The following is a 72,089-nucleotide window of genomic DNA, read 5'->3' as shown; positions in this document are numbered from 1 at the left end:
GGCCCAAGAGGCATTGTAATCCCCCTCTTTCTGTTTTGTACTAACCTCTGTTTCTGGTGCCTCAGGTAAATAGCAGATTCCCCTTTGAAAATACACAACTGCCCAGTGCGGGTGGGTCACACCAGATTGATGCTCACACCTGTTTTAGACTCAGTGGAGCCTGATATGCAGCTTAAACCATCTATGTCATAGCTGCTTTTGGCCCACTGTGTACCTGCCAGCCTGCCTAGAGACTAAATAGGTGGGGCCGGGCTGATCTCTGAGCAGTGCCCATGGCATATTCTGGATAGAGGGAAGACATGGACTTTTCCTGAAGAAAGTCAGCTGAGAAAGAGTTAAAAATGGGAGTGGGGAGGGAGGGGGGAGAGAGAGAGAAAGGATATTCAAGCAATGGACTAGCTTCCACACCCTAACAGTAACATTATGTCAGGCTCTGACTGACTGCAAAATAGCTGGAGTGGAAGTTTCCCAGAACAACAAGTTAATAAGATCCTCACGAGAATGGCCACACTGGGTCAGACCAATGGTCCATCTAGCCCAGTATTCTATCATCCAACAGTAGCCAATGCCAGGTGCTTCAGAGGGAATGAACAAAACAGGTGATCGTTAAGTGATCCATCCCCTATTGTCCATGCCCAGCTTCTGGCAGTCAGAGGCTAGGGACACCCAGAGCATGGGGTTCCATCCCTGCCCATCCTGGCTAATAGCCATTGATGGACCTATCCTCCAGGAACTTACCCAGTGTTTTTTTAATTTATAATTTTGGCCTTCACAACATCCCCTGGCAACAAGTCCCCCAGATTGACTGTACGTTGCATGAAGAAGTTTGTTTTGTTCCTTTTGTGTTTTTTAAACCTCCTGCTATTAATTTAATTGAGCGACCCCTAGTTCTTGTCTTATGTGAAGGGGTAAATAAGACTTCCTTATTCACTGTCTCCACACCAGTTACGATTTCATAGACCTCTATCATATTCCCTGTCAGTCATCTCTTTTCCAAGCTGAAAAATCCCAGTCTTTTTTATCTCTCCTCGTACGGAAGCTGGTCCACACCTCTAATCATTTTTGCTGTCCTTTTCTGTATATTTTCCAAATATATTTTTGAGATGGGGTGATCAGACTGGTTTGCAGTATTCAAGGTGTGGGCAGTACTGCAGGATTTGGCCAGTTGTTAATACAAACGGTCCTACTGGCTCATAAGAGACAGCCTATGTCAAGAAAGCTCTGAGCCAGTATCCTCAGGTTCCTTGGGACAGGCACCTCAACTTCCTCCATCTTCACACAACACCGAGCAGGATAATGGGAGTCTGTTGAGAACCAAGGGCTTTATCCAATGCCTACTGACGTCAGTGTGTGTCTTCCCTTGGGCTTTCCATCGGGCTCCAGTCTGAGGCTGAAAACAGTGCAAGGTGCTTAATCTCAGAGCAGCCGAGGGCATCTCTGGACTCCAACACAGCCCGGGGGGATGGACCTGGGGGTGGAGGAAGGGAGAAAGGAGCCTCCTGTCACACAGAAAATTTACCAGCTTGGGTGCATGACAAGCTCTGAGATCTCCCAGCAGCTCCCTCTGCAACCAGATTTAAGCAACCACACTTACCTCCAGCCACAACAAACCCCAGCGTGTTAAATCCCAGGTAAAACATCATCTCAGTTACTCTAACAACATTCCTCCCTGGGTGGGATTGAGAGTTAAAGAATCTTTCTCACACCTCCACCCTGTCCCAGAGCGTGAGGCTTGGGGAGGCTATGGACAGATGAGACAATGCCTGCTAATCTTTCCTGTCTCAAAGCCTCATGACAAGCTAACGTCTTTCCATACCTGGTGCCTCCCCTTGTCTGGCTAACTGATTCCCTGAGCTTTCGGTGCTCACCTTGTTCTCTGCTGCCAGAGTGGGCAGTGAGCGAACAATCAGTCGGGCTGCAGAATATGTCAGGGTGCTGGAGCTAGGCTGCTGGGGGGGCAACGCACCCCTGGGCTTGAAGTGATAATAGTAATGGAATAGCCAGCTTCCATCACATACAGGGCGTCGGCACCCCACTATAAAAACCGCTCCAGTGCCCCAGTAATATGTATCAGAGGCAGCACAAAGAGGGAGAACAAGCTCCTGCTGGTCTTGGGGAGGAGGGATAGCTCAGTGGTTTGAGCATTGGCCTGCTAAACCCAGGGTTGTGAGTTCAATCCTTGAGGGGGCCATTTAGGGATCTGGGGCAAAACTTGGGGATTGGTCCTGCTTTGAGCAGGGGGTTGGACTAGATGACCTCCTGAGGTCCCTTCCAACCCTGATATTCTATGATTCTATGATCATTCTTAGGGCGCGTCCTCACTGCAGCTTTAACATGAGTTTTCTATGCTCCCGTCACTCCTCTCGAGTTAGCCTAGCTCGAGGGAGAGCAGGTACACAGCACCATAGCCCTAGGGCTGCCGTGTCCACACGGCCACGGCACTCACTCCTGTGTGGTGCTAAGACTTCTGGGGGTGCATCTCCTGGGTCTTAGCACAGCTGCAAGTTGAGCCCTGCTATGAATTCTTTCCCAGTGAGTGGTGAGAGAACTTTTCCATCCTTTCTGGGCCCGGGGGGGAATTGTGGGAAAGCCCTGGAGGACTAGCAGCAGGACTCAGGTGACACTTGCCAGCATGCACCCTCCAGAGTGGTGGTGTTAGCAGCTGACAAGTTGTAGCCCCTGACAAACCAGCCAACGCGTGAAAAGCACCATCCCACTTGAGGCAGGCAAGGGTTTTTGCATATGGACAGGACTCAAATTAGGGGAAACCCTCGAGCTAAAACTTGAGTTAACTTTGGAATGAAGACAAGCCAGTAAACAGGTCCCAGATTGTATTGTACTCTGTCCTGTTACCTCCTTCTCTCCCTGGGAGCAATTCACCCATATGCAGAAGAGCTTAGAAGAAGACCTTTGCATCGCTTACACCCACTGAAGCCCTGTGGGACTTAACTGCCACCCAGTACTGGCTATGTAGGTTGCAATTCCTGCAAGCTGTGATTACAACTCCTAACTGGGTAAACTGTACACGTCCAATTATTTTCATTACCCCATCTCTGATCTGCTTGCTCGTCTCATCCACCTGCTATGTCTTGTCTTTTAGATTGTAAGGTCCTTGGGGGAAGGGACTATTATTTAGAGTATGTTTGTACGGCACCTAGCACACTGGAGCCCATGTTGGTTGGCCTTTAGGGTCTACCACCCTATAGATATTGATAGACCTCATTCTCATTGACATGTACAATCCCATTAAGGTCCTTTTATGCTACCAGAATGGCAAACGAGACTCAAACCCCTAAATAATAATAGATGCTGCCCAGTGCTTGTGTGAACCCCTCGGCACAGGATGAACAGCTTAAGAACATAAGAACAGCACATAAGAACATAAGAACAGCCACGCCAGACCCAAGGTCCATCTAGCCCAGTGTCCTGTCATCCGACAGTGGCCAGTGCCAGGTGCCCCAGAGGGAATGAACAGAGCAGGTAACCATCAAGTGATCCATTCCTTGTCACCCATTCCCAGTTTCTGGCAAACAGAGGCTAGGGACAACATCCCTGCCCATCCTGGCTAATAGCCATTGATGGACCTATTCTCCATGAACTTATCTAGTTGGGACTTAAGTGGTGCACCCCCTCTGGAGGTTTGGGTTTGTACAGTGCATGCCCGATAAGGCCCCAATCTCAGTCAGAGCATCTGAGTGCTATTGTAATTCAAATAAAATACTATGAATATTGCAGCACCCAGAGGCAGCTAGTCATGGACTGTGGACCATCTCTAAACTTTATTCACTAACACATTATCCACTTCATATTGTCGTGTCGCTCATCACAACAGACACATGGAAATATAGCAACCTGGTCAAGAACCATGGTAATAGCTCTAACAAAGTTTCTGAAATGTCTTTGCCACTAAATTCCCAATCCTTTCAGATCAGTTTATATGGTAAATTTGTTGCTTTATTTGCCACAAATGCCTTCTAACTGCCAGCATCGTATGTATCAAGTGAGCATATCCGGCACTTTGGAAAGATCAATATCTTTGCCGTTGTAAATATCTTGGAAAAATCGATGGGGGACGTAAAATGTATTTTGTCTATTTTCACTTTTAACATCTCTTTGTAATAAAAATGCTATTTTAATAAATGAAAATGGTGAGATTCATCGCTGGACTGCGCTTTTTATCACAGCTACTGGTCCCTGAGCTCCCAGAGCAAAACAATCTACCCGAGGCAGAACAGTTGCAACCTGGGCTGGAGATTATCCGCATCCCCTTGCTCACCTCTTGTAATAAGCCAAATGCACCCTCTACTCTTTAGACTTCTATTTCCCCAGGCCACACTGTGGAGCCCTTACTCCTGTTGGTGAGCATTTACTCATGCAATTGCCTTCAGTGGGACGACTCATGTGAGTAAGTGCTTACCAGTGGATGGAACGCACCCAGGAAAAGGCATATGCATTGCTCGAGTGCCACTTAATCCCTCGAAACAGGCACTTAACGTGAGGCATAGACCTTGTGTTGGGCCCTGTATACTGACGCCCCTAACACCAGCGCTAAACGAATTGGGAAGTTCTCTCCATCAACAAACTGTCCAAATCTTGCCTCAACCTTGGAATGGATCAAAACCAAGACAGAGGGGAGAGGACTTATGTTTATGGGCTCATTCTATGCCAAAGTATCACTGACTCACACTTAGGTTGTTAGTGTACTTGCAAAACAACAAAACAAAGCAACTCAACTACAGTGTGTAGGCATGATATATAAATCGAATCTTTACCTCATCTGTAATTACTGTGCAGTACTGGCTCGGTAATTATTAAATAAAACCTCTTGCTGCATCTGAGATGGATTTATGGAAGAAATTCCCTTATCAACATTCACGGCAATGCCAGTGAGAAATGTGTGGCACAGTGGGATTGTTATATCATTTGTTGCCGTTGTTATCGTGACTGAACTTGGAATCTGCCAGGGGGACAAGGGAGGCAGACTCAGGGTTTGGGAAACATTTGCTTTCAAGGAAGACTTCCAATATAGATATTTAGGGAGAGATTTCCAAAGGCACCTAGGTGATTGGGGGTCAACGCTGAAATTTCCAAAGCTAAAGGATTTGGATGCTTAATTCCCATTCAAAGAGGACTAGCCTGAGGGTATGTCTACACAGCGGCTGAGAGGGTGCTTCCCACCATCGGTCCACATAGACAGTCTAGCCCTGGTCCAGCTAGCACCTAACAATAGCAGTGTGGCCTTAGCAACACAGGCTGAATCTTGGGCTCACTGCCCAAATACATACCATGGAGGTCGGGCAGGTTTGTACTCAGGCAAGTAGCCTGAGTTGCCACCTGGGCCACCATGGCCACAGTGCTATTTTAATTCTGTAGTCTGAGCAGATCTAGAGCATGTCTGTCCAACCGTGCTGGGAAACACCCTCCCTGCTGCTCCGCAGACAAACCCTCAGAGGCAACAGCTCCAATTATCTTTATCATTGCATGTTTGTTATAACACATGACCATCTACTTGCTGCTCCACAGTGGGCTTGGAAGGCCTGTTAATGCTATAGCTACTTAGGCTGTAGCACCTGTCAGCTGAAGATCTCAAAGTGCTTTACAGGCATTACTTAGTTGAGCCTGAGATCAGGTGGGTCAGTATATTGCTACCCCTTGACTATCTGGCTAAGACTGAATGTAATATCAAGTCATTTGCTGGTGGAACTCATTGCCACAAGATATAACTGAAGCCAAGAACTTAGCAGGATTCAAAACACAACTGTAATATCTGGAGTTATAACAGTGAATATTGAAAAAATAAAACAAACAAGTGCTTTGCAAAGGCTATAAACCACCCTATTTTAGGACACCCTAGCTATTGGTGGTTAGGAAAAGCTATTCCCTGGGGACAGGTTATCCCATAGCTGCTGGCTAAAGGGCTTCCAGCACCTTCTCCTGAAGCAGCTGGTACTGACCCGAGTTGGATACAGGACACTGGAGTAGTTGGATCATTGATCTGTTCCAGTCTGGCAAATCCTATCTTCCAGTTATTGGACATCTCCTTTACTGGGGTACTAGATCCTGCCCTGGCAGGGAAATGGACACACTCAGCACATGAGACTTCCCCACCCTTGACTCCTAGAGTGCTCATTTTACCCCTAGGCTACAGACTGGGAAGTTGAGGCACAGAGGAGTGAAGTGACTTGCTCCAGCCTTCCCTGGGAGTCAGTGTCAGAACAGGGAATAGAATAAACCGGGGCCTGATTCCCAGCCCATGTTCCCCCTGGTAACCTGACCTGGTCCCAAACCGACCATACAAAGAAGAGCCAGTCAGTGAGGTTTACTTCAGACTATGTGATGCTGGGAGAAGTCTCCCATGTCACAACCCTCAGCCCAGTCTGCAAAATGCCTTTTTTTGGTGTGTCTTTTCCCTTCATCTCAACACTCCCCTCTCCTGTTACTTGTGAGCCTCCAGGCAGCTCATTCCTCCTTTTCATCTCCTGGAGAGCTTCACCCATTGCTTTAGCAGTTCAAAGGATAGCCTAGGGACTAGAGTGGTAGTCTGGAACTTGGGAGACCTGATTTCAATTCCCTTCTCTGACACAGACTCCCTGGGTGACCTTGGGCAAGTCATTTAGGCCCAGATTTTTAAAGTACTTAGGAGTGGCTAGGCTCAGCATTGCAACTCCTGATTTAGAGCTGAAATCTCATTTTCAAAGGGAATTTAGGGACTTAGAAGCCTAAATCCCATCAACTGTAAATGAGAATATAGCTCCTAAGTCCCTAAATCACTTTTGAAAAATCTGGATCTCAGTCTGTTGGTGCCTCAGTTCTGCATCTATAATAACGCCCCCCACCTCGCAGGCATGTTGTGAGAATAAGTGCATTAAAGGCTGTGAGGTTCATAGGCAGCACTATAGAAAGGAGACTGAAGTCTTGGCCAGACTGACGAAGCAAGGTGGAGCTGCAGTGGCTGTGAATTTGGGTTTGCTCAGAGGCACATAATTCTTCTCCACTTCTCCAGCCCAGATTGCCACTGATCTCCCTGTGTAGGAGCGCTGTGGCTCAGGACCACCCAAGCTTTCCAATCCCTCAGACACAAGCAAGGAGGGAGTGGGAAAACCCATCTCCTCACCTCGCTCCTGCCTATGAAGGAAAGTCCAAGAGCCTCAAAAACCAATCTCCTGGCAGCTGCCTAACTGTGCAAGTGTTTGATTCTTCAAGACGGATCAGTCAGTGACAGCTGGCTGACATCAGCTTTCATGTCTCTCTAAGAGCATAGAGTGGAAAGGGGGCCAGGTTAGCCTGGAGATAATTACAGAGCAGAGAATGTCAGTAAGTAGAGCTAAGGTAAGAGCAAACCACCAAAGAATACATAAATAAATAAGGTGGTTTTTATAACAGGGTAATTACCCAGCTTAAATATACAATCATCTCGCATTTTGCTAAACTTTATGACACATGATGACAAGTTAATAAATGAGGTGTCTTACCAGCAGTTAAACAGCTGTTACCAGCCACCTTGTGAAGATGAGTAGCCCAGAGCAAAAAAAACACAAAGCCAAATGAAAAGAAACTGGTTATTTCTGTTTGTCGAAATAGCCCCTGTAATAAATCACCATTACCAATGTTGTCATTTATCAAAGGGAGAGCTCTTGTTGCAAAAGCCTTTGAAGTCCTGGCACCCATAATTTCCTACCTATAAAAAGATACCTTTGTGTATGTGTCATACCTTGAAGTGACAGGAGCCAGATCCAGAAGATATTGAGTTCACTGCTGAAACACGCCCCTCCTAATGAGCACGTCCAAAGCATCCCAGGAAATTGCTCGTATGCATATATAGGCAGTGAGGTGTTGGCTTATGACTGGCCAGCCAAAGGAAACTCCTTCAGAGCAGTAACTCAGCCGGAGCGCATTTCTGTTGTGGAGATGGTCCATCAGACTGTGGAAGGAGCCTCCCTAAAAGATTCTCTCTAGTTCAGCCACAAGCTACTGGGAATCTGTGGGTGAGATTGTTTGCCCTGTGTTATGCAAGTCAGCCTAGATGACTATCATAGTCCCTCCTACGCTTAAAATCTAGGAATTCAGGGAAGAGTCTCCCAAGGGAAATGGTGGATTCTCCAGTGATCAGGGCCTTTAAAATGCTGGAGAATGTACAGTAGGGAACAATCTTGGGCTGGCCAGTGAGAGACTTTTCGGATCTCCAAGCACCAAATCCTGAGATGAGAGCTGAGCTTCTGTAACTCCCAGTAAAGTCACCAAACAACTAGCAGTAACCTCATCCCCAACAGTTTGAACCAATAGTAAACCTCGTCCAGTGTCCTGCTCCTTGTCATGCCAGAACAGTTCCAATCCAGGGTCCCTACTCCCGTACTGGAGTTAACAGAAGAACAGGGGCCTCCTTCCCATAACGCACCTGACCCACCATACCACACCACAGCACATAGAGGAGGAATGACGTCATGATCTCCCCGCCCTGCCAGATAATCAGCTGATGCTACAAAGTGAGAGGATGATGCCCACCCCTGCACCTTTTCCTTCTCAGTGTCAAGGCTGCAAATGTTATTAATACTTGTGTAATTATGAAATAGTTGCAAATATCCTTCTTTAATGCTCCACCCTGGGAAGATGTGCAGCATCCACTGCTTTGATAACACGCAGTTTTCCTTTTCATCCCAACATTGTGTTGTGTCTAAGGCTCACGTCAGTACAACAGGCACAAGCAAAGGCAGTTGTAACAAATCCTGGCCCTGTAAATACGGACAGCTTGGCTGTCAGTGGGGATTGAACCCTTCATCACCCAAAAATCTGGGGATTGGTCCTGCTTTGAGCCGGGGATTGGACTAGATGACCTCCTGAGGTCCCTTCCCACCCTGATATTCTGTGATTCTATGATTCTATGAAAAACACAAGCTTCCTGCCACTTGAACGAAAGAAACAACTGTTTTAGATGTGGGAAAGGAAGAGGCTGGGATAGCCTCTGGGGCCAGCCCATAACAGGAGACATGGGCCCATGCACTAAGCCAACATATTATACAATGCATGCTAGATTACACTAGAAGGAGCTGGAGTGACAGAGGAAAGGTGGCAAAGAGTCCTGTGGCACCTTATAGACTAACACAGCTACCCTTCTGGTAGAAGAAGGGTGGTCTCATGGCTAACGCTCTAGAGCAGGTCTGAGCAGATCTGATTTTACTTCCTGGCTCTGCCTAGACTGCTTATGTGACCTAGGGCAAGTCACTTTATCTCTCTGTGCTTCAGTTCCCTATCTATGAAATTAAGGTAACAATCCTTCCTTTCTCCCACCCTTCATCTGTCTGGTCAACTTAAGCTCTTTGGGTCAGGAACTGTCTGTCACTGTGCGTGTACCGCACCTGACACAATGGGGCCCTGCTCTCATTCAGGGCCTCTTGGTCCACCACAAGATACCTACTAATACTAACGTAAGGAATATTACTTAGAGATAACACAGCGAGATAATGGAGCTGCTACATTGTTTGAGTTTGTTTTAGGGTTGGCTGGAAAACAACATTTCCATTTCATGAAAAATGTGAAAGTTCTGGCATTTGTTTTCATTCTGATGCAGAATTAAACCAAGACATTTAGAAAATCTCCATGAAAAAATGAGAGAGAGAGAGAGCGATTATGAATTACCAGAATAGCATATAGTCTGGGGCTAGGGCATATAGCTATGACATGGAAGATCCAGGATGAAGTCATTCTCTGTCTGATTCAGAATTTGCCTATTGAGTCAATCTCTCCTGCTGGAGCTGTTCCACTTTGGATAAATAACTAAATATTCCTGAGTCAGACAGAGAGCAACTGACTCTCCAGCCCAGAGGTTAGAGCACTCACCTGCTCTGCCTGAGAGTAGCAACTTAAACCTGAGTCTCCCAGATATTGGGCGGGTGTCCTAACTATTGACCATTCTGTCAGCTCGCTCTGGCTTGGAACAGAAATTCCACCCTGGACCTGAGAAACCTTCCCAACAAAAGTCTAGTCAAAAGTGATCATTACATTCCCAAGAGAAAATGTTTGGTCGAAAAATTCCTGACAAGCTCTAATTTGTTTTAATAAACACTCCAAAATAATCTTTCCGAGTATTTGCTTACTAACATACATCATGGAGGCTGGACCCCCCGCTGGTGAAAACCAGCATAGATCTCGGGTCCATATTATTTAAAACGGAGAATATTCTACAGCCACCCACAAATATTACAAAGCCAGGGAACAAGTGCAGGGATCAAACTGCTGTTCCAACTGCATAACTTGAGGGCTGAGTTTTGTCCATCTGCTTTGCCCCCGACTGATGGAGGGTTTGAGAAAACTGAACAATTTAGGCAGCACCTAGCCGCCAAGAGAGTTGTCCTGGATTCTAGGGAGGGAAAGTTTTACAGCAAGCAGTAGCCCTTTGCCAGTCGGGCCACCTTGCCCCGTTTGTGCAGACTGGAACATAAGCTCTGGGTGCAGCATGACCCATTCCCATGCTTTTGAAATCTTATGGGACAGATTTCACCCTGCCTCAAGACAGTCATAAATCAGCCTCAAAGTACAATGAATGAAACATCTCCAGTGAGTCAACAAAGGTGACCTTACATCATCCCGGCCAGCTGGGAAAACAACACACCCAGTCATGGAGCAAGAGGCAGCTTATCACTAGCGTTTAATTGAAGAAAATAGATCAGCAGCATCGGAGGTTTATCCTGCATCTGGGAATGCTGGATGGGGTGGAACAGGAAGGCCCAGAAAATTAATTATTCTTACATGAGCTCCAACCTAGACAGACCCAAGGGATTGGATTAGGGCTGTGTGAATACTTGCCATGAATCCTGAAACTCAGCTGGTTTGAAGTTCTGTTACAAACTCAAAGCCCAGACCGTGACTGGGCAGAGATTTGCTCTGGAGCCCGAATCCAATTCCCAATGATCCTGGGGTTGATTTATGGTTCTGTGAAACATGCATCATCACACAGGGTTGATGGGACACCGGGTGAAACACATCACTTTTCAAGTGATTTTTTGCTGAGAGTTTTGGGGCACATTCAAATCTGAACCTCAGAGCTATCCTCCAAGTGGTAAAACATCTCACGCAGACTGGAATCAAAGGAAACATGCATGGATCCAAAAGCTTTAGGAGAAGGATCCACACTTAGGGGCCCTTATTCAAATGGCATACTGAGCTCTGGCCTGTCTTCAGAGACCACTCAAAGAAGGGCAAAGATCGGGGCTGGGGTTTTCAAAGTAGCCTCAGGGAGTTTGGTGCCGAAATCCAATTCAGTGTGACTCCTTTAAGGCTGCTTTGGAAATCCCAGCTTGACTGCTTAATGGAGATAATAAAGGTGGAACAGAATTGCACTGAATGAGAAAGAACCGTGTCTCACACTGATATAAAACTGGACTACCTTAGTGGAGTCACCACTGGAGTAACCCAGATCAGGATCAAGCCCAGTGGGACTGAGAATTCCTTGGGGCAGTCTCTCAAGATAAGAGTTTGTTTGCAGTGTTGTAGCTGTGTTTGGTCCCAGGATAGGAAAGAGACAAGGTGGGTGAGGTAATATCTTTCTGCTGGTGAAAGAGACCCACTTCTGAAGTACACAGGGACCTGAAGATGAGCTCTGTGCACCCCAAAAGCTTGTATTTCTCACCAACAGAAGTTGGTCCAATAAAAGATATAACCTCGCCCACATTGTCTCTTGCAAGACAGGAGTTGGTCTAATAAGGGTGCCTTCTGGTGCAGGTTAAATTGTACATGTTCCCGTTTTAGCAAAGCAAACAATCATTATTGAGATTGTAAACGCTTCAGGGCAGGGACTGTCTCTAATTCTTACAAAGTACAATGAGGCCCTGTTCTTGGCTGGCCCCTACATGCTACCGTAATAAACATGTTAAATAATCAATTCTAAATGAATGTAGTTATTCCTCAGAGTATCCATCCATTTAGGAAGACTAGTCTTCTTATTCCAGAGACCCGGTATTTTTGATTTCCTCGGTTGTTGTCACTCTTCTGCTGCTGAAGAGGGTTTTCTTTCCTTCTCCTCTGAACGGCGTGCACTTCACCTGCCTCGTAACCGTCTGCCACAAAAAGTCGTCACCTGTCATCTCATCCCAAGTGACTTCAAAAAAAAGGCTACGGCAGCTATAAATAATTAAGGCCCTGTCTTAGGTGGGTGCAACGACAGAGTTTTGAAACTTCCTGTACATCATTGAAACTCATTTGGTAGCCAAATGGGGATCTAACCTGGTACAGAAGGATGGTGTGAACAGAGCCATGACCATTTTTTAAGAGTAAATAAGAGTGTGAGCAAACTCTAGCCTCAATTCCTACCTAGTAATCTCTTAGCTAGGAATAACCCGCCCACAGTGGTGAGTCAAATCATGCTAGAACCCCATTTGGCCACAGCCAAGTTCAGACTCTGCTTAAGCCCGCAAGAGAAAAGCCCTAAACGGAGCAATATTTGCCCTAAGCCTAGGATTCCAGGCACATGGCATATCTGTATCCCTTCATATGTCATGGGAAATGAGGAGCTTCTTGCATTTCCACAGCCTCTCTCCATTAGCATGCATGATTTACTGATCAAATCCTCCAGTCATCTCAGAGCGTGTAAGAAGTTAACATCAAAGCCATGGAGGGGAGGGGATGGTGAGAGTTAGAGAGAGATGTCACATTAGTGTCTGGCTCACTGCGTGCTTCTGCATTTTAAACCTTGTTCGTTGAGATTTCAACTTCATCGCCGTGTTTCATAGAAAGAAAACAGGCCACACATACCTCTTAAGTCAAAACATCCCCAAAACATCCTCATCTTTTCGGACAACTGCCTGGGTCCTGCACTCAGCATGCAGCACGCTCTGTGTTCTGCTTTGCAAAGTTTGGTGTTCTGTTCATTTCTGTTCGGCTCCCATACTGCGTGGTGTTGGAGCATCCGCCGGTAGGCCAGTGAACAAAGGGATTCGCTTCTATTCTGTGGGTCTCTTTCCTTCTTTTTCTCTTCCTCCCCAAATAAGAGCCTTTGCAAATTTCACCACTTCCACCAGAGAGTGCTTGGGAAGGCAGCATGATCTAGTGAGCAAGGGACTAGATTAGAGCTCAGACCTGTGGAGTCGACTTGCCTCTGTCACTGACCCATCGTGTTACCCTGGGCAAGTCACTTCCCCACTCGTAACATTGTTTCCCCTACCACTCTTTGTCTGTCCTTGTCTATTTAGAGGGTAAACTCTTCGGAGGAGGGACTATTTCTTAGTATATGTTTGTACTGAGCTTAGCACAATGAGGCCGCAACCTCAGCTGGGTTTAGGTTCCACAATGACATTAATACCCCAAACAAAATGTTAGGATGTATAAATAATGGGAAAGACAATAATATTGAGGTGGTAAGAAAGGCATTATGTAATTCAATGGTACTCCACGCCTGGAATACTGTGGTCAGTTCTGGTCCCCCTATCCTAAAAGAGAGAAGACAGAATATCCGAGGTTCAGCAATGCCTGACAAGCTAGTTAGAGTCCTTCTGTGTATAGGACAGGGTGAACAGTTGGGACTTTTAGAGAGGGGACATGACAGAGGTATAAAAATAATAAACAGGCCAGAGAAAGTAAATCTACTTACCTTTTCTTGTAAAACAAGAATAAACAGAGTAGGAATAAAAAAAACAGATTAGACATTAATCCTCAGTCCTGCTTAGTGGGGGAATGAACTAGTTGACCTCTTGAGGGCCCTTCCAGCCCTACATTTCTATGATTTTTATGGACAATGAGAACAATCCACATTTAAATGAAAGGGAATGAAAAAATGACTAAGGGATATACACCCTTCTGCTTTGGGGCATAAACAAAAGCAAGGCGTAACTGACAAGGGTTAGGTAGAAACTTTGTGTTGGAGCAATTCTGTAACTATATGCTAGGGCCCTGATCCACCAAAACATGTTTAACTCCCACTGAAGTCAAAGCACCAGTGAGGGTAATTAACCATTGGGACACCTTACCTAGGGGCATGATGGATTTAAATAAAGGCTGGATGTCTTTCAAAACACTGAGCTGTGAATCAACCAGAAGTCATTAGGCAGAGCTGGTTGAAAATTCCCTGACAGAGCAGGTTTCTGTTGGAAAATGCTAACTCAACAGAACTGAAACATTCCGTGGGAACAAACTGATTTTGTCAAAACTTTTGACGGAAGAAGGAGGGCAGGCTAGGTGGCCCTGCCTGGTTCCCTGCCAGCTTGCCCAGCTCCCAGGATCCCTGACTCCCCTACAGCCCGGCTCGTGGACTGCCTAGCTGGCAGACAGGCAGGCAGGTTGCCCAGCTCCATGCCTCCCCAGGCATCTGGCTCCCTGGCTCCGCATGGAGCTGGATGGCTGGCCCTCTAGGTGGCCCACCTCTGAGTTGGCCAGCTCCCTGGGCTACCTGCCAGGCAGGCAGCCAGTAAATTGAAAAATTCCATTTTAGTTCTCCAAATCTCTCAGAATTTCTTTCCCAAGGGAAAATTTGGAATATTTGATTTTTTTGGTCCCAATTTGTGATTTTTCTTTTTCTTCAGATTTGAAAATTTTCACGTGATGGAAATTCCATTTTCGGGCTAGCTCTGTTACTGGGCTAGAGGCAGGAATCACAGTCTCTGCCCGTGTTCTGCAGGAAGTCAGACTTGATGATCACTGTGGTCCCTCCTGACCTTAACATTTATGAACCTTTGCTGATTTGGGACACCTGTTGAATTGCAGCTCTGGAGTTCTTGCACCTTCCTCTGCAGCAGCTGGTACCAGCCAGAGACAGGAGATGAGGCTAGATCAGTCTGATCCAGGCTGGCAGTTCCTGTGTTCCTAGGCTGATAAGAGAAATCATACAGTTCTGCCCTAGAACAAATCATAAATGTTCACTTCTGTCTTATGCAAAAAAAAGTTATTTTTTTGCTGCCATGTTTCAATGATGTCTTTTGGCTTTGCGCAAACCAGAGAGAGAATTTGCAACAAACCAAGAAAATACTTCACAGGCCTTTTGCAAATCCCATGATCAGGGGCCACCTTTCAATCCCCTGGTGGTATGTGCACTTACTGAAGCCTGAGAAGAAGAATTGAGCTCTTCAACATCATCCCGCTTCAGATCCTCCCAGGGATAAATCTTTGGCCCCAGCCCCTACCGTGTTCATCTCTCAGACACATGCAGTAGGCTCTGGGATTTCTCCCTCCCCACCAGTTTTTACGAAGGGACACCCATTAGCGCAGAAAGCTGCTTTGGTTTGGACTCCATGTTACAGTCACGGAGAGATTTATGACCTGAGCAGCTTTGATGTGGGCCTCTGATAAGCATCAGGAATATGTTTGTTTCATGACAATGTCAGCCAGTAAACTCTGAATGAAAAGAGTTTACGGGCAGCAATGTTTCCTGGAGCTATTCAGCCAGCTGTTACATACCAAGGGAAGGCCGGCCATTAAAACAAAATCATAAAAAACCCTCCTGGTAGGCTTTGTAAATAGAGCGAGGCTTCTCCTTTAAGGGAGAGGATAGGGGAATATTTCCATTTCAGTTGGAGGGAGAAGCCCTGGAACAAGACTACAGAAAGGCCTGTGTAGAATTTGTCAGAGGATTAGCTCAGGAAAAGAGAGAGAGCAGGATTTTTCCCCTTCACACTCACTCGGCTGTTATTCCAAATTAGGCTGTTCATGTTCGGCTCGGAGGAGGGATAATGAAAACCAGAAGGACAGCAGCGGCTGGGGCTGGGTGGAAGGGAGGGGGCGGTTTCAAAGTCGAGAGCACATGTGGCAACTCATGCTGGCCCAGACCATCTCCTCCTGTGATTCCTCGACAACCCAATGCAGGAGACTGTGGTGCAACCCCACACACCAGTGCAACACAAGGGGGCACCCTCCGCCCTCTATGCCCAGGGTCTCCTGCCCCACTGGATTACCATAGTCAATGTTTGGGGAGCGAAGGGCCGTCAAACCAGGATGCATCTACTAGGGATGGGCGGAGATTGTTGGTGCCATTGGGATACCTTGTCTGAATGTTAGAGGATTCCCCTCCCCGCTGCTAACCTCTGCTGCCTGCTCGCCCTCACGCCTTGGGAAGGCTCCTCTTTCACTTCATGCTCTCTTCCTGCCAGGGACGACAGGTTCCTAAATGGGCCACAGGTTATGGGGGAGAGAGAAATTATCTTTCCTGCCTCCCTAGTGCCCAGTCAGCTTTCTGGTGTGCATGACCACCTCGTGGGCAGCTAGGAAGTGTGCAGCTGTTATGAATGTGTTAGTGTCCTGCTCCTTTCTTGCAGCTTTCCTGGAAGGTGAGCAATCCCCAGGCCAGGCAATGATACACACAAGTGGCCATGAAGACACATGGACAGTGATTAGAAGGGTTTTTTTAGGGGCTGGGTGTTTGGTCATCAAGGGAAGCACAGGATACTCTAGCCCTGGTTCAGACAATGCAGCAAGGTTCACATGCAAGGAATCTCACAAGAAAACCCAGTGTCATTTTGCCCTCAGCAAAGCACTTGGTAACCAGACAGTAAATGACCAGCAGAACTGGAAACATTCAAGTAACTGACACTCCTGTTTCTCAGCATTGCATTTTATCCAATCAGGGAACAGAAAACAATACCATGTGACCTCAGTTCAATCCAAACCAACCAAGCAATTCAAATTTCAAAGACTCACAATGAGCAAGAATCATAGAATCATAGAATATCAGGGTTGGAAGGGACCCCAGAAGGTCATCTAGTCCAACCCCCTGCTCGAAGCAGGACCAATTCCCAGTTAAATCATCCCAGCCAGGGCTTTGTCAAGCCTGACCTTAAAAACCTCTAAGGAAGGAGATTCTACCACCTCCCTAAGTAACGCATTCCAGTGTTTCACCACCCTCTTAGTGAAAAAGTTTTTCCTAATATCCAATCTAAACCTCCCCCACTGCAACTTGAGACCATTACTCCTCGTTCTGTCATCTGCTACCATTGAGAACAGTCTAGAGCCATCCTCTTTGGAACCCCCTTTCAGGTAGTTGAAAGCAGCTATCAAATCCCCCCTCATTCTTCTCTTCTGCAGAATTATTTCCCCTTCTCCAAAATTAATTCAGCAAATAATGTCCATTAACAAACAAATCAGAGCACATCGTAAACATCTCACAAACACAGGAAAAGAGTCTGAAAACACAGACTAACAAATTGTCCACCAGGAACCATCCTGGACGCTACCTTGAGCGTCGTCTCAGGATCCCCGAGAGCGAGGCAGCATATTCTAACACAACTTGGATGGCAGCTGAGGATGGGACAGGTCATTTTTATCCTAGGATCCTCGCCCTCACCTGCTGCTCTCCTTCCCTTCCTACATCCCCTGTCTCCATTTTCTAGTGTTATTTATTATAGATAGATTATTTATTATCTGTACTGCAATAGCTCATAGGAGCCTCGGTCATGGACCAGGACCCCATTGTGCTAGGTACAAACAGAACAAAAAGATGGTTGCTGCCCCAAAGAGCTTTCAATCTATGTATAAGACAAGAGACACAAGATGGACACTACTGGATTTCTAGGGTCACTCCCTAGCTGAGTGAGAGCACATTTTTAAACAGAATTCTAATACAGCTGGTTCCTGTTCATACTGGGCAGCCAAATTGGGTTAGGAAGCAGTTTATCCAGAAGCAGGTTTAAACCTTGCCCTGGATCTATCCATTCCTGAGCCACGCAGGCCTGCGTGGGAGAGGAGCTGGCTTTCCTCGGCTCACGGGGGCTCAGGCCTTGTGGTACCGTCCCCAGGCTGATCCAGCCTACTGCTTTGAAAGGATAATTGCCTGGCGTTCTCCCCACACCAGGCTCTGCTCACTGTCAGCTGTTTCCATTTGATTTATTTGAGGTTTACACTCCACTCTGTAATGTGAAACCACCAAGCACATTTCTTCCTCCTTGCAATTAAGCACCCCCCACCCCGATGCTGCAGCGCACACCTGGCATAAATAGCTGTAAAAAAATATATAGCACCAGCCCAATTTAAATGCTGGCAATGCAATGTGACACCGAGGTGCACATCCAAGAGCAAGACAAAAGGGGGGCGCTGGCTCCAAAGGCTCCACATTCACAAGGCAGAGTTTGGGAACAGCAAACAGCACTGGGGGCCTAGGCCGCCTGACAGTACAGCTGTGTGACTCTCCGAGGAACCCGGCACGCTCTTGCTCTTTTGCACCGCCAGGGATGCAGAGGCTTCGAACAGCCACCACTGCCCATCACTTTCTCCAGTTCTACTGCTCCGGCACCCTGTTTGCAGCAATAAAAAGGTGGCTCCCCTTTCTTTTCGGTCTTTCTTTCTTCACCAGGGAAAGCACAGAGGCTTTCAAAAGGGAGCTAGATACTTGGCTGTATCCTCAGAGTTAGCATCACAGCTTGAACCCAGCATTATGACAATTCCCTTTTCAGTCCGCACCCCTCCCCAAAAGGTACACATACAGCCCTTCCTCTTCAAACTGAGATTAAAACATGGGAGCCACATCTAAAATGAGCTCATTAAAATGCCCTGGGCAGCAGACTAGTGTCCAATCCATCATGCTGTATTCCCCGCTGCTGCTGCTGAGACTAAGAGCTGGAGGTGCAAGGGAGCTACAGAGCATCTGTAGGATAACTCGGATTATGTCAGCCAGTGCCTTCGTAGGCTCCCATACTAAAGTTAACTCACTTCCTCCGTAATGGAACCGGACGATGAGAGAGAGAGAGAGAGCTTCCACTCTAACAGCCATGGGAGGAGAGTTACTAAAGTTGAGCAAATTTACCCTGCCTTTGGCTCTCGCGGTACTTGGCTTGCGTCTGGCTCCGATGTTCCCATCCCCAGCTGAATATCAGGCAGCGGCTGAGCCCACCAGAATGTTGGCACAATGCAGTTTTTAGGAAGCAAACATAGCAAGGAAGCTTCCCTCTGGTGCTCGGGGTTCCAGGCCCACGTGATTGTCATCACATCTGTGTGAACCATGGGCCTGAGTCTCCATAGCATTAGCCCAGTGCTCCGCCAGCACAGAACTGGAGGAACTTAGCGGTGAATCAGGCCTCTGACCTCCAAAAGGTGCCATTACAAATTCTCCACGTCATGTCAGTTTTCAGCAGAAATGCAGCATCCCACCTTTCCCCTTCCTGCCCCAACACTCGGCACTCACCGCTCAAGCAGACTATGCCAGTTGGAAGTCAGAAGTATCAGGCTTGTTAGATACTTGATAGGTATTACATTAGGGGAGGGGTTTTTTTATGGGGACTGAACGTTCTTCCTGCCCCAATGGGAGCACCATGCATCCACGGCCAAGCTCCAGGCTTTAAAGTAAACTGATTAATGCTGGATGGGTTTGAACTTCCCAATGGTAAAGAGAGCGACAACAATGGTCTTCCTGAACTTAACTACCATGAGATGAAGCCGGCATGAATTCTAAAGCATGCTGTCTGCAGGAGGCTAAGTCCACTTGTCAGGGTGCAGTGGAATGAAAGAATCGCCTTACAATTTGGAGGAGGAGACAGAAGTACAGATGCCTCACCAAACCTCCGTGGTCTAGAAATCAGATTGGAACTGAAACCCATAAGAGCCAGGAAACCCATGCCTACAAATCAAGCAGGTAGGGCCAACATTTTCCAAGCAGGGTCCTTAAATTTTGGCTCCTAAATCCACACCTGACCATCTAAATAGAAAGTGGCCTTATCTTTTTCCCCAAAGGTGCTGAACAATGTGCAGCCCCCCCGTGACTTTCCTGTTTGTGCCTGTGAGTCTACTGTGGATGCAAAATTGCACCAGCAAAAATGGAAGCCAAGTAGAGGCCCCTGTAGAAATCAGGAGCACAAAAAAGCAGACTGCAAGTGCTGGAAAATGAAATAATGGAACAAAACACCACACACCTCCCCTCTTCCCAAACCTCCCCCCACGTGTGCCATGATCAGATTGCTTAATACCAGCAAGTCCCTTCAGCCCCGTCATTTCCCAGATTAGTGTTGGTGAAGCAGGCTATATTAAACAGATTCTGAGGAAGAAGAGGGGCCCTTTGCACATGTTTGTTCCCCTTGTTAAAGCTGGACAAAGGGACTGCCACTCTGCCAGTGGCTTCCTGACAACGATGCACAAACCCCAGCATTTGGGCTGCCACTCACCGCACCCAAACCAGAGGTCAAGCTGCACGGAAGTTTAAATCCTAGGTTTGCAGAATGGGGCACATGGGTGGCTGGGCTTGCTGTTAGTTCTCCCCTTAGTCACAGTTAATAAACCCTTGATGGATTAGAGTTGGGGCATCTTGTTGTTTTTATGTATAATACAGTAATGCTTAGGGGCTTCATCTGAGATCAGGGCTAAGCGCTGTATAAACACATAGTAAGAGACTGTCCCAGCCCCAAAGAATTTACAGTCTAAGGAAGCACAACCAAAGTCTTTGCTGTTCTAGTATCAGAGGGCCCTGTTGCAGTCAGGTGAGCCACATGGTCCATTCCTTCAAATGCAGGTGTCCTGGAAATCTGCTGCCCTAATGCCTGGAGAACAGGGCTTTTCATAGCAACAGGAATCCCCAAACTCCAGTCAAAACTGATTAAATGGCCGCATTTCAGCCTGTTTTCAACATGGAACCATAAAGCAGGCACACTTTTATTCACAATGTGGCCCAGCATGGTCATGGATCCCAGCAAAGAGCCTGCACCAAGTTTCAGGCTTGTAATGAAATGCAGTGAGGGGAGTTTTGCACCTTTGGCGGGGAGGGGGTGTCTCACTGATATCACTTCAGCAGCAAGAAGAAATGGGCATAAGCCACAGAATTCAACTCTGTGCTTCAAGCACCCCAAAAAGCTGGGTGTTTGCACTGGGGGATTTCATTCAGATCCATCCCTTGTAGTGCTCTCTGAATAATATATTGTTCAGATGACTGGCAGTTCTGAAAAATAGAAAAAAATCATTGTGGTCAACCCTAAAACTGCTGGGGGGTTTTCAGAATTTTCGGTGAATTGAAAAGTTAAAAAAAATCCATTTCATGTTGAATGAAACTTTTGTTTCTATTTCAGGCATTTTTAAACTTTTTAAAGTTCAAACAGTAGGGGAAATGTCTACAGGAAATAGCACTGTTACCCAAAAAATCAAACCATTTTGTTTCAAAAATATCAAAACAACACATATTTACTTTTTCAGATTTTTTTCTTTTAGTTTTTTTCCCACAAAAACAATTAGCTGAAATTGACATGAAATCACCAAAAGTTTCACCCAAAAAATACCACTCCGCTCTAATGACTGGCAGCCATGGAACATGGGCAGTTGCATTTCTAAAGCGCCTCAGATTGTTCCATTGCGGCCAAGTTTGCAAAGCCAGGCCAGACATCTGGCAAGAGCAGATTTTCTCATGAGATTTCAGACAGCTTGAATTGCTCTGGTCCAGAAATAAATCCAGTCTGGAAGCACCTTTAGAGCAGGCTCTCTCACTGCATTTTTGGCAATTTCAGTCCTTTGCTGGAAGCTCACAGTGGGGAATAACGTTGTCGCTGAACACCTCCGAACCATTAAGAAATGCTTGGCTTGAGTCTGGTTCTCAAATAACGGACAAAGACTTGGAGGGAGGAGATGTCCCCCTTTTGCCCTTCACAGGAAACAATCAAACACAAGATAGGAGGCTTCTGAGATGCACCCAATCATTTTAGGTAACCTCACTTGAAACAACCTCAAAGCTCCAGCCATGGGGCTAAATCCTGAGAGGTGCTAAGCAGTGCAACTCCATCTGACTTCAGACCTGGAAATCTGTGGACTTCAAGGAGATTTCTGATGTGGATCCAGGGCAGCATGCTGTGACACAGACATGCCCACGCATACCCAGGCAAAAATGTTGAATTGCTGAGGCAAGGCAGGTCTCAGGGTTAACTCAATCAATATTAAGAACAGTGTACGTTCATGGAGACAGCATTTTGTTTATTGTCTGGACCAGGTGGAGACTGGAGCATTTACAAAGACAAATGAACCCCAGGAAAGTTCTCTGAAGATGGGGCCCCCTGGGCTAAGAGCCAATAGCCTGTAACGGTATAAGAGCAGAAGAAATAGCACAAGTGGAGAGAATCGGTTAGTGGGGGTGTCTCATGAGAGGTGAATCCCAGCTCTCAGGATGGGACAAGCATTGCAAGGACTGACCACTGGGTGAGAAATACCTTGTTAGACAGGAAAGTCACCTGTTAATAAGTACTGGCTACAGAATGCATTTTATGGTGTTCTTTTGACTTTTACCTGAAACCTTTTGTTCCCAAATCCCTACACTTGCTTTTATTTGAAAGTTTTACTCAAGTTAAATAAACTTCAGTTTGGTTTTATTAATGGTTAAGTGCCTTGTGCTAAGGAGAATGTAGAACTGAGGTGAAACCAGTAACTCGAGGGCCCTGCTTCCATGAAGATCAGTGTCCATTGGGCTGTCCAGAAGGCCGAGGACTGGGCACTCGGGGGTAACAAAGTGGGGTGTGTAAATTGCAAGCCTGCAGGAGAAAAGAGTGTGGCTCACAGAGCCCAGGGCACAGCACCTGTGTTACCAGCAGCTGATGGCTGGGGAGAGTTTTCACTGGTGGGCACAAACAGGGCTCCCTCCTCCTGTGAGTGGCTGGTAGTGATTCACACTGGACACCTGGGGTAACCATGAAAAGTGTTACACACACCAAGGGACTCTTAGGCCCAACTCCTGTCTCACTGAAGTCAATGGTGGCTTTGCCATTCACTACACTGGGAGCAGAATTCGCCCCTGGTGCATCTTTCTCTGGGACATAGTCTCTCTTTACACTGGCCTGAGAGCCATGCAGGCAAAGGGAAGGGTGGGCTGCAAGAGGAGCAAGCCCCACGGGGATCTGTTCACCAGGCAGGAGAACGAAGGCGACCTCCAGCCAACTGCGTGGCTGGGTTTTGTGTCTGGGGAAGCGAGGGAGTCCCGCCATGTGCAAAAGGAAATCTAAATGCTAATACAGGCCGAAAGCAAACAGCCAGGGCTTGGTTGGGTTTGCAGAGGTAGCGAGAGCAGGCGCCTGCTCTGTGTAGCATTGCAATTTACCCTAGACAGGCAAGATGTCTGAAATTCCACCACTCAACATAAGGAAATGAAACTTTTTAATTGGACTCCGCTTAGCAATCACGCTGGAGGGGTGTATTATATGTACTGCATATATAACAAAAAAAAATTTACAGCATATGTTGGCCATAGCAGACACATCTGGGCTGCCAGCCTGTTATAACCCGAGGGTTTGCAGTGCACGCGAGAGGGGGGGAGAGAGGGAGTGTCTGTACGTGTATGTGTATGCATGGAATTGGAGTGAGGGAGAATATAGTGCAAACACAAATGCAGAGATTATTCCAAATCCTACCCAGCGAGTCTGCGGTTTCACAGAAGTTTGCTGAGGGAACAGGAGTCTTTTCAAAAGGAAGTGTACTACTGAGGTATTGGTGAGTCCCATGGCCTAGGCCCGGTTCCTGTAAACATTCTGCCACGTGCATTCAGGACCCATCCATAACAGGCCAACAGTTTCATTGCTCCAGTCGAATGTCGTTGTCATAACAGGTCACAGCAATGGCAGGAGAGGCAATCTGGCAGGGAGGCTTTTGACTATCAGGACAGAGGCACTTCGCTGGCCAATGTACTCAGTGGAGAACCAATGCAGAGAAGAGATGATGCGGCTGCATTTTGTGCAAAGGAGTGCAGCTCCATTCCTCCACACAATGAGTTGCAGAAACCATGCTTGAAGGTCACAAATGCATCCATCATCAATGGTGGGTTCTGTGCCTGATAGGATGGTGGGTGGAGGACAAGAAGCTAAGAGGCCCGCCTCTAACCACTCTCATGCCTGTTGGTAATGGTGAGAAGAAAGCTCTTCTGCGTATTCCTTAACCAGTATTTATCGTGACCAATACAAAAAGTCTGCTCTTACCGTATAAATAGGACACAAAACCTGAATTTGCTTTGAAGAACTCACCCAGCTGAAAAATGGAAGCATCTAATTAAGACTAAATGCTATTTTAAAAAACACACACACACACACATTATTTTTAGAGACTTCTTTCTGACTGTCAAGGCCTTCTGCATAAATTAAAGTGAAAGGAAACAGAAGGCATGAGGGCATGGAGACTTGTCCCTTTTAAGTGCATCTTAGCCCCGCCCCCGTTGACTTCTTCCTGTGTCTTTCAGTTCCCTCCACTTCGTAAACATGCCCAGCTGTCCATCAAACTCATTTATATTATTTGGGCCTAATGCATTTACCTGGCAGCTTATTCCATACAATTCCTAGGAACTGAGGGAGTTCTTCCTGCATCCCTTGGTTTGTCTCAATTTGCTGTTCATTAGCAATTATCTCCTGACAGTGCATGTGCGCCACTGAAAGAGCTGCCTACCCGGCAGAGGGTGCTGAGCACAGAGAGCTGCCCCCCGGGAGAGTGCATGAGACATGAGAACAAAGTGCTGAGGGCCAAGGCACCTTCCACTGGTGCTCCTCTGAATGACACGGCTCTTGAGCACGTGTGTTGCTGTTGTAGCAATGCTGGGTACTGTCGGTGGGGTATTGGGGTATGCTGTGCTATGCAGGGGCGCTGGACCAATGTGTATAGTGGGGGTGCTGAGAGCCATTGAACCAAACTCTAAACCCTGTATATGATGGGAACCACTTTCAGCCAATCCCTCTGGTGCTATGAGGGAATATTCCCAGCAAGGTGACTCCTGCTCTTATCTAGCTGATAGCCACCCACACGCTCCAGAGAAGAGCAAGCCTGGACAGCATTTATGCCAGCCAGCCCTGCTCAGCATTAAGATCATCAGCAAGCGCAGATTATTCCCCCCCCACCACCCCCATTATTCAGGGAACAAAACACACAGAAGCGCCAGCCCCGTCGGTAATCAAATATGGTTTCTGTTCAGAGTCTAACAAATAAACATTTAATCAAAACCTGCTCAAGCACTTTGCACAATTAACCTTTTATAGCCCTCAGGGCTGCCATCAGGCAAACCGAACTGGGAGCAAAGGAAGGGATACAACACAAGCCAGCTGAGGCCAACCCAGGCCCATGCAACCACTCCTCCACCAGGAGACTCCTCCTCCCACTAGCATCTGCCTGGTGTGCATGGGAAGGAAATCACAAGGCCAGGGCACGGAACCCCTGGAACAAAAGGGAACATGCCTTTCCCAGGTCAGCCCTGGAGGGTTCTAGGTAACAGGTTATTACTGGGAATCAGATGCATGTGTGGGACTGTAAATTCACATTGTGCTTCATGGCCAGGCCCCATGTGCGATGGCATGTCTGAGAAATGAGTACTATTGGGGCACGCCCTGAATACAGACATACCCTGGTGGTGGTGTGAAACAGGGCCTGCGCTCATGGGACTTACACCAGGAACCAGCCAGAGCAAGCTACGCGCAGGTGCAAATCTCCCTAAGGTAGGCATGCCCGTAGTCAGGCCAGGCCCAGCACAATTCAGCCGAGGGAGGGTATGAGGAGGAGACGGTGGGAGGAGGGATTGCCCGAGGAGGTGAGCTTTACGAAGAGATTCTGCAGTGGATACAGAGGCACTCGGCAGGTGGGGCCAGGGAAATGGCATGGTCCTGCTGTGACAGTGGAAGCCAAGAACAGGAGTAAGGCAAGAGGACTGGGAGGAGCAGTGATAGATGGATGGGGTACAGAAAGAAGGAGCGTAACGATGGATTTCATCATCTTGCAGGTAAGGCAGTGGACTGGGGCTCAAAAAATATGGATCAGTTCCTGCATCTGACAGACTCCTTGTGGAGCTTGGGAAGGGGCCCCAGGGGGTTGAAACTGCAGGGAGAGCAGTATGGGATGCTGCTAATCCAGAACAGAAAGGGAGCGCACCGCTGCTTTAGTGGGGAATGCAGGTTTCCCAGGCTAGGCGTTCCATCCTGAGGAGCTCTGTTGTCCCTACCTGCACCCGACTTTAACCCCAGACCCTGGGCAAACGGCTTGTGGCCAGATTTCCCAGGGCTCAGCACCTACATGGGGGGCCAGGATTCCAGCAGAGCTCTGCACCCGGTGTGCTGCAGTCGGTTAAAAACCTAACCACGAATTTTGGTGGCTAAGTGGTGTTAGGTTCCAGGCATACACACACAGAAAGAGGTTAGCTAAAAACACAGCTCCTCTTGCTGGAAGGTTGCAACGCCACTCAACTTTATTTCTTTGCCTTCAGAACGATAACACACAAGAACCCAAAACCTGAGCGAGAGAAAGCAGGCAGCTCCCTAGCGCAGCAAGGCCCAGCTCACCTCACTTCGCTTGAGGCTGGCTTTTTCCAGACTGACTCTAAATGCATGCTTTGCTACACGGTCCCCTAGCCTGCAAGAGGACCAGGAACCTCTCCCTCCCTACCACGGGTAAAGTGACAGCGTGCAATTCCTCAGTGAGAGCTGAGCTTTACTGAAAAATCTGGCCTTATCTTCTACGCACCTCTCCGTTTCTTCCTCTCTAAAACAGGAATAATGACACATCTTCCCTTCACAGTGTAGCTGTGGGGGCAGATCCAGCGATGCTATTGTTTATGCGTGTCTCAAACACTTCAGTGAAGTGGGTTGGATAAGTACCTAGGAAGAAGTAGGTGAGGATGAGGTTATGTGATGCTTTGTAGGCTCTAAAACCTGGTGGCTTAGATGAATTAGTTAATCAACAGCACACCTTGAGCTGATGAATTCCAGCCTCAGAGCTGAGCAAATCGAGCCCACTTCTTCTGTAACCCCAAGTATCAAATATAAATCTTCCTTTCTTATAAATCAGTTTGATCTCTCTATTGACAAAGGAACACAACCTGGCAACCCCCGCACAACAAATATACAGTAGGAGTTCTGGAGCACAGATCGGTCATTTAGATAAAAGACATGCCAAAAAAAAATTTTTAAATCTTTTTTTGAGCTAACGATTTTGCATTGTGTTACCCGTGAACAATCATTCCCTTCATAATAATACCTTGCAATTATATACAGTGCTATTCAGTTCAAAATGAACAGCATTTAATATTATTTCACATCAAAGAGAAAGGTGGGGGAATACTATGTAAAATAGCATTTATTTCTCTTCTATGAAGGACATAAAGTCAGAGGCACACAAGATAACAGAGCTCAGCTCTGTTGTATTCACCTAGGGACTTCTATAGCCCTCATCACCCTAGTATCTGAGTGTCTCATAGTTATTAATAGAATTTTATCCTCCCAGCAGTCCTATGAGGTAGGCAAGTGCTATTATCCCCATTTCACAGGGAAATAGAGGCATAGGGCAGATTCAGTAACTTGGCCAAGGAATTGAACCCAGCTTTCCTGCATCCCAGACCAGGGAGCCATCCTCTAGAGCAGCATCTTTCACTGGGGATGCGTGGGAATACATGAGATTTTTCTAAACTATCCTGTGGCTGCCTATGCCCTTCAGATAACATCTTTCCTGCCTTAGACTCTGGAGAAGCAGACCACAAACTTTCATGACCCTTCTTCCGCTTTTGGTGTGATTTCACTTCAAAGGGGCATGGGATTCTGACTCTAACTGCAGTATGCACAGGTGGTTGACGACATTATATCAGTTGACAATAATAGTGAGAGATGTAGAAGACCTATGAGCCCTTCCAGTCCATCTCTCCATTAGATAGATGAGCAAGGGCAGAGCAGAGGCTGTTCCCCTTGCTTGAGATGATGCATTTTATCTTGATACTACCCTTGATCTAAGCCCAAGGTCTAAGGTGTTACTCATTAGTCAGTGAAGGACCTATTGACTGAGATGTAAGACCAAGGTACTGGCCACTGGACCACTGAGATCTTCACGTCCATTCCCCTTCCAAGGCAGGGTAAAGTCCATTCCCAACTATATGATGTGCTAGGGGTTCTACTGACTCCACATATGATCTTAGCCAAAGGGCTCAGATTTCACCAGTTGCTTATTGAAGGCTAAGGAAGAGGATATCGTAGCAGCATCTTCAGAGGATATGTAAAACTGAGGTCCTGACTTCTTGGTAGAACCTGGCCACCCTCAAGCTACAGGACAACCTCTCATTATTTGGGGTTAGGAGGAAATGTCCCCTGGGCAGGTTATTCCATAACCACCTACTGCAGGGTTTATTGCACCTTCCTTTGAGGCAGCCGGCACTGGCCAATGTTGGAGCCAGGATACTGGACAAGATGGACCATATCCTACATGGCAGTTCCCAAATCCCTTTGTGTATATGAGGGAGCACAGGTATGCAGAGGGAATGCATTTGGGAGATGTACCGGAGAATTAAACGGGGGAGGTGTATACGCAAGGGTGAGGGGCCTGGGGATCTATGTACACACAGGGCTATGCTCCCCTGTGAGTAGCTGGTGTGAATAAGGGGAGCAGACTGGTTTCCTCATGCTTTGATCATAGGAAATTTCCTGGCCTCCCCACACAAGCAGGACGGCGGGTTCAACAGGCTTGGCAGGCGGCACAGAGTCACAGGAAGCATTTAATGTCTGAACAAACATTTTCTTTTCTATTCTCGGCCGACGATAACAATCAAATCCCCACCTGCGGGGGATGGAGAGAGCTGAGAACAACAGGATCTCTTCCCCTGACTGCCACATGGGGGAGGATCCAGCCAGTCCATAGCAAGCCATGTCCTCTCCCATTTCCCAGAGGGAGTGACACCCCAAGTCAGACGCCAGGAGCAAATGCACCCAAACCTCTTGCATCATAATCTACTCCCCACATGCCTGGCCTCTCAGTAAAGGTTTGTGACTTTGTTTTAACTAGGCATGGACCCCACATGTAAAATGTGAACGCACCATTTGAAGCTGTCCTGCCAGCTTCAGTTCTGAAGTGTTTGCACCCAGCTTTTGGCACAGGCCCATCTCTAGCTATTTCAGGTGTCGTTCCCTCACCAGCCATCTCCCCCTCTTTGCTTGTCCTCAGCATTATGCCCTCCCCGTTGCACAAGCTCCAGGAAAGTAGTGGGGAGGGATAAGATGCTGTGTGCACCTCAAGCTAATCTGGTGCAGATGCTCACTTTTAGCATCCCGCTGAGCTAACCCACTTTCTACACCTTGATGTGCCTTTCGCTCAGCAGAGAGCCAAATGCGTGATTATGTCATAGCTTGGCTGCCGCGAAAAAAGCCGCAAACATGGCTCATCCAGAAAAAAATCAACACTCCCAGGATCTTTACAGCTTGCCTCCAATCTGTACCTACCTCCCTCGAAATTATCAGAGGGGGCTTCAGGGGACTTTGCCCTGAAACTGTTAACGTATGTGACTTTTTACCCAGCACTGAGCAGGAACAAATCAGCAAGCGGTGTGGCAGTTTGCCAGCAACAAAATGCCTCTTTCAAGGGGGAAAATGGACACACCGAGATATCAGGCCTCTTCTAGTGCAGCAGAAAACACCTGTTAAGGGCTTAAGTATTAATGACAGGCCTGAGTGAGTGGCATGAAGGGTAACACCTGCAGTAGTGTCTGCCCCCCTTTGAAGGTCAATGGTGCCAATTTAAATCGCACTAGTGAGGAAAACTTCAATCAAGAGCTGCCGACTCCATTACTTATGTTCAAACTTTCCCCAGTCATCCATGTAATTGACATAACGGTGGGGATTTTCTCCTAGCCAGCGCCTGGGAAGGGTTGTTTGAGACCTTGTTTATAGGATCTCATAAATGCACCGGGTTGTTTTGTTTTGTTTTGCGTTGTTTTATGTCAGTGTAAGGTTTAACTTGGGAGGCTTTTTCCCTTTGGCACAGATGGTAAGAGCTGCAGAGCAAGGAGCCTTCCTGCAGGAGGCGCTGTGGGGACCTATCCTCCCCAGTGCCACCTGCTAGGGGACAGTTTATAATGAGAAAAGTTTGTACAACACCTGCAGTCAGAGATTCCTCAATACAGGGAAGGATTGTCTTGTGGTCAAGGCACCAGACTGGGACACCTCAAGAGCACTGGGTTCTATTCTTGCCCTAGACTCCCTGTGCGACCTTGAGCAAGTCATTTCCTCTCTCTCTCTCTGGCCTCATGCATTCCCCCGCTGCTGGAGAGGGAGTCTCCTGTATGCCTTGCCATGAGTATCGCAAGTAGCAAGGTTTCTGGGCCGTGATGTAGATGGCGGAGACTGATCCCATCAGCCTGTGAGCCTGCTAGTAGAAGATAATCTCCCAGGAGCAGAGCACCACAATCTATGTCAACCTGAACGTCCTGTGGTACCTAAGAAAGGAAAGATGCAGAGGCAGGAAGCTGATCTGACGATGGTGTAAATTCCACTGAAGTCCACGTAACCTGGTGGGAGAGGAGTTTCTAGCCAATGGCATTCTGAACGCTCAAGACACAGGAGGATATGTCAGGCCGCATTCCCATCCAGCAGAACCTGTGGCTACCATGAGGCTTCTCCTGTGGGACTGTGTTGCAATGAAATTCCTGGACCAGGTAAGCATGGAGGAGAGTTGTGCTGTCCGGCAGGTACCCGTTATCCATATTTCACACGGGAGGAGATAACAATTGGGCATGTCACTCCTGAAAACCAGGAACTCAAAGCAATTTTAGGTGAACTTTCAAAATGATGAACAAATAGCCCTGTCCACATTATACAGCAAATAAATCACACCAAAATGATAGTTGTAATTCCCGAAAGAACACAGAGGATTGATTTTTGCTATGACACTCATCGTGATAAACTGGCACAGCAGCACACAGGCACATCTTAAATTGCAGCGGGTTAACCCCGTCCATTTATCTCCCAGCCCATCTGCACCATCCGTATTTACAGTGCCATTATCACGACTGTTAGCAATAATCCTGGAAGCCACTCCAACTCGTCCTGACACAGCAACCCAGCCCCGCTGCTTCTCCTTATCCCGCAACAACAAGAGCCAGGCCGGAGCTGCACTTGAGAAACTGACCACACCGCATAGAGCCATTTTAACCTCCTAGTACATTGATAAGGCTAGGGGGTCATATTCTCAGCTGGTGTAAATTGTCGTGATGTCAATAGGGTATGTTTACACTGCAGCTGGGAGTACCCTTCCCAGTGCAGGTAGAAAGACGCATGCTAGCTCTGCTTCACCTGCTAACAAATAGCTGAGTGGCCAGGGGTAGCAAGTGCCACTGGAGGGCAAACCCACAGAAGTGCCTCAAATGCTTCAGAAGTGTGCTACAAACCGGGCTGGGCAGATTTTAGACCTGTCTACACTGAGGAACATTCAACCAAAAGGATTTTAAACCTGATTTGAGCAGTAGTGATCTTGAGACCAGTCCAGTAAAAATGGGTCAGACTACCATAAACCACCTATAATCAGGTCTATGCTAATAGGATCTAACCAGTTTTAAAAGCAGTTTCACTAAATTGGTTTTAAAACCTGTTAGAAAATGTCTGTAGTGTAAACAGGTCCTCTCCAGGGCTAAATACTAGTTTAGTCTGAACTGATTTAGTGGACACAGACAAGCTGAAATGGTTCAACCAGTCCTCCTGCTACTGTCCCATGGTGCACTAATGGCTTAGTGAAATCTCCCAGAGTGCACTGCTTCTGGGAGCTACACTAGGAATTGAGGGATAGGTCCCAAGAGGCCACTTCAACTGCAAAGGTGTAGGACAGCTCTAGTGTGGACAAGGAGAAACCTGCAATGGATCCTAAACAGATTCAACCTGGCTAGCGTGGAAACAACTCCATGCTTGTGCTTAAACAGGTTCTATACAACCAGACTAGTTCTCTAGGGTAGAGAAGTCCCTGATGACTCATTCTGCCATTCTGATCTCCTTGTTTGCTGGAGCCTTTGCTTTCATTGGGACAATCACCCCCATTCCTGTTACTCTGTTCATCAGGTGAAAGAAGCAGTTGGCAACTTGGGATCCAGTAGGTTATCCCAAACAAAGGACAAGGAGCCCCCCTTAAGCAGTATGTCTGTGTTCCCTGGCAATGCCCAGTGACTTTCATGTTCCCAGGCTGGCCTCAGAGCAGAGAGGCAGAAGATGTAACCCAAGTTCCAAAAGAGAATCAAAGGGAGGTCTAAAATTTTCAACAGGAAACTCAGTCCCTCCCCGAAGCACTCAGTTGTTCTCCCAGAAAGAAAGCAGCAGCCGTGACTGTGCGATGAAACCAGCTACATGAGGATAACATTGTTTTCAATTTGCAATCACATTTAAAAAACTACACCCCTTTGTCGGAGCCTCACCAGGCCCTCCCTCCTCTCCTTTATTTGTCTTACTGCTGTTGCAGTGAAAATGTATTGGCTTTTCGGTTAGTGATTACATATCATCACCTACCCAATTTACAACACCATACCCCAAAGAACAGATGTAATAAAGCCAGGCCAGGAAACAGCAATGTTATAAAACAGAGCAGTCAACTCAAAGGTCCTTGCACGTGTGCAGGAAAGAAAGCATTACACAGAGGGGTTCAGCAGGGTCTCACTTTGTGCTCAGAATGTCAGTATAGGATGTGTGCGCGCGTTGGGTTATCTAATCCAAGAGTTCCTGGCCTGGGGGCTGTAAACAGGTATCAAGGGGTCACAGCCATCTGGCCCTTCTTGTATTGCTAGTTGGGGGGAGGTCCAGGGTGACCCCCAGAATGGAAATGGGGGGCACGAGGTGAGAACCTCTGATCTAGTCCATCTCCTTGACAATGTAGGATTATGAATGTGGAACCAACACACACAAACAGCAGGAGTCTTTTGTTATCTCCTAATTCTTGGTTTATGTCTCCCTCCCCACACATACCCCACCACAACTCCGACATCCTCTATATTCCCCAAACATCCCTACAGAACAGCAAATCACCAGAGAGCAAGCAATATTCTATGCCCTGGCCAGGAGGACAGCTGAGAGTGCTTTCTTCCATGGCACTGTCAAACCACAATTGTCCAGTAGGAAGCACTCTTATAAGGGTCTGGCCAGCACCCTTTGCTGGGAAGCAAGCTTTTCAGCTGAGGGAACAATCAAATCTGCCTGGTTTGGACTTGGCTCATATAAATCCAGAAGATAGGGCTGGGGGGAACAAAGCTGGATCATATATATCTGGAGCTAAATATGGTCTGTACAATTCCTAGTAGGATACAAGTTTTAATACCTGCTGACTGAACACCCACTGTTATGAAGACACCACACTGGAGTTAAGCCCATGCTGTACATTAGCTAGGACACTTCTTCCTAGGCCCAATCTGGCCTTTACTCTCTTTCAGCTGCTTACTCAGCTCTGATCTGGTAGTGCTATTGAGCATTTACATCACGCTTCCGATCTTCAAAGCTCTTTGTAATGCGCTCACTAATCCGCACACCACCCTTGCATGTTACTGAGCAGTATCTTCCCCATATAACAGGGAAACTGAGGCAAAGAGGTTAAGTGATTTTGCTCCTGGCCATATAAGGAGTGTGTTTTAAAGCCAGGATTAGACTCACTCCCAGCCCTGTGTTCAGGTCACCTCTCTGTCTCTTAGGTGGCATGGGATGAGGGGAACTGTTACTGAAATAAAATTAAAATGCAATGGTTCTCCCCCTTCCAAAGCCCTGAACCAAAGAGCTGTTGAATCATGAGAGCCATCTTCCAAGAGGACCTACCCAAAGCAACAATTTATCTTCTATTATTCCTCTTCCACAGAGACAATGAAATCTACCAGCATGACTGACTAATAATAACCAGAGATGGACATAAAATCCCTGGCTCTGATAACCTGTGCAGAGGCAAAAGGGGTTAGAACAACGTAGCATCTGTGCCTTGATAAAGCCAGCTTAGAAAAAAGCAGGTCTCCATTACGGTGATTCCAAGCTTAAGAACAAATGGGAAGACCCTAACATTTCGTTATCTATAACTGTTCGTTTAATCATCCCGGGTAATAAAATACACCTCTCGAGGGCTTTGCACAGGTAAAGGAATGCAAATCAGTGATAAAGAGTTTTGAATCTAGCTACCACAAAGAGTTTCTATTGTTTCTATTGTTCTCCTTTGGATCATCGAGGGGGTTACAACAATTTCCAGCTCCTCCTTTAGCGTCCTGGGGTCAGGCTTGCATTAAGAGGGTTTTTGCTAAAATCCAGGGGCCAGCCTGAGTGACCTGCAGAGGAGAGCGAGGTGACCTTTTTTGACAAACAGTTTATTGGAAGAAAAATGCAGCGTCAGTCGACCCAAAACTACTCACAGATTTGACACAAATTGTTTTGACCGTTCGCAAACCTGCTGGAGGGAGAGGTGCTGGTGCGGTCACTGCTCCCCCCAGAAGCTTCGGTTCCGGCACTCACCGGGCCTGGGGGAGACCTAGATTCAAATGCCCCTCTGGAACAGCCCTGAAATGGACTTTTTCAATTCACTAAAAATTCTGATCATTGTCAGATTCGGAACGCCCACTGACCCAAACATTCAGTTACTCACCCAGCTGTGCTGAATCAACGGGCTCCTCATCGCTAGAAAATTAGGTCATGTTTAGAGGACGACCCGGAGGAGTCATGTTAACCAGCACAACCTTGCAGCCAGTGTAGGCAAGGCCAGGTCATGCTAGACGTTATGTTAGCTCTACTCCTCAAGGTCGTATTAACGTGACAATAATTTTCTAGTGAAGGGAAGCCCAATGCGAGCAGCCGTCTGCCACCAGTGTGTCTGTGATAGAAGTTCTCATCTAAAATGTCCTCCTGTTGCCACCACCAGTTCGGCTCCACTAGCAGGGAACTCCACTGTAGACAGGGGTCTGGGCAGCCACTGGCATCTGCACCTCCCAGGGTGGGATTTTCAAAAGCATGTAGGTGATTTAGAAGCACCGGTCCCAGGGACTTCCCTTGAGATATAGCATTATATAGTCCCACCGACATTCCATGGGGTTTGTGCTCCTAAATCTCTTAAACTCCTTTGAGAAATCTCACCCCACGTCATCTAATCCTGCTCATATCAGGTCTCCACAACATGGTGCTTAAAACCCCTCACCTGCAATAGGGAACCCAGTCTTGCTATCCGAGTATAAACAAGGGCACTGGGTGTGCTTCCAGGACAAGCTTGGGCCACACTGGCAGGAGAAGTTGTGGGGGTGTGCGCGCACATGTGTTGGTGGCATCTTTTTGTGTTGCTGTCCATGCTACCCCTGTCCTGGCAGCAGACGACAAAAGTCTCCAGGGATGTCAATCCAGCACCTTTCGCCAGCATGAATCCACATGAAAAAGTAAACAAAGTAAATCACATAGGAAGGGCCAAAGTCCCTTAAGCTGAAACCAAATCTGTCCGGGATGGTGACTTAGGGCGAGGAATGATCTATGGATGATGAAAGCAGCCCCTATCGTGTTATATGACACACACATGCCCACATCTGATGTAGGCTCTGGGAAAATAGTCATATTAAACAGCAAAAAAGTTTGAATACATCTTGCGTTCGGGGTCTGATGCATTCATTGACCTAAGCCCTTGCAAATGTTTGGCAAACATGCACTAAGGAGGTTGTAAATACAATGTAAAATACAACCCTGTATGCCTGTACACTCAGAGGGTCTAATCATGGTTCTGTTGACTTCAAGGGAACCAGGATATCCTCCATAAGGTTTATGTGGGACTTAAGTGGTACATTAGCCTTCTGTACAGGGATGACTTTCCCCCAGTGACGAAACCAGCAACAGCCATTCCCTCCCCCCAGCAAGCCCAACCACAGATGCTACCAGGAGGGCCAATCCTGGGGATTGTGTGGGTGACAGGAAGGATGCTCTGTGAGGCAGACATAGGGAGGGATAGGCTGTGGAGGTTCAAGCTCACGAGATTTGGACTGCGAAATGAACCAGAAGAGGATGCTTTGATTTGATTCCAAGCTGTGCAGGGCTCCGCTCCCCGACACCTGTATGAACCACATCTTACAGGGTTGGCACAGGGTACTGGCCATTGTCCATCTAAAGGAGAAGAGCAGGAAATGCAGGTAGATAGATATATATATGGAGCTATTGGCTGATATTTTATTCTGCCCATCACTGTCATGGGCACCAGTCAAAGCTAAAACCACTTCATCCTTCTGCCCTGGATATACAAGTCACGTTAGCAGGAACATCTCATCACGGCAGACTACATCGAGCCAGCTTTTCAGGAAGATTGCGGATAGGGGTGACATGCCTGCTGTTACTGCTTTGGCAGCAGGAAACAGGGCCACTAGTTACTGCCATTCTCTTATTTTAGAGGAATCAATGCTGGGTCATTTGAAATCAAAGCTAAAAGCATAAGAAATTTAAAGTCGCTGAAATGGAAAAGAAGCAAAACTAAGCATTGAAAAATTCACTGCTAACGAGACCATGATGGGACAGAGTTAAAGCCAAAATTAAATGGGGTTATAATGTCCCAAGCAAAGCCTATACAAGAGAATGTAAATTATCTAGAAAAAATATCTAATCCATGTGCAGAAATATATACACCCTTACTAGACTGGCCTGTGTTAGCTACCCTAGTCCATGTTTTCAAACCTGGCTGCCTACGCCTGCACCCATCTTTGAAAACAGTGGGCAAAGATTTTCAAAATTAAGGACCTAAAGTTGGCCTCCATGGAAGCTTCTGGGTGCGGAGTGTTTTTGAACCTACAGCCAGTAGGACCAGATATTCAAGGGCTCAGTATAGCAGTTAGTGCAAACAGCAGCTGCATGCTGGATGCTAAACTCTTTTGAAAATCTGGCCCCAATTTCCAGTGCTGAACATTTGAAAATCTGGTCCTGAGCAATTTGGAAAGTCCCCAACACTGCAAACACTGACACCCATGGTTCACTTTGCACACAAGAGAGTCCCAGTGACTGTAATGGGACTGTGTGGTTGCACAAAATTTTGCACACAGGTATCTGCAGGATCAGGGCGTAGATTAGGTACCTAAATATGGATCTGAGGCCCTGACTGTAGGCTTCTGTTCTTTCAAACCTCAGCCTTGGCTGTTGTATATAGTTTGGAAACTGACATTATGCAAATTAGTTTGCTTAAAAAGCTAATCACTTTGAAAGGTCAAAACTCTCATTCATAATCGGACTAAACAAAAAGCTAATTAGAGGCCTTTTGTGTGTGTAAATGAGGAAGGAGAATTCTGTGTACTCTCAGGAGCTTTGATGTTCAGGAGGGCTCTTGGCAGGATTAATTCCATCCTGAGGTATTTACTAGTAAAACACGCTTGCAAAGTGAGTGGAAATAATGACACAGAAATGGCAAGAGTTTTAAATGTGTATTACTGTAGCCATTATGGATTGAAGGATGAATTAGAGAGAGGCCAGAGCCAAAGCTGGACCTTTGGCTGGGAGTATTGAGTATAGAGCATGGGAGTCACCATTATTGATGTTAGAGATAGTTAGACACCTTGCCCATCCTCTCTGGCCCGCACCAGACCGGTCCTGACACTGTACTCTATCTGGCCCCCCATTACCATAGCATCTAAGGTACTTTGCAGCCTTTAATGTATTTAAAGACTCTGAGCACTGACTTGTCATCCCCATTGTACAGGCAGGGAACTGAGGCCCAAAGAGACTAAGTGACGTGCCCAAGGTCACCCAGGAAGTCTGTGGCAGAGCAGGGAATTGAACGTGAGTCTCCTAGGCTAATGCCCTAAGCACTGGACCATCCTTCCTTCCCGTTCCCCGGTGCTTTGACCAGTCCATTTTAAAATGAATCTAGCCATGGGGCTTTTACCACTTCCCTTCTGAGATTATTCCAGACCTTGCCCTTAGGAAAATATTCAGCACATGATTCTCAGAAATGCCCATTCACTGTGGATCTGGCCTTTTAGAGGAGCTGTGCTGATAGCGGAAACAGGAAATCCATTCAGTGAAAATATCGTGTGCACACAAAGGCAATGTGCGCAAAATAGCCACGTGGGAGCTCCTCGTCTGTGCAGCCTTCTCATTAGCAGTCCCTGATTTGGGGTGTGTCTTCATTCCTGGCTGACCCAGTGCACCCCCTTGCAGGTGGGCGTGGTATTGTGGGTGAGCCCTTCCTCGATTTTTCCCTCTCCCAGGGTATTAACTGGTCCTGACAGATGCTAAAGAGCACCTCCACCGGCTTTTGGAGGCCCTTATTTATTAACAGAAAAGCTGCCGCAGGACACAAACAAAGCTTTCACCCCAACATTTCAGCTGGTGACCAGGTCATTCTTAATCCATCTGTCCCCCACCTGCGTCCAGTTCTTGCCTCCAGCCAGGCTCTTCTCCGGGGGATCTCTCAGTTCCAGTCTCTGCCCTTGGTGTTAGGCTTCCTGTCTCTGGAGTCAGGAGTCCAGGGAGGTCTGTCCACTGCCGCTCTTCTCCATGGATAGTGGCTGATCCTTGCCAGGTTGGGCTTCCAGATGGCGTCAAGGGCATCCAGGGCTGAGACCAGGCCCTCCTGGATGCCCACTGACTGCAGTCCTGCATCTAGGAAGTTCGCCCTTTCCGCAGCAGCAGTCTGTGGGGTCCCCAGATAATTCTCACTCCAGGCTCTTCATCAGCAACTTCTCCTGGGAGCTGCTCTGAACAGGAGCGTCATGTCTCCCTTGGGGGCTCCCCTCTAACTGAGCTTGGGGAACCTTTATTAAGTCCAGGTGCTCGATTACTAACCAGACACCTGGGGCAGTCAATTACCCCTAGGTGGGGCCTTCATAAGGCAGTCAGGGGCAGACTGGGCACTAACTCCCCATAAAGGGCAGCTGGTCTGTAACTGGATGCCTCAAGTTTGGGTGGCTGAGGAGAGTCAGTGGAAGTCTCTACTGGTTACATCTATGCTGCAGCTGGGAGTGGGCTTCCCAGTGCGGGTAGACAGAAACAGGCTAGCTCTGCTTGAGCTACTGTGCTAAAAATAGCCGGGGAGGTGGGGTAGCACAGGCCAGGGCTCGGACTAGCCATGCAAGTGGAAACACGCCCCAGCACCCTGGGTTCGTATTCAGGAAGATAGGCCAAGCCGCCACCATGCTGGTATTTTTAGCTCACACAGACCTAGCACGTCTGTCTAAGTGGGCTGGGAAGCGCACCTCCAGGTGCAGGATAGACATTGCCCTCAATGCGGTCCCTCACTTTAGGTAACGAAAATCAGTGGTGTGTTGGAAAATGTAGCTGTTCGATCCCAAACCTGTCGAAAGTGACTTCACTTCTGTCTCAGGGTGCTGGGCCCCAGCTTGCAGGATTGGGACCTAGTCAGGCTGTATTTGCATGAAGGCCGAGTCAGACGCGCCCATGGGTTTGGGATAAGGCGAGTCTCAGCCGTCAGAGGAAAGGCTTTTGAAAAGAAAAAGATTAAAAAACATGGGGTCAGGCAGAAGATAAACAGTGCTGCTGTCACTCTCCGAACAGTCCAGCTAACAGCACATGGACTGCTGGGGACAGTACAGGCTGGGACGTAGACCGTTGATCCCCTTAAAATGGGTTTTCACACTGGTGTAGCACCAGCCTTCCAGCTCTCCCCAGCTGTCATGCTGCACTGTCACTCCAGCTGTTACACAGCAATGGATTCCTGTTGCCAAGCTATGGATTTGGTTTTAATAACAGTTAGTGCAAACATTGTAAATTTACTGCTGTTAGAGAGAGTTTTTGAAAACGTCCAACTCTGGCTATAATTTTTCAACCGCACCAGCTGTTTGCGTTCTGTTCATACCTGACACGGTGCTTTGAAATAGCAATCACTGTATTTATAAGAAGGGAAGGACTCATAAATATGTCAGGAGTGGAATATACAACGCCATATTTCACCATTTTCTATTTTAAAATTGTGAGTTATGGCTACAGAAATGTGGACCCATTAAAGGTGATATGATGTATTTTGTGTCTTGTTCAGGAGCCCATCCATCATTGAGACAATAAAGAAAACCGCACTTACTTTTTTCTCCTGTCGTCTGTAATTTATGATGCCCAAAAAGCTGTAACCTTTTGGCAGGCTTTGCAGAAACTGCTGCTCTGTTAGCAACTAAATAACCTTTTATAAGGTTTTAAATGTGTTGCTGCAGTCTCAATGCACTTGCCATATCGATCCAGAATATCCTGCAAAAAAAAAAAAGGGGGGGGGAAGAAACATGATCTATAACAGGATCGATAACGGTATATAGATTGTTGAAAGATGCTGTAATGATTTTTGCCAGCCATCATCTCTGTGTGTTGCTCCCCGCCTTTTAGGCTTCAGCCTTTGCTCAAATTAATTAACCTTGCTGAGGCTCTGTGTGCTCCAGAATTAGTACAGCAGAGACAGGGCGCGCTGCAATGGCTCATTTGCAGGATGGAAATGAACCCCAATAAGTAAATAAATAAATAAATAATGAAAGGCAGCAAATAGGGCACTAGTCAGGAGACCTGGGTTCTATGCCAGCTTTGCCACCCACCTGCTGTTTGACCTTGGGCAAGTCACTTCCCCTCTCTGGGCCTCAGTTTCCCCTCTCACACCTTTGTTCGTGTCCTCTATTTAGACTGCTGGTTTTCGGGGGGACGGGACTATCTCTTGCTGTGTGTCTGTACAGCACCCAGCATGGGGGAGCTCAAATCTCATCTGGGATCTCTAGGCCAGTGGTTCTCAACCCAGGGTACATGTACCCCTGGGGTACTCTGAGGTCTTCCAGGGGGTACATCAGCTCATCTAGTTATTTGTCTAATTTTACAACAGGCAACATAAAAAGCACTAGTGAAGTCAGTGCAAACTAAAATTTCACAGACAATGACTGGTTTACACTGCTCTGTACACTATACACTGAAATATGAGTACAATATTTATAGTCCAATTGATTTATTTTATAATGATATGGTAAAAATGAGAAAGTCAGCGATTTTTCAGTAATAGCGTGATGGGACACTGTTGTATTTTTATGTCTGATTTTGTAAGTTTTTAAAAGTGAGGTGAAATCATAGAATCATAGAATATCAGAGTTGGAAGGGACCTCAGGAGGTCATCTAGTCCAACCCCCTGCTCAAAGCAGGACCAATCCCCAATTAAATCATCCCAGCCAGTGCTTTGTCGAGCCTGAACTTAAAAACTTCTAAGGAAGGAGATTCCACCACCTCCCTAGGCAACGCATTCCAGTGTTTCACCACCCTCCTAGTGAAAAAGTTTTTCCTAATATCCAACCTAAACCTCCCCCACTGCAACTTGAGACCATTACTCCTTGTCCTGTCCTCTTCTACCACTGAGAATAGTCTAGAACCATCCTCTCTGGAACCACCTCTCAGGTAGTTGAAAGCAGCTATCAAATCCCCCCTCATTCTTCTCTTCTGCAGACTAAACAATCCCAGTTCCGTCAGCCTCTCCTCATAAGTCATGTGTTCTAGACCCCTAATCATTTTTGTTGCCCTTCGCTGGACTCTCTCCAATTTATCCACATCCTTCTTGTAGTGTGGGGCCCAAAACTGGACACAGTACTCCAGATGAGGCCTCACCAATGTCGAATTGAGGGGGAAGATCACGTCCCTCGATCTGCTCACTATGCCCCTACTTATACATCCCAAAATGCCATTGGCCTTCCTGGCAACAAGGGCACACTGCTGACTCATATCCAGCTTCTCGTCCACTGTCACCCCTAGGTCCTTTTCCGCAGAACTGCTGCCTCGCCATTCGGTCCCTAGTCTGTAGCTGTGCATTGGGTTCTTCCGTCCTAAGTGCAGGACCCTGCACTTATCCTTATTGAACCTCATCAGATTTCTTTTGGCCCAATCCTCCAATTTGTCTAGGTCCCTCTGTATCCTATCCCTGCCCTCCAGCGTATCTACCACTCCTTCCAGTTTAGTATCATCCGCAAATTTGCTGAGAGTGCAATCCACACCATCCTCCAGATCATTTATGAAGATATTGAACAAAACCGGCCCCAGGACCGACCCCTGGGGCACTCCACTTGACACCGGCTGCCAACTAGACATGGAGCCATTGATCATTACCCATTGAGCCCGACAATCTAGCCAACTTTCTACCCACCTTATAGTACATTCATCTAGCCCATACTTCTTTATCTTGCTGACAAGAATACTGACAAGAAATTTGGGGGTACACAAGACAAATCAGATTCTTGAAAGGGGTACAGTAGCCTGGAAAGATTGAGAGCCACTGCTCTAGGCATTACCATAATACTACTAATAATTTTACACCTAGGGAACAACAGTTTTATATCCCCAAGAAGTTTGCCCAAGATAGTGACTTAGGACCAGTTCAGCCGTGGTACTCAGAGGTGCCACTTCCATTTGCACCATCTCTCTTATGGCCCGAGTCCTGCCTCCACTGAAGTCTATCTAGGTACTTGTATGGCCCCTATCATCACAACCTCTCCCAAATATGTAAAAACTGACCACCCAGATCCTCAGCTGCGGCCTAGGAGCATCCGGTGGTTCTAAGTTACCTTTGCACTCCACTAATCCTGGGTCGCTTGTGAATCAGGCTGGGTCTCTAATGTGAGTTACAGCCGTGGCCGTTCTAACTTGCAATGGCATTGCAAGGTGCAGAGGAGCCCTGAGCATCCCCTCTTTTCCCCAGCCATGCCTCTACTCTGGCAGGAAAGGTGGGTGGGTGCAATAGATGCTGCTGGCCAGGGATGATTCCCCACCCCACCCCAGGGCCTGCCCTGCCAGCTTTAGAGAGGTTTTGCATTGGCAGTAGGCTGCAAAGCAGAATCCAGCCCAGAAAGTCAAGGGTGAAACTCCCGTTGAATTTAACGGGGCAGGATTAGTCCCTTTGATTGCAGAAGCCCAACTCCTTGACAAAAAGGGAGGGCTTGTGAATAAGGCATTGCCATAGAACTTCGGAGACCTAGGTTCAGTTCTTGACTCTGGCACAGACTGGCTGGGTGACCTTGAGCATATCACTTCATCTCCTCTGCAACAGCTTCCTATGTGTAGAATGGGGATAATAATACTCCCCATGGCTACGTAAACGGTCAGCTCTCTGGGGCAGGGTCTGTCTCCTACTGTTTCTTTGTACAGCACCTAGTACAATGGGCCTGATCTCAGTTGAGGCCTTTAGGTTCTACTAATACACAAATAATACATAACAATGGGCATGGGACAAAATCAAGCAGCACAAAATGAACACCTGGCAGAAATCGCTTAGAGTGAAGTGGGATCAATTATGTTAAGCTACAGCATATTTTTCCAGACTCTGATTTCTCTAGAAGAAAGTGCTGAGCACCCACACTTTGAAAATCAGGCTATTTAAGGTGTCTCATGTTGGGCACCCAAAATCACAAGCCTCTTCTGAAAATCTTGGCCTGGTGGAATTCTGCTGCTAAGCTAGGTCCACTCACAGACCCACTAGTTTGTAGACATAACAGATCCACTTTCCCGGGTTTAATTATTAACACTAGACACTTACAGGTTTTCAAAGTGCTTAGTGGAAAGCAATTATAAGGCAGAAGTCTCCTGGTTCGCAGAGCTAGTCAATCAAATATAAAAGAGAATACAAAATGAACTGAGGAAGCATGTAGCCATGTATTGACAGTAGACTGCTCCCATAAAGCATAACTCCGGTTACTGTCCCTTTGTGAATTGGTCTCTTTGTCATTTATGTTCTCCCCCCGCAGCAGCCACCAAATCATTATTAACATTATAAATAAAATGAGAGGGCAAGTTATTAAATCTAAAATATGTGGAGTTCTCCTAGAACTCACTGAGTAGTTCATAAATATGATGGCTTAATTTCATCTGTAATCCAAATGGCTGATGAAGCATTACACAGCTCTCTGTTAATTGAAGTTGTTAACAAAGCTGAAGAGAGAGATTATTATGTATAGACTTATCCTTCAGGGGTATCATCATAACAGATCATAAATGGAAATGAATTCATTGCCTTCACGTGCCACTGCAGGATCCCTGAACACAGTTTTATCTCAGATGGATGGACACAGACACCCAGCAAGTTTGGGGGATATTGCGCTGCTGAAAACGTCGTCTTTTGGATGGAATATAAAACAAAGGATTTGGACACTTGTGGTCGTTAAAGTTTGTAAAGAACAAGGTTGCCAGCCCCATGTCCTGACCAACTTCCATTCTCCCTGCTAATCTTAGGCCAGAAGTTTCAGCTGAATAAGGTATTCTCCTTCATTGACTATCCTAAACCCCTGTGAGCCATCAAACAGCTGCCTCATTCCACCCCACACATAGCTGCATTGCAGGCTGATCCTGTGTAGAGTTGGTCTATCAGACTGTGATGTTTGAAAAGCTCTTTGAGACCCTTCAGGATGAAAGACTCTATAGAAATGCAAGATCATTGTCATTATAAGGAGTGTACAATACAGGAGTAAAGATGGAAAAGCCATTCCAACAGCCCATATACCCTGACAGAACTGACCAAATGCAATAGACTCCTCTGAGTTCAAACTGGTTAATCTACTCCAGAGCATCAGCCAAGTTTCTTTGCTCGTTACATACAAACAAAAAACTAGCACATTTTTCTGATTCATAGACAAATGGTCATTATTATCCCCATCTTAAGGGTCTATATTTTCAGCATGTTGCTTACAGTAATAATTGTTTCACTTCTGCAATAAGTGCTTGTTAGTGATGGGCTATTTGTTTTACGGACAAGAGGCTGCATGCTGTAACTGAGGATTAGAAGTTTATTGGTACAACTGTACCTCTTCCAAACGCTTTTGAATCTTTGTTTCTTAAACTCGGATTCCTTTGGGCACCAGGAGATATTCCAGACACCGAGTGCATGCACATGCCATCAGAAAGTAAACTAGCTAATCTAATTACGCCCATCTCCATAGGATCTATAGCGTCTGTTTCTATAGACATACATGTTCTAACCACCTAATGGAATATTTTAAGCCTTATTTGATGTGTTGCATTTATATAGCTATCATGGATTCATATAGCTATATTTGTGTAACAGAGAAAGGATGGTCTTATAGTTAAAGGACTGGATTGAGAATCAGAAAATCTGCATTTCCGTTCCTGGCTCTGCCACCGATTTCCTGTATGACCTTTGGACAGTTAATTATTCTGTGCCTCAGTTCCTCATCTGCATAATAATGAATAATGTCTCAGAGCAGGAACTGCCTCTTGCTCCGTGTACATACAACACATAGAACAATGAGGCCCCAACTGGGTTGATTGCCCACCCTCCTCCACCCCACATATACAACCTGAAAACACCGCACTGTCCTGTCACAGGGTCTCTAGAAGGTCCTGTCAGGGTGATACTAATAAAGAAATAATATTGCATCGCAGCCAAATGTGGGGTGCAAAATCATGTACAGATCCAGCCCATCAAATTTGCTCACTGATCAGAGGATCCGCGCCGCCCCTTCCCTCCCCAGCAAATGTGCAGGACTGGCCCTTGTCCCCATTAGTACTGCCTCAACCCTAAGGTTTCCTACGGAGCGCAGCAGCCTCTCTGTTATTACTGCTGCTACTGGTCTGCCGTTGTATTTGCAGCCCTGCAGTATGTATTTCTAAGCTGTGCCTATTCCAGGTGGCGTTATGAAAACACACAATGCTGTTTCCTTCTCCTGGATCCCATCGGGTTTTTCCATCCAGCACGTTATCCAAGAAATTCTCCTCTATACCTCTGAGGACTTACCACGCTTATCTGGAATGTGTTACTTGCACACAGCAAATGCAAATTAACATTGTCTTCACATTTCACTGGGGCAGTAAAGGGGAATGTTGACATCAGCCTGAAAGTAGAATTAGCTTTTGCATTATGTGGCGCGAGACAGAGGTGTTGAAACCTGCATGTGAGACTTTCCAAGTTCAGTAAAGAACTGTTCTGGCAGCACTGCAAAAACATTGTACGGCTTCCAACAGCCAGAGGTAAGCTGAGCGCTCTCTCTGTTAGAGGCTGTATTATTGCTTTTGCTGGCCTTTCAAAACCCTGCCATTTTGTCTAGTTACTTCTAATGTGCTGCTGGTTTATTGCAAGCTCATCTCATTAAGAAGAACAGAGTTGCAATGCTATCAGGCTCTGCTACTCTCTGATAAAGAGCTGCTTTAGTTCCTAGCCACATTAGCCCCCAATTACAATCTCTCTCTAACCACATTACTTTTATAACATCCATAGGAACACTTTGAACTAGACTAGACGTGGACTGTAGGGACTACTCTGTAATGCCTGGGAGTCAGGCGGGTTGCAGGGCCGTCGTACCCAGTGGTCAGAGTTCATGCAAGGGGTCTGATCGCCAGAAGATCCAATCCAAGGGGAAGGTGCAGCTGGCAGGGTCAGGGGGTCCACGCAGCAACTAGTAGGCAATGGCTTGTTGCTCAGACAAGGGCAGAAGATAAGCAGGAAGTTTTATGTCGAGTCACCAGCCAATCAAGGCCAAGACCATGTGGCCAATCAGGAAGCGGGTCACGGAACCCCGGAAGCTGGACCACCCTCGTCTGTGTTGATTTGGCACGGTGGCTAAGCCTGCTTTCTGAAAGTGCAGCAGGCCTGGATTTGAGACCAGGGTCCTGACGCAATCCTGCACTGGCGGAAGTGGGACATACTCGATCTCTCCCAGCTATAACTTCTGTGAGTCTGTGTTAACACCTGGCACACAAAGGTGATGTTTAAGCTACTGGCATCTACTTACATTGGGGCACAAAGACTCCATAGTCAGATACAAGACTATGAGCTTTTCCCATGGGCATTCATGCACCAGCATCTAACCTCCAAGATACTGTGCCCAGCCCTGGCAGGGATGGTCTCTTTGGCTGTTCCACAGTCCTGCAGGAGATGTCCTTGGGACCCCACCGTGATGTAAAGATGCTGGAATGCTCACTCTATCTCACTGATTCACTAATTCTGAAGGGTATTTTCTTATCCCCGGGAGATCAACACTAGCATTTGTGTAACAAAGTGTCTGGTGATTTGGGGCACCCAAAATGAAGCAACTTAAAGGGGACTGATTTGCAGACAGTGCTGAGCACTGACCCTCTGAAAAGCAAACTTCTTTAAGGTGTCCCAGATTGGGGACCCAAAAATTCAAATCACTATAGAAAATTTTGGGTGGGTAGAAGTCAAATACTTCATGCTTTGTCAAGAGCAGCTGTTGCAATGAGTGCTAGGCTCTGGCCCTGCCCTTTCGATGTACCGAGAACTTTCATAGTGATGGTGGAATGGACATGTATCTGAAGCCATGGTAGGTCAGGGTTTGACCCCGAGCTTGTGAACGGTGTTGGGCAGCACTGTCACTGGGCTATTTTCCCACAAAAGTAGGTCAGTTTCAGTTTTCTATCTGCTGTTTCGGAGCCGTCAGATGTGTTGCGGGTTTGACGTTTGGCTTTTTCACTAATTACATTGAGAACCACTTTACCAGACACGCTGAGAAGGCAGGGGCTAAAGGGAGCAGAGCTGAAACCACGAGGGGAAGGCAAGAGCAAGACACTTACAGGGGACAGGCTTGTAAGGTTAAGTAGCTTTCCTTGCCTGGCAATTATATTCCGTCCTTCTCTTGAGGCAGAGTTTTGAGAAGAAGGGTAAATTAGGCTGCGTGATTCGAATTAACCCTTCATCTGCCTTTGCCTCACAGATAGCCTTCAGCACCTGCAAGACGAGAGGCTGTTTGGGGATCCCACGTAATCCAATCCTTACCTCTAGGGAGGCTTCCCACTGTCTGGTTCCACCTTGCCCAGAAGCAGGCAGCAACTTATCACTCTGTCCTCCTACACAGGGTCCTGATCTTTCCTATAAGTCTACGGCCATACCTCCTACTTCATGGGGGGACCTGACAAGGAACAGGGCGAAAGCTGATGGAAGAGGAGCAGCAGTCAGGGATGCAAAGAATAGAAAAAAATTGGGGTATGTGCCCAGTGGGGGCAAAATCCTCACTTATCTCCTTGCTTGTCAGAAATTATGCTTGCTGCAGTATTGTTATGGTAGGAGTCACCAGGTGGCACTGTTACATATAGTCTTACAAGTTCTTCTTAGCATGCAAGCACTGTCCAGTCTTTGAAGAAAGGCTGTATTGTTATTAGTTTTGTTTTTACAGCATCAATTGGAAGGTGCCGTTGCAAACAGCAGGAGAGTTTGCTCTCTGCCTTAGTTCTCCAACTGTTCAGTTCGTGGGGCAGAGTTGCTTCCTGGGTGCCAGGCATTGGTGTTTTGCCTGAAATTCCTAAGAGAGGGGATTGCCTGGGTGTCATTTGTGACCACATCTGTTCCAGGACTGGTGTATATAGTGTAAATAAACAAATTACACTAAGAAAGAACAGAATTATCAGACACACAGATAAACATGATAAGTTGGGGAAGAGTCAACACAGCTTTTGTAAGATGGAAATCATGCCTCACCAATCTACTTGAATTCTGTGAGGATGTCAACAAGCAAGTGGACAATGGTGATCCAGTGGATATACTGTTCTTGGGTTTTCAGAAAGCCTTTGACAATGTCCCCCACCAAACACTCTTGAGCCAAGTAGGCAGTCATGGGATAAGAGGAAAACCCTCTCATGGATGAAGACAAGGTTAAAAGATAGGAAATAAAGGATAGGAATAAATTATCAGTTTTCACGATGGAGAGAAGTAAATAGTGGGGTCCCCCAAAGATCTGTCCTGGCATCTGTGCTGTTCAACATATTCCTATATGATCTGGAAAAGGGGGTGAACAGTGAAAAATGTTCAGACAATACAAAACCACTCAAAGTATTTAAGTCCAAAGCTGACTGCAAAGAGTTACCAAGGGATCTCACAAAACTGGATAACTGGACAACAACATGGCAGATGAAATTCAATGTTGATAAGTAATGCACACTGGAAAACAATCTCACCTGTACAAACGAAGTGATGGGGTCTAAATTAGCGGTTGCCACTCAAGAAAGAGACCTTGGAGTCATTGTGGAGAGTTCTCTGAAAACATCCACTCCATGTGCAGCGGCCGTCAAAAAAGCAAACAGAATGTTAGGAATCTTTAAGAAAGGGATAGCAAAACAGGAAATATCATAATGTCACTATATAAATCCATGGTACGCCCACACCTTGAATACTGCACGCAGTGCTGGTCATCCCATCTCAAAAAAGATATATTAGAATTGGAAAAAGTACAGAGAAGGGCAACAAAAATACAGGGGATGGAACAGCTTCCATAAGAGGAGACACTAAAAAGACCGGGACTGTTCAGCTCAGAATAGGGATGGCGAAGGGGGATATGATAGAGGTTCAGGAGAATGCGAGTAGGGAAGTGTTATTTACCCCTTCCCATAACATAAGAACTAGGGGGTCAACCGACTAAATTAATAGGCAGCAGGTTTAAAACAGCACACAGTCAACCTATGGCACCCATAGCCAGGGGATCTTGTGAAGGCCAAAAGTATAAGTTGGTTCAAAAAAAAATTAGATAAATTCATGGAGGATAGGTCCATCAATGGCTTTTAGCCAAAATGGTCAGGGATGCAACCCCATGCTCTGGGTGTCCCTAAATCTCCAACTGCCAGATGCTGGGAGTGGATGGATCACTCAATAATTGCCCTGTGCTATTTATTTCCTCTGAAGCATCTGGCCACTGTCAGGATACTAGGCTAATGGATCCTTGGTCAGAGCCAGTAGGGCCATTTTTATGTTCTTACGGAAATTCCCAGATTCCATATCACTGATTTCTCCTCCACCAGAAAACCAAACTGTAAGGCCACCCCAACTTCTGCTACTGACCAGCTCAGGGGTGAGATTATTAGTGTAAAGGAGAAAGCCTCCTGGTGTGGCCTGGTGATTCATGTTCCAATCTGCCAGGAAGCCATGTTGTTGAATGTTTCGAGCTGGGGAAGCAGGATTCCTGGGTTCTATTCCCAGATCTGGTACTGACTCACTGTGTCACTTTGGGCAAAGCACTTGCCCTCCTTGTGCCTCAGTCTCCCCTTTAGTAAAATGGGGATAATACAGTCACACAACTCTGCCTCACAGCTGGGTTCATTTGGCTTCCCAGGTCGCAGGAGAGGGATGATGCTGCTGCAGATGAAGGCGCATACCCAGAGCATTCATCCAGGATGAATTGGGAGTAGTCTTCACACTTTCTGAAGGGAGGCCACATCCAATCTGCTCTAGCCAGAAAGCAGGCATCCATCGTAACAACTGGGGCTGAGAGGTTTGTAAATGGGGAAGGAGGGAAACCCGGTGATGCCAGAAGCAGGTGAACGAAATGAAGGAGCATTATGTATAATATTAAATGTAATGCTATTCCATTTTCCATCTCAGTTATTGTATTAACTGAGAACTTATGCTTGCACTTAGAAGATTCTGTCACATTTTATGAATGCGATGATCTCAAAGTAATTGGTGCTAGAAATATGTCATATTAAATTACAGATACCAATAAACCTTATTGAAACTCATACATGGTAGATAAAGGATATGGGCCAGATTCTCCATTGCCCCACTCCCTACGGAGGTATTTCCATCTGTGCAGAATGGGCATCAAATCAGAGGAAGCATTTCAAAATCTCTGAGCACCGGGGTAAATATTCACACAACTGGTTGTCAGGGTTTAAGGTTCCTTTGCTTTGGTACTTGCTTCTTACCTTGAGCCACCAGAATGTGTGCGTGGTGACCTTCAGGGCCCCATGTGGACCCATACCACTTTTGCTTTGCACCTTGAATCATCATTTACACAGTATAAATTGGGTGTAAAATGCTGTACCGTTCAGATTTGGTAGGTCTTTGCATTCCTTTGCACGATAACCCAAGGTGCAGGTCAGTGGTGATTTGGACCATTTGGCCAACATTTTCACAAGTGCTCAGCAACCCACACGTGGGGCCAGATTTCAGAAGAGCTCAGTTCCCATTTAGGCACTTAAATAAGTGGCCCGTTTTCCAGAGATGCTCAGCACTTCTGGTGTGTGTTGCATGACAGTCCGGCCCTACAAATCCAGTCCTTTCTCCCAGGCTTTTCCTGGTTGGGTGGGGCTGAGTAGGATTACTGGGGTTCTGGGGTGGAGATTTTGGAAGGAATTTGTGCTATGGAGACTTGCCCTGGGACTGATTTCAATTATACCCTTGGTGTTTATTGAAGGCATTAGTTAATTATTCTCTCACTATTTCCTTGTGCTCCCTCATCTAGCTCCATCTGTCTCTTGATTGTAATCTCTTTGGGGTAGGGACTGTCTTTTTGTTCTGTGTTTGTACACCTAGCACAATGGGATGCTGGTTAATAACTGGGGCTGCTGGACGCGACCACAATATCTATAATAAATAGTAATAATTAATAATAACTCCCTTGTGCTCAGAGAGCTGGGGGTGTCAGATGGCTGTGGGAGTGGCCAGTCTCCTGACTCAGAAGGCTTTTCACAGGAATCCCTTTGCAAACGTTCCTGTTGCTCTGTGGATTAGGTTTTTAAAACTTTTGTAAGTGCTGGAAGAACTTGAGAGGGGCAGTAATAAACCAGAGTAAATAACAGATAGCTGTAAATACCCACACACCTGAACAGGACTGAACACTCTGCTACAGGAAAGTATAAATCAATTCATTTGATAATCTCCACCCCCAAAGCAAACAGAGACATCTCCCAGGTGCTTTGGTTATCCCTTGGCTGGAATGTCGGTCACCTGCCAAACAAGCTTTTGCTCACAGACTGCACCTTTCCTCTGCTGGGAAGTTTATATAGGTTCTAATCAACATGAAAAGACATCCTTGCAACTTTAAACGCTCTTATCGCTTGCCATACTTTACCCAGTGGCTGGTATCATGATTTGAGACCACTATTCTCATCATTCTAGAGTAGGAGGACTTGTGGCACCTTAGAGACTAACCAATTTATTTGAGCATGAGCTTTCGTGCATCCGATGAAGTGAGCTGTCGCTCACGAAAACTTATGCTCAGATAAATTGGTTAGTCTCTAAGGTGCCACAAGTCCTCCTTTTCTTTTTGCGAATACAGACTAACACGGCTGTTACTCTGAAACCTGTCATTCTAGAGTAGGTTGTTTTATCGACTTCGCCAAACAACACAGAACAAAGTTTGGAGTGTATCACAACGCATACACTCTGTCCTGTCTGGAGCGGGACATAGACACAGTGTTACTCATTCCCATAATCCAGACAGAGCCCGCAGAGGCCTTTGCAGAGGGCTGGCAGCTATCCGCTCGGAGAGTGTTGCTTGATGGTGTGGCAGAGTGGAGTGGTAGCCTCCAGGAAAGTGACAGGCCTGGCTGAAGTGGGACAGGTGTTCTGAAGGGGAATGCTGGCGGCAGGGGAGATATTTTTTATCAGCATCAAGATTTCATTTCTCCATATCAGAAGCGGAATGATGCGGGTCTGGGCCATATTCTGTGTCACTTCCACCAGCGTGAATCCAAAAGACCTGCTGTACCGTGCACGCTCATTTGCGCCAGTGCAAAGGGGGTGTTAAACACCAACATTCTGATCTGGTAGCATTTCACACCCATTTGCCCTGGCATCATGGATTCGGCCTGCGTTGAGCTCAGTGGGCTTACTCTGCATTTGTGCCAGCGGAAGAGAGAGCTGAGTTTGGGCAGCTGCTGTTTCCTGAGGAATGCCGGAATCCTTTTCTTTATTCCATTCCTGAGTCACATACCGAGGTCTTGTCTAGATTACAAGTTACACCAGTTTCACTAATGGAATGTTTTGTTATTGATTTTAGGTAAATCTGTATGTACACTTAAATCAGTTTAAATCTGGTGTATTTTAGGTTTAAACTAATCTCATCAGGGCCCACACAGACAGCTTCACCAGTTTAACCAAGGGCTTCTCTACACATGGAATTATTCCATAATAGTTATGTGAAAATGGATTAAACTAAACCAGATCAAAGCACTTTTAATCCAGAATGAGAGATTCCACACACAGTTATTCTGGAATAGCTATTGCACCTTAAATTCACCTTAATCTGAATTAGCTTTCTAGTGTAGACAAGCACATAATCAATAAAAAGCCACCATTAGTGAAAACAGTGCAATTTATAACCTAGACAGAGCCCTATTCTCTCATCTCCTCTCCCTGTCACTCATCAGACAAGACAAAGCTCACGCTGCCCTCTGCACTGCAGAGTTCTTGATACCATTCGCTTTGGGTTGCTTTAGGGCAAATGTTACATTGTCCTTGTTAAGAAAGTCAATTCTTATTAAATAGGACATCTTATCAATTTTAAGCTGCCAGCTCCTGATCACTGCATGACTCTCACGGTCTTCTTAGCATTGTTCCTGGGATGAAGGTGAGCAGGATTGGGCCCTGTGTTAATAATAATAGTCAGCACTTTATCATGCTTTAAAACATTCAGAACTCTCTACAAGCATTATATCATTAATCCTCCAAGCAGCCCTGCGGGGTCGGTAAGAACTAATTATTATCACCATTTTACAAATGGGGAAATCAAGGCAAAGAGGTTAGCATGTGTCTAGCTAAAGGGGACACGGCATGTCAGGGCAACACTGGGCGTAGACCTGAGGAATTCCTGGCTCATTGTGGAAGGCTGCGTTGCTGGTTGGGAAATGGGTGGAAGGGAAGAGGGAAATTACAAAAATGTTCTCCTCAAAAAAAAAAAAAAAAATCTGCAAAAATGTTGACAAAATTCCATTGCCATTTTTCATTGAAATGTAAGTTTCTAAACCTCCCTCTGCTCACATTAAGTTGTGCTGAATATAAACAGTGAGGCTCGATCCTCAGCTGGCATAGCTCCATTGACTGCGCCAGAGCTAGGCCGATTTCCACGGGCTCAGCACCTATCCAGTGAGTCACGGACCCGGTCCTGCATGGCTAACACTCCCACCAAGGACCAGCCTGGCATGAAAAAGAAACACCTCGAATAGTGTGTGACTCTTGGGCATTGATTATAAAGACCTTTCAAAGAGTGGCTCTGCTTGCTGTGCTCTCTCCTCCGCCACTCCCACCTCGGTGTTTTGCCAGCTCTCCCAGCTGCCTGGCAATGCAGCACGCCCTGCTCCCTGCGCCCTGGTGGCGAGGGGGAATAATTGGGCGCAGCAGCACATGTCGTATGGCTGCTTTAATCCTGATCCAGGTGGCTGCAATCCAGTGCATGATTTACATTGCCCTGACCCTGAGCTGTCAAGAAGGAACAGCCAGATTAATGGGGTGGGCGGGTGAGTGTAATAATCGTTTGTTTGATGTGACAAGCCTGATAGGCGTTGATTTACTTACAGACTGATAGGCTTTTAATTGAGCACCTCCATCCCAGTCACATCAAAGGCAGAGAAGTTGACAAGAGGCCCCCTTTTACGGAAAGCTCTCAATGACTGACAGATCCTGTATGCTAATTATTCGGGGGTTCTCAGGATTGGCCAAGCCATATTCAGAAAAAGCCCCTTTTCTTGCGGAGGGTGTGTCCCTCCCCCACATTATCCAGTGCCCTCTAGCAAAGTAACACATTCTCTCTGTAACTCAGCAATAGCCTTTTGTCAGCTTTCCAAGAGGCCTTTTTAAAGCCCCAGTGTCTCTTTCCTGCTGCTAGGAGAGCAAGAGGGATGTGTGGACAGGGAGTGGCATGAGATGATCAGAGGCCATGCTATGCTGTAAACCCATGGGTGGTGAGTTTATTTTGACACAAGCGGGAGTGGCAGCTGCCACTTGTTTGCAACTAAAATAATACCCACAAGAGTTCTGATGGCGGACAAGAGGCCAGTCGGAAGTTTTACCCATGAGCTATGTATAAGCTCTGAGTATTGGCTGTCACTTTGGGTTTAAAAGTAAAGGGCCGAAGCACCCGCCACTTCCACTAGAGACCAGGGAACTCTCACCACCAACAGTCAGGTCCTTGTGTCTTGGCATTTGCTGTCTCCAACAGCTCTTTGATTTTGTTTTTAAAAGAGGATTCAATTTTGTACTATTTGGTGGTCACTTAATTCTTCATTTCATACGATGGGGCAATGTTTTCTTTCGGTACAGGTAGGCCTTATCTGCACTGGAAAGGGTTTGCTAGTCTAGCTATGCCAGCAAACCCCCCTGGTGGAGATGCATCTGAAAGAACTTGTTTCCCAGTATAGTTTATACCAGTTCCCCAAATAGAGTTAGTTATACCAACAAATGGATTTGTGCGTATGTCGTCGTTGAGCCTACACTAGGGCTTTTAAGGGCAGAGCTGTCGGTCGGGATGGGAACAAATCACACCTCTGACTGACAGCGATGGTGCTTTGCCTGGGTTGGGATTGCCGGTTTGGGTTTATTATGAGCCCTGTTTTGCTATCCTTATGCAGCCAGAGTAGTCCCATTGAAGACTCTTCTCAAGCTCAGTACGAGTTGCACAGAATGTAAATATGTGTTTTCCTTATGCCCGTCAGACAATTTCACTGTAGCTCTGGAGATATTTAATCCAAGATCACACCAGAGCCCTGCAGCCAAATCAGAGGCCTAGGTCTGTTCTGAGAGAAGTTTGTATCCTTTAGCATGAGGGGTCATCTTTGTGTTTAGAACCAGAGTTCATGCAGTAGGACACAGTAGGTACCTGAAGAGTGTATACTAGCCAGTATTGCCAATCCCAAACATTCAAAAATCGTGAGATTGGCTTAAAAAACTCATGAGAGTGTACTTTTTATTTGCCTTCCTGTCTTTGAGCCTTTAGGGGGGGTCACATTTTCAAGCTTTTCTTCAGAACCATGAAGGCTAGATTCTTTCTCTTTTTAAACAACAATGCAAGCCGAGATTCCCATGTAGTATCATGATTCCATGAGCTGGAGCTTTAAAAAAATGCCAGATATCATGAGACCCACGAGAGTTGGCAGTGTTTGTGAGATCACTGTGAATATTTCAACTCAGCCCACGGAGGGACTTTAAAAATGTCCCATAGAAATACTGTGTAAAATGCAATTAGCCAAGAACTTCTAGCCCTCAGTAATATGACCCTCTTCCTCCGCCGCCCACCAAATTGAGCCAGATGCTTGGGCCTTTGTCATCCTTCACTGATGTATTAAATATTTGACACAAACCCAGTTGCCCCCTAAACACGGCTAAGCTTGTGGTTGCATCTGTATTAGATCATGAACAAAAGATGGTTTAGAGGATGTGAAACTGGGGAAGCAGGAGCCAATATGCAGTTGTTTTATAGCTGATTTGTTATGTATCAGTTACTTTAATCTGTTTTATCTGGTGTATAGTCTCTGTTGGGATTTGGTTACTCCACTGAAAAATAAATATTGTGAATTAGCTAGAGATAGGCAAAGACAAAGAAAGTAATACTGTATCTGAGATGAGAAAAGTGTATGAGTGTGGTGTGTGTATACTTTGTGTGTTCATCTGCAGTGTGTCTAGTGTACACTTTCGTAAAATATTGAATGTGGGCTAAAAAAACCAGATACTTTATGTGAGACTTAAGGGAGATTATACTCTTACTGGGAAATTTAAGAAACTAGATATAAATCATCTACAGTACAGTATATGCCTGAGTCTTTGGGGTAGGATTAGCTATGTATATTTATGCTTTAAAGTCTGATGTGTTTTTCAGCATCTAAGTATAAATTATTTTTACTGTATCAATGATTAAACATTTTTCTTTGAGATCACAGAGTCCAAAAAAACAAATGTTTCTGAAAAGGCATTCAAAAAAAAACAACTGAGAGCCTCTTTTGTCATTGGCAACCGATAAAAATGCCTATTGTTATGAAGGGCTCATAAATAATCTGATTTTGGCACGCGTTCCTACCATACAGAAAATGAATAAATTAAACTTGATTTACAGCCTTTTCCATTTTTATTAGCACCACTCCAAACATTTTATGTAACGAACATGCCAGACGAGCTATGCCAAAAGGTTTAAGGCTCTGGTATTGATATTGTATAAATTAATTTGCATAGTTCAATTAACTAGTACTGGCAAGGAAAAAAAGAAAGCCAGAAGTAACTGCCTCTGCATCTGAAAACTAGAGGGACCCACTGAATCAGAGAGCCCCAAAAGCATTTCATTCAGCTTCAGTCATCAGTCAAATGTTTTCATTTCTTTTCACTGTACTTTGTTAAAGTATCGTTACAAACTTTGGACCAGATCCAGCACCCGTTGCAGTCAACAGGAATCTTTTCCATTCAGTTCAGTGGGCTTTGCACTGGGCCTCTTAAACTAAATACCAAGAGGTGCTGGGGACCTGCAACTCCCATTGACTTCAATGGGACTACAAGTCCATCGCTGGATCAGGGCCTTGCAGGATTGAGCCCTGCTTGCATTTCAGTGAGTGATCTAAAATGTCAACATTTTCCTAAATAGGCATCCAAGATGTCACAAGTTTTACTACTCAAGCTTTCCAGCTGACAAACTCCACCTCTTATCTGAGAGAAGTTCTAGAGCAGATGTGGTTTGGGGAGGAATATTCTACCATCCTCTGACTTACACCCCTCAGCAGACACTGAATCCCACACAGACAGGGACTCCAGGCACTCATGTGGAGCTGAGTGCATGAGCGGGGTCATAATTAGTTTAAACTATGAGACACAACTCAGCGGGCTGACTCGTGGCTGAAGCCTGAGAGTTTTGTCCTAATTGGGAGAACAGGATCACTCCTTGTTTTTCAAGAGCAACAGTAAAACTGTAACTAAGTTGAAACAGTTTTTTACTCATTCCAATAGTATGAACACTAAAAAAATAATAATCACACACCTTCCAAAAAGAAAAGGAGTACTTGTGGCCCCTTAGAGGCTAACTAAGGTGCCACAAGTCCTCCTTTTCTTTTTGCGAATACAGACTAACACGGCTGCTACTCTGACACCTTCCAAAGCACACCATCCGCTTGGTGCTGTGGTCTGTGCATGACTCTCAGACTTGGATGTTAAAATTATCGCGGTTTCATGCATGGCAGTATGAGAGATTGTCCACATTATGCAAACAGAGGATTTCTGTCCAAGCAGTTACATTTGTATTTGGCGTAGGCCAGGGCTCTCAAACTACTACTGTCCGCTGGCCCTCAGAATGAAGGATTTGAAAATCAAGCAGATAACATTCTCTTTACGTAGTGCATAATTGGCTTGTGGAACTCACTGACACTAACTGTCATTGAGATTGAGAGCTCATTGGGATTCAGAAAAGGATCGGACATATACGGGTAATGAATGGATCCATACTTATGTTAGATGTGTGTGGGTGAATGGGGGGAATATATAAGGGATATAAAACCTCATGCTTCAAGCATAAGCAGTCCCTAACTGCTGGGGGTTAGGAAGAAACTTATTTTTGAGGCCGGTTATTCCATAATTGTCCTTTACAGGGGTTCTTAGCACCGTCCTCTGAAGCGGCTGGTGCTGGCTACTGTGAGAGACAGGATACTGGGCTAGATGGGACTGGTGGGGTCCAATGTTCCTAAGCACAGTGGGTTGGGAGGGGAACTGATCCATGTGAGGTGCGCTCTTTCATTAGGTGAGGAATGTGGAGAACCACCAGCATAGGCCGTTTGGAAATGAATTTGAGCCAAAAAGTGAGACATTCAATTAAACTTCTAAGGGCTCACTGCTGCACATTTAGCAGTGGGTGAAATTTTTCATCGGAAAAATTTTCATTGCCAAAAATTGCTGATTAGCGTTGATCAAAACCTTTCATGCATTTGTTCAGATTTCAGCAAATTGTGTTGGTCGGGAGGAAGAAAGGGGTGTAATCAGAAATGTCAAAATGGCTCATTTCCACACTTTTGAAAAAAAAACAAAACCCCAAACCTTTTTGATTATTCGGACTAGATTCCCAAGTGGACTTAGGTGCCCTTCACAAAAGTGCGACGGTGATGCCTCCTTTGTGCCCAACAGCACATTTTGATTTCAGGCTGACTCAGAGCAATTTTATTTTGGTGACTTTGTTATTTTTTGTCACTGCCAGCAAACAGAAATCAGTGTTTGCGCAGCTCTCTGGGCTGTATTGTGTGTGTGTGTGTAGCTGGGGGCTTGTACTGCATGGTTGCCTTAACTCTGGAAACCAAATGAGTTGAAACCATTTTGTGGATGTATCACGCACAGTATATGGAAAGCTGTAAATACTCAGGCAACAGCAGGCTTTCTAGCTCAGAGGCTAAGATGGCACTTTGAGCTTCTCCTCCTTTGTCACTCAGCACCTCCTTGCGGAGCACATACCCAGGGACACTTCCTCTTGCCCCCACCTACTCCACGCCGCCTGTCTGACAATTTCAACTGAGCCTGGTCTACACCACACGGTTAAGTCGACGCAAGGCAGCTTACATCAACCTAGCCGTGGAGCGTCTACACTTACGTGTTGCTCCCGCCGACATAACTGCCCCACTCGGCCGATGTAATAACACCAACTCCCCGAGTGGTGTAGAGTCATGGTCAAAGTAGTTAGGTCAGTGTGGACGCTGCGTTACTTACGTCAGTTGTTACTGGCCTCCAGGAGCTGCCCTACCCTGACCTCTGCAGCACCCCAGTGCAAGCGCTCCTGGTGAGGACATGCCCCGCCGGAGCAGTGTGCGGACTCACAAACGATGGAATAACTGCGGCGACTGTATGCCAACGTATCTTAGATCAACATAATTTTGTAGCATAGACATGGCCCAAGGATGGCAATTGCTGTTGCCTTCTCACACGTTCAATACTCAGGGCTTGTCTACTCTTACGATGGTACAGCTGGAGTGCTGCAGCTGGGCCACTGGAGTGCTTCAGTGTAGACGCTACCTACGCCACTGGGAGGGGTTTTCCCGTTGGTGCAAGTCGTCCACCTCCCCAAGAGATGGTAGCTAGGTCAATGGAAGAATTCTTCTGTCAACCTAGCACTGTCTACATGGGGACTTAGGTCGGCTTAACTGTGCCGCTCAGGGTGTGGATTTTTCACACCAATAAGCGATGTAGCTGGGTTGATCTAGTTTTCTAGTGCAGACCAGCCTGCCCGCTTAGCAGTAGAAGGAAGGAGCCCAGTGTTCCTGCCGGCTCACCCAGCCTGTTAAACTTTCAGCTCTTTAGCTCACTTGATTGAGCTTTGAAATCTGAACTCTGAGATCCTCAGTGGAAATCCCTCATGTTCCTCCCCCACCACCACCACCACCCCTGCCAACATGTTTCCCTTCTGAAAAGCCCTGCAGACTACCATTAGCACCCTCTTGAAATCCCTGGCCTTCCCATGAATTAAAGAGAGGTACAAATAACCACTGATAGGCAAGGGGTGTTTTTTACACACTTCCTTGGTGCATGCTCTGAAAGGTTTCTCCGAACATTGCTGAAAATGTATTAGAGGCTGAAGTCCTGCGCGGACCCTTACAGCCGGATCCGGCTCCCACAGATGTCAATAGGAGACTTTCCGTTGACTTCATGGGAGTTGTATACGGCCCATATGAAATATACAGAGTTTGGGGTTTGCTGTGAAGTCCAGGAAAAGTGGTCACATGGAGGCTATGTCGTCACTGACCAAAAAGGTGAGATCAGCACGACACCCCTTACCTGGGTTTGACCTCCCCTCACTACATTGCAGTAAAAACTACCTTGTGCTTTTCGTCACTCGAATTTTCCAGTGAGAGAGGGAATGTGTTCTAAACCTGCTGTACACACAAGGCAGTGTAGAGTTTACAACAGGTTAAGGTGGCTGGGTTGAGACCTATTGGGGAGAGAGACAATTTGCCCTGTCTCCACTAGAGGTTTATAATGCATAAGCTACCACCTGCTAACACCACACCTTTAAACCCGACTCAGTTCAAGCCATGTGAGATGAAGATGTAAAACTGTAAACTCTTTTGGGCAGGGACTGCCTTCTCAATAAATAATAATGCCAAGCTCTTCTAGAGCGCTTTCATCAGGCCATTTCAACGCACTTTGTAAAGGACGTCAGCGTCATTATACCTATTTTATAGAGGGAGAAACTGAGTAACAGGGCAGCGGTGTGACTAACATATGGACAGCACCTAAATACATATAAGTATTAATACAGTTGGATCATCTGGGGGAAACAAATCTGAATTACGGTCATCCAATATAACACGAACCACTTTTCAATGAAGAACATCATTTTGCTCATAAAAGACCCTTTAAAATAAGTGAGAAAAAATAGTGTAAACTAATATCACTGTGACCCAGTGTCAGCCACTCAAGAGTGTATTTTGATCTGCTGGCCATCCCTGCAGAACAGAGGAGTGGTGTCCACCCAGCACTTTGATAAGTGTGTGAAGTTCTCCTCCCCTTGCGCAATTTATCCTGTAGAACTTCACACCAGGAAACAACTTCATTATATCAACAACAGGAAGACCCCGCTGATTTGTCACAAAGTAAACCAGCTGTTAGTCACACATCAAGGGAATGGAGGGGGTGGGGAATGGGCACTTACCTTTTTTTTTAATGTTCACACAGTTCTTTAATGTTAATCACTCTGTAGAGGGAAGCAAGCTACCAGGCTATTCAAAAAGTAACCATGATCCAAGTAGAAAAGGAGTACTTGTGGCACCTTAGAGACTAACCAATTTACTTGAGCATAAGCTTTCGTGAGCCACAGCTCACTTCATCGGATGCATACTGTGGAAACTGCAGAAGACCAAGTGTATATCAGTTAATATCTAAGTGTCTTGCTGTTTTTCCTGCTACGTGATTGCTTTAGAAATAAAGATCAATTCCAACTTTAAAAAAGAAAACTCTATTTTTATCATTGCCAGAAGTCTATGCGATTTAAAAAAAAAAAAAAGAAAGAAAGAAAGAAAGCACTTGCTTGTCGTTTTACATCTTGCAATTTTGTCAGTTGTTTTAAAACATGTCTCCTGTAATAAATAAGATCATTTCTAGGCACTTGTTCTGCAGTTACAAAGGAGGCCGTTCGATTGTGTAACACTCGCAGTAAGGTGGGACTTCGAAACCTGTGGGGAGAAATAGCTGACGTGTACAAATTTTCTTCCACAAAGTCAGGTGAAAGGGACTGTTACAGTTTGAGTACAGGTTTCAGAGTAACAGCCGTGTTAGTCTGTATTCGCAAAAAGAACAGGAGGACTTGTGGCACCTTAGAGACTAACCAATTTATTTGAGCATGAGCTTTTGTGAGCTATAGCTCACTTCAGTGTATGCATCCGATGAAGTGAGCTGTAGCTCACGAAAGCTCATGCTCAAATAAATTGGTTAGTCTCTAAGGTGCCACAAGTCCTCCTTTTCAGTTTGAGTACAGGCTCCCATCATCTCATTGACAGGGCGGCTATAGATTTACCTATAAACTAGCAGGTGCATAACAAACCTTTTCTTCACTGTTATGTCAGAAAGCCATAATGGATCACTCCTTGCCTTCACTGTCCCTGCCCCCACATCACACACTGCCACCTTCGCTTCCTCCCCGCAATAGATAGCCTAGATCTTATCCTGCAACACTCATTCAAGTTAAGATCCTTGTATTCCTTCCTTTGCTTGCTTTCCTCTCCATTGGGCCTGATGCAGATCATACTTATACCAGCATCACTCCATGGACCACAGTGCCGCTACTCCTGATTTACTCCAGGGCAAGCCAGCCATTTCTAGCAGGGAGAATGGAGGTTCACCCGTTTTCTTGGCAATGTCCCTGAGCCTCTCCTTTCATCCAGGCGAGCTGCCTAGAGCCTGGACTCTGATCTTCTCCACGGTCAGACCATTTCGTCTTCAAAGCAAAGAGGTGGAATATGGGGGTGCAGCATTTCCCGCTTTCTCTTCTGGGCCTTCTCTACAAGTAGCCTCTGAACAGGGAATGAAAATAGATGACACGCAAAGCCCCAGTATGGCTACCTTAGCCCTAAAGCTACAAGTGCCATTTCCCCACATTTCTAGTACTTTAGCCCCTGATTAGGATGGCATTTAGGGTGTGATCTAAAGCCCACTGAAGTCAGTAGGAGAACCCTTCCGCTGAGTACAATGGGCTTTGGAGCAGGCCTTTAAACACATACTGAAGTCCATCCCGAGTCAGGAAAGCCTCTTAGGCATGTGCTTAAATTGAAATGTGCTAAATCCCATTGAACCATGTACTCAGAGCTAAGCAGGTGTTTCCCTGGATACAGAATGCTTTCCTGAATCAGGACCTTTATGGCAACTGCAATGTATCTTCCAGCGTGCATACTATTCTCTTTACCCTCTCTTTCTTTGCAGTCCCATGGGCAAATACAGTTCTTCTCTTTTGGATGTTCTTCTAACCTCTAGGGGACTGGCTTCATGAGAGGTTCTCCTGAGATAAGTTTAGGGTGTGGATTAAACTGAGCAGTATAACTCCACTGTGGACTCTCTTATTCAGCAAGGAGAGTGGATTTTTCCAGTTTAGCTTAAGCAGTTTCCAAAGCGACACACTAAATTGGAAAAAGACACTCACAGCGGTATAAGAGTGTCTACATGGGGAGTTACACCAGTATAACTATAGATGTTTAAATATACGCTACCCCTCATACCACTATAACTTCCTATGTGGACAAGCCCTAACATTCAAATACCTCTTCCCCTGGTTCCAGATCTGGGATTTGCTCTTTAGCTAACTTGTTAACTTTCCACAACTCCACCCCTCGGTTTCAGAGAAAAATGCTTACATCATTCGCTAGCACAAATCCAAGCCGTAGTAGATGCAAGTCTTGAAGCTCAGAGCAACATTCTGCATATCAGCAAGACAGGAATATGTTGTAAAAGTCAGGGGTTCTTTGTTGAACGACAGGGCGGGCAAACAGAACAAAAACGTCCAGTTTGAAAACTCTGTAATCTGTTAACTGAAGACTGAAAATATGCAACCTTATTGGCTACAAAAGCAGATAGGTAAGAGAATATTGTTAACACGGTAAGGAACTATGTCAATTCAGTTATTTATTACTGCTACAGAGTGGGGGTGGGGAGTGACCACCTCAAACAGTAATTTCTGGAAGTCAGGATTACTGTCCAATCCATCATAAATGACGTGCTTCCTGTGTTAGTAACTCTACAGACAGGTCTGGTATTCAGGGAGTTTTTCCAGTAGTCCCTGTACATCACTCACTTCCCAGTTTGCATTTTTTTATTTTTGCTCTTCTCCCCCACGCCCCTGTCCAATGTATTATGTTTTTCTTTCCTTTAGAAAGCACTTTTTTTTTTTTTTGGTAACGTCTTAAACTGCTGGGACGAGGCTGGAAACAAGTACAAGGAGTGATGGACGCCCTAATCTATGTGTTTAAGAAGGAAGCCTTGCCAAAGGGTAATTACAAGTTGCTGAAAGATCTTAAACACAAGAGGAAAACAAAATTCCCTGTTTGACATACATACTTTTCAGTTTGTAAATATATAAAGAGCTGCAGAGGGAGATATTATTACATGTTGTTGCTATTAGAAGGTGTGTGTTGTTGTGGATTTGCAAAGAAGAGATCAAACAATACAGAGGGGAACACTTTGGGTAGTTGCATTTATGTCCTTCAGTGGAACTATTCATGTCCATAAAGTTAAGCACTGTAGATTAAGTGTTCTCAGAACTGAGGCCTGAGCTAATACAATTCATCATAGAACAATATCTGTTGGAGCATATTTCCTGGCTGTGAAACTTTATTTAAACTATTACAAACACATAAATATTTAGGGCCTACATTTTCTAGAGGTTTTAGGTGCCTCCATTTTTTGGGTGGCCAGATTCAGGCACCCTTTGAAAATCAGGCCCCTTTAAAGGCACCTGAGTTTGGACAAGCAAAATCATGGCACCCAAAAATCATTATCAAAATCCCTTTTGAAAATCTTGCCCTCAGTTCCCAAGAAAGCCTTTTTTGTTGTTTTACTGTTATTCAAAACATTGTTTCTCTTTATTCAAGGCTGTGTGTGATTTTTTTTTTCTTACCAAGTGTTCTCGTTTCTACTGTAAAAATATAAAATATATATTTCTTGAAAGGCATTTTTGTGGCGCGAGGTGACTTTTTACAGAGCTGAAATGAATATGAAATAAGGTCTTATTTCCCGTCCCCCCGTTAATGTTCTGCTTAGGGAAAATAGCACCCAGACAGATTTAAAAACCAAGAGCATAATCAGAGATAATAAGTCCCCATAATATTAGAATGTTAAACAGGACTCCTCATTATCTTGATGATCTTTTGATGATGTTTTATTCCAGCAGACACAAGTTTGATCTGGCAATTTTGTTTCCAATGTACTGATAACTGCCACACTCTATTCCTGCAAATGCTCCCCTCGCTCTGCACTTGTTCTCTGGCTTAGAACTTTTAGAAAGAAAAATAGCCCCTGCCTGAGCCTGAAAACTGTCAGTACGATTCAAGCGTCAGAATGCCGCACCTTGATTATCATTAGAAACTCAAACGCAATCTCTATAATAAACCCTCACTTTCGGAAGGGGAGAATTTATTTTCTCTACTAACTTGACTGGTTGGGATTTAAAAAAAAAAGGGGGGGGGGAGAAACCTTGTGTAATTCATTCGGTTGGGCTGATTCACCACTTCATTTACTCTAATTTTACAATGGCATAACTCCATTGACTTCAACAGGCTGCATCAGCATCCAAGCAGAGTTGAAGCAGGGGCAAACTAAGCCCTGTAATATTTCTGGGGACCAACATATACAGACCTCAAGATACCATCTCTCCACTCTCTACCTGTATTTTTTTGTTTGCTTGGAAGTGCAAGTGCCCGATGTAATGGCTGCTGAATTCCAGCCCACATAACAAACTAAAATAAAATAAGGTGGGACGTGGGTGTAAACGTGGTGTTGTTGTTGGCACACAACTTGAATTACTTGGCGGAAAGGTTTTTATTTCCTTCTTACTTGAATGGCTCCTTTGAAAGGCAGACTTCTCCTTTTACATTTTTTGTTGTTCGGATTGAATCAATCTTGAGGTCAGCTTCGGAAAAAAAAGTCTCACAATGAGGCGGAATTGACAGGTCTGACAAACAGAGTGATTGATTGTGGTTGGGAAAGTGGTCCTTGAAGTGAGGCATGTAACACAGAGATGCCTTCACTCCACTGGGGGAAATCCAGCAAAGCTTTTTTTCCCAGAACGCTGAGCACACAGACTGTAATGGGTGGCCGTATGAACTTAATAATAGCAACATTGTTGTTACATAAAGCATCTGCCAGGACCTAATATGATTAATTATATGTCTCTCTCTTGCACGCTCTCTCTCTCTCTCTCTCTCTCTTTTCCCCCAGGTAGCTGGAATGTGAAAAACACTGTGTGCAAATGTAAAAGTGTAACTGTACTGCAGAACTCTGGTTCCCAACAGTGAATTCCCCTGGCCAATAAAGTGTATACAGAGTTAAGAAACACACTGCTGAAAGGTTGTTCATTTCCATTATCCACAACTATGCAGCAAACAATTGCCATGCAATGTACTACTGGCAAATTATATGCCTTCAGCCAGAAGTACATGAAAGAAAACATGAAAATGTCAAACATTCAGAGTTATAAATATGTTAGTGATATGCCAACCGGAGAGGCAGGGTTACTGGTTTTTCAATAGGTAATTTGTTCCAGATAAACCCCAATTTTTATACTGCAGCAATGACATCACCCAAAATGTACTAAGTTAGTGGTTTTCAACCTGTGGTCCACAGACCACAGAGGGTCTGCAGACTGTCTAAGATTTCCACAGGGGCCCATGCCTTCATTCAAAATGTTTTAGGAGTCCACATTTTGGAAAAGGTTGAAAACCACTGTACTGAGTAGTTGTTCCTTGGCTTTTCAGCACATGACCTGTCTGTGCAGAGAACACACGGCCTTTAGTGGGTTTGGTGATTGTTTCATTGTCTAAACACATGGAAAATAAGTTATGATGGCTGCCAAAAATAATTAGATAGATAAGTAGAATGTGGCTTACAGTTAATTCTAAAGAAATCACATTTTTGTTTTATTGGCCAAGGCAGGCCTCTCAACTTTCACCTACCCACAGCCCCCAAATTACTCCCTGGTTTTCTTCCATGAGCCCATAATCCTTTTCACCTCTATCCCAGAGTTCTCTGTTCTACACAGGCCTCACTGAAATCCTGCAAACGCTCATACAGGTGTGTAGCTTAAATGCCAACTCTAAAAAGACTTAGGTAGGTGCATAACTTTATATAGGTGAGTAGTCCGGACTATTTAAAATTAAGCACCTGCATAAATCTCTGCAGGACTGAGAAAGGCCCCAGTCCTGCAGCCTAATGTGCTTAATTTTACTGCTCCCACTAGTTCCCCTGATTTCCACTGGAGTAGTCAAAGTAGTCAAGTTTTTAGTAAATGTGCAAGTGTTGGCAGGATGAGAGCGTTACTTTGCCCTGGTTCACTAGGCTATGCATTCAGTGCACACACCCTGATGATTTCACATTTAATGATTACATAAATGTAATTAATTAGTGAATGTTTGTTCAGCACTCTGAAAACACAAGGTGCTATATAAACACCAAGTAGTATTATTATGAAGTATATTTTAAATGCAGCGATTGCATACTTTATTTTACAAATTATAATATATAAACTCCCATACCACATTGCACAACACTACAGGATATTTCCAATAAACCTAACTACTGCACCGATTTGCAATTGGGGAGTTAACCTGGCAACCAAAACTGGACACTGCAAATAAATAAATAAATAAGGCTTGGCTTGGAGAGAGAAACCTCACAGCGTTGCAGATAACAGCCTAGCAGCCCACCGAGGTGAATGTCACTGCTCCGGTTACTAACTCAAGGCTCACACTCTTAAACCTAGACACTGTCTGGGGTGTGCCCTGTTGCAGTCACCTGCTCTGTACCTTTTCGGTGGGTTATATTTCACCACCTGTCTCAGGCATGAGCTTGGGGCCTCTCTAAGCCAAAAAGCAGCTCTCCACACCCCTTCCTTTTAGCGCTGTCATGATCTTGCTCGGCTGGGATGGGATGTGCTTTTAAAGGGGGGCGTGTCTCGTCCCTTCTACGGGTGGAAATAGGTCTGGTTCAGCCTGGATCTGGCATTGTTAGAGCCGGGGACAGGAGGGCCGCCCAGGGCCCTTTAAGCATCTCCCCTCCTACTCAGCTAAGCTCCCCCCACGGCGTCTGATCCCGCCCCGGGGTCCCTGGCAGGTCCCGGATTGGTGGGGAGGGTTGGTCTCTTTGAAGCGTGGCTGCTGATCTAGGCTATTTGACGTGTTGATAGGGGAAGGGAAAGGTTTTTGTCTTACCGGGGCCGGTACTGCCGCCGCCGCCGCCGCCACCGCCCTGCTCAGCAGCACTGCGGAGCTCGCCCCGCAGCCCCCGGAGCTCGCCTCCCTCCCTTTCCCCTCCCCCCTTACCCTACCCCACCCCGCCCGGCTCTCTCCTCCTGCAACCTCCTCCAAATGAGCGGTTCGCCCGCTGGATCTAACCCAAGGACATCGCAGAGCGGCGGAGGGGAGAGCGCACCGTCCCCAGCAGCAGCAGCGTGCCCGGCGCTCTCGCACCTGCCCGCGGCGGACCCCCTGCGCCAGGCGAACCGGCTCCCCATCAGGGTCCTGAAAATGCTCAGCGCCCACACCGGCCACCTCCTGCACCCGGAATACCTGCAGCCTCTCTCCTCCACGCCTGTCAGCCCCATCGAGGTCAGTCCCGGCCAGGGGGCCCCCGCCATTCTGCCTGCCCGGGGAGGGCGCAGCGCGCTGTCCCGGTGCCGCGCCTTTCTCCTCCTGCCCCGGGCAGGGATCGCACCCGGACCGGTCCCCGAGCCGCCTTGCCCAAGACCGCCCCGGTCCGCTCTGCTAATCCGCTCCTCGTCCCTTCCCCGGTCCCTGACTGTGCCACGCAGCTCTGCCCTGGGGCAGGGCGCACAGTGCCTCCCCGAAGTGCGGTGCGCCTTTGCGCGCACACCCCGCAGCAGGGGATGGCACTATGTGCCCCGTCGCTTCCCTTGTTTCTATCCCTCTCTCGGCGCTAGGAAGCTCCGGGCTCCTGCGCCCTCCTGGGAGCACGCTGGGGAGGGTCGCCCCGCCCTGCGCCTCTCTGATCTCTCGGGGTCGGGCAGCCTGGGAGAGCCTAAGGAGTCCAGGCGACTCACACGGCACCGGGGTCCCTCTCCTCTGCCAGGTTTCCAAGCGAAGTTTCGGAGCGGGGCGGGTGGAAGGAGCAAATCCTCTTTACCCTGCCGGGGGTAGAGCAACAGGACGAGCCTGGGGCGAGCCTTCCCTTGGCGAGGATCCAAAGGAGAGAGACGGGGCTGGGGCTCCTCCTGGTGGGGACCAGCAGGGGCTGAGAACCCGGAGACCACCCACCCCAGTCTCTGCCCCGCTGGAGGGTGCCAATGGGGCTGTTACCCCCAGTCTCTCCCCTGGGCTGTGGGGGTCTGAGAGCGCCCCGGGGCTGAGCTTCCTCGTCTGCCCCTGGGCTGGGGAGCTGAGCCCTTCTCTCTCCCCAGCCTTGCGCTGGGGCTTAGCGGACACCCCCCAGGGTCCCCCGGCTTTGGGGGGCTGTCTGCGCGAGGCTCGGAGTGAGCCGCAGGGTCCAAGCCCCGGCTCCCCGGAGCAGCATCACTGCGCCCGGCTCATCTGCGCTCTGACCTCTCTCCCGCAGCTGGACGCTAAGAAGAGCCCGCTGGCGCTCCTGGCACAGACCTGCTCCCAGATCGGCAAGCCGGACCCGCCGCCTTCCTCCAAGCTCAACGCCGTGACCGCCAACGGGCTGCCCGGCGCGGACAAGGAGCCTGGGGCCCGCTCCAGCTCCTCCGCCCTCAAGCAGCTGGGCGGCGGCGGCGACTCCCCGGCCGAGGACAAGTCCAGCTTCAAGCCCTACTCCAAGGGCGGCGGGGACCCCCGCAAGGAGGCCGGCTCGGCGGGCGCGGGCCCCGGCGCGGACAAGGCAGGGTTTCGGGTGCCCAGCGCCACCTGCCCGCCCTTCCCGCCGCATGCGGCCGCCGCCTCCTCCCCGGGCGGCTCCCGGGGCAGCTCCCCGCAGCACGGAGACTGCAAGGGCCAGGAGGACAAGAAGGAGCCCGAGGCGGCGGCCAAGCCCAGCCCCGAAGCGGCGCCGGGGCCCGGGGGCAGCGGCTTGAGCCGGGCCGGCGGGGGCGCAGGGAGCGCAGAGACCGGGGCGCATGGCGAGGCCGCCTCGGGGCGCAAATCGGAGCCTCCGGCCCTGGCGCCCGCCGGCCACGTGGCCCCGGTGTCCCCCTACAAGCCGGGCCACTCCGTCTTCCCTCTGCCCCCTTCCAGCATCGGCTACCACGGGTCCATCGTTGGGGCTTACGCCGGCTACCCGTCCCAGTTCGTGCCCGGCCTGGATCCTACTAAAGCCGGCCTGGTGAGCAGCCAGCTGCCGGGGACCTTGGGCTTGCCCGGCAAGCCGCCCAGCTCCAGCCCGCTGACCGGGGCCTCCCCGCCCTCCTTCATGCAGGGATTATGCAGAGACCCCTATTGCTTGAGCTACCACAGCGCTTCGCACCTGGGCACCAGCAACTGCTCCAGCTGTGTGCACGACCCCGGCAGCCTGAAAAGCGGATACCCCCTGGTGTACCCCACACACCCCCTGCACTCCGTCCACACCACCCTGTCCTCCAGTGCCACCCCGAGCCTGCCCAGCCACCCCCTCTACACCTACGGCTTCATGCTCCAGAATGACCCCCTTCCCCACATATGCAACTGGGTGTCTGCCAGTGGACCCTGCGACAAGAGGTTTGCCACCTCAGAGGAACTGCTCACCCACCTACGGACCCACACGGCTCTGCCCGGGGCGGAGAAACTCTTGGCTGGCTACCCTACCTCTGGCCTTGGCTCTGCGGCGTCCTGCCACCTCCACCTCCCACCCACCGCCCCAGGGAGCCCCAACACTTTACCGGGATCCCTGTCTTTGAGGAGCCCACACACTTTGGGACTAAACAGGTACCACCCTTATGGCAAGAGCCACTTGCCCACAGCCGGTGCCCTGCCAGTGCCCTCCTTGCCAGCAGCTGGAACCTACTACTCTCCATATGCGCTGTATGGCCAAAGACTAACTTCAGCTTCCGCGCTTGGATATCAGTAACTAAAGCACCCCCGTCTCCTCTCCCTCCCCCGCTCTCCTTCCCTTCCTTGGACTGTGTATTTATTTACTGTATGTTAGCTTAAAGCTGGGAATATTAAGTGCATTAATACACCAATGAATCAATGGTATGCAAAAAGTCTGTGTCTAAAAAAAAAAAAATCCTTTCCTTTGCAGGTGTGGGGCTTTTCTTTTTCCTTTGTTTTCCCTTTTACTTCTTCTTTTGAAATTTTATTTTATTTTGCCCCCTCCCCTTCCCTCCCCAGGAAGTGCTTGCATGCCTCTTTTAACAAATACATTTTCCCCTCCCTCATTTTATCATTTTGAAATTCCGTTTCTCTTTGTTTGTACAGTTAACAGAGATGTAATTTTTTTTTTGTAATGTATTTTGGGGAAGGGGCAACGGCGGTGGGGAGGGAGGAAGGGCCGCTGGGAGAACATCTATGGCCGTGCTACCCCAGAGCTCTCTTCATCCCAAAATGCGGTACTGTCTGCAAAAGCCAAGGAGACCTACTGATCAGGACAGTGGGTGGACGCTCCCTGCTTCTTTCTATAGTTTGGAAAAGGACAAAGGAAGTGCCATACTGATTCAAACCAGTGGTCCTCCATCTAGTCCGGTATCCTGTCTCCTGCTCTCCCGTGCTTGGAAAATCTACCTTGCCTTCCAGCACCAGTGGGCTCCTGAACAAACCTATAACTAGTGCACCAGTCAGCCTGGTCTCTGGACTCCCCTGATAATACTGAAGGAGTCCACTGATGTCCTGGGATAAGGTGTTAATGGCTGTGCCATTGCAAATGACTTGCTTTCGCTCGCTGACCCACCACAGGGCACCTGATCAAAATTAAAAGATGTGGATTATGAATTTGGTGTCCGTAACTCACTGATGGGGGCGGGGGAGAAGAGACCCTTCACAGCTGCAGAAATCGGAGAGAGCCGCCCTGCCTGGTACCAACTGGGTCGTTTAATCCAGCGCCCAGGGCCAAATCCATCTTGATCTGATCTCTACAGGCCCAGTCTACATACCAAAAACCCCGATCCCCAGACCCCAGCTTTTCTTGACCTACAGGAATGAACCATGAATGGGGTGCAGAGCCTGCCCCACTCCCGTCCCCAGTCTAACACAGCAGGGAAGGCTGTGGATCATTTTGGGTGAATAGAGCTCCATCTTGGTAAGTCTTATTTTGTTAATAAATGAATACTTGGTTATATTCACCCTGTGGTGTGTTCTCTCTTGCATTTTCTCACCCATTTCCCCCGCTTTCTTGTCTTTACACAAATCGCCTCCATTAGCCAGGCACTTCCTTTGCAGCAGCCAGAAGGTTTTCCATGAAAAGTGAGCCACAAATGATTTGGGGGGAAAAGGGAAAAGCCCAGAATGTTGTTGTAAATGTCACGCCTGAGTGCTGTGGCTTTTGTTCCCCCTAACGAATGGTGTTGGGTACAGTTTTATACAGGCAATACAAAAAATGAAGGGCAAGAGCCTGTAACTGAAGAGGAATAAGAGAGCTGCAGAAGCAGCTGGTGGAGGGATTTTGGGGATGGGGGGGGGAGAGTTGGTGGAGGTGGAGGCTTGAAGGGTTACAGCACCATCTAGTGGCACAAAGGAGCCCAGTAGCGAGTTTATTTCTCTACCCCTTGCCCT

At 46.9% G+C, this 72,089-nt stretch overlaps 1 protein-coding gene and 1 long non-coding RNA gene across 2 annotated transcripts; one reads left to right on the top strand and one right to left on the bottom strand.

Moving 5' to 3' along the window:
* Window positions 1-37,000: 37,000 nt before the first annotated feature.
* On the bottom strand, window positions 37,001-68,944 carry LOC140903600 (uncharacterized). The gene is made up of 4 exons (XR_012156302.1): window positions 68,001-68,944; window positions 48,471-48,562; window positions 39,631-39,791; window positions 37,001-39,032 (listed from the first exon to the last, which is right to left on the bottom strand). It is a non-coding gene; the product is annotated as an uncharacterized lncRNA (long non-coding RNA).
* ZNF703 (zinc finger protein 703) lies at window positions 67,476-71,664 on the top strand. The gene is made up of 2 exons (XM_073325124.1): window positions 67,476-68,039; window positions 69,004-71,664. The coding sequence occupies exons 1-2, from the start codon at window positions 67,800-67,802 to the stop codon at window positions 70,447-70,449; spliced, it is 1,686 nt and encodes a 561-aa protein (XP_073181225.1). The 5' UTR covers window positions 67,476-67,799; the 3' UTR covers window positions 70,450-71,664.
* The last annotated feature ends 425 nt before the right edge of the window (window positions 71,665-72,089 follow it).

This window comes from Lepidochelys kempii, chromosome 26 (genome assembly GCF_965140265.1).
Source record: "Lepidochelys kempii isolate rLepKem1 chromosome 26, rLepKem1.hap2, whole genome shotgun sequence".
NCBI lineage: Eukaryota > Metazoa > Chordata > Testudines > Cheloniidae > Lepidochelys > Lepidochelys kempii.
This window is presented reverse-complemented; position numbering and strand designations above follow the sequence as displayed.

What these genes read in the sequence shown, in the direction of transcription:
- ZNF703 (XM_073325124.1), top strand. Translation starts at nt 67,800, where the DNA reads ATGAGCGGTTCGCCCGCTGGATCTAACCCAAGGACATCGCAGAGCGGC. An exon ending in CGCCTGTCAGCCCCATCGAG is followed by an intron (nt 68,040 to 69,003) that starts GTCAGTCCCGGC and finishes TCTCTCCCGCAG; the next exon opens with CTGGACGCTAAGAAGAGCCC.